The sequence below is a fragment of the Salvelinus namaycush genome, chromosome 39 (genome assembly GCF_016432855.1).
Source record: "Salvelinus namaycush isolate Seneca chromosome 39, SaNama_1.0, whole genome shotgun sequence".
Taxonomy (NCBI): domain Eukaryota; kingdom Metazoa; phylum Chordata; class Actinopteri; order Salmoniformes; family Salmonidae; genus Salvelinus; species Salvelinus namaycush.
In genome coordinates this window covers 14,000,533-14,070,862 of record NC_052345.1, presented here as the reverse complement: position 1 = coordinate 14,070,862, position 70,330 = coordinate 14,000,533, and the positions used below count along the sequence as shown (strand labels likewise).

The window sequence follows — 70,330 nt, the reverse complement described above, 5'->3', positions numbered from 1 at the left end:
TATTGTATCAATAATCAGATTATAGATCATGGAGATCCTGGAGCAGGAGTGTACCTTGGCCAGAAATGTCAAAGACAGAAGAGTCTTTCCCTCTGTCATCACTGAGTTTAGCTTTGTAATGGCCCTGGTCTTTTCTGGAGAACTGAAGAAAAAAGGTACTATTTACTGAGATTATATAGTATCGTGATCTTGGGGGAAAAAACGATACTGTGGGAAATTGAAAAACAGGGTCAATATTCATATAAGAAAATGTCTGCAAAAAACAGAGTTCCCTTGAGCAGTTGTATTCCTTGTGCAGTCATTGCTTTCAAGGTTCACAGCAGTAGTTACCAAGGAGATGGGGAGAGCAACAGATCCAGACATCACGTTAGGAGGGGTCTCCAGAACAATCTCTTCCTCATCCTTGAACCAGTGGAACACAGTCTCTTTCTTCACATTGGCAACCTGAGACACGAACACATACAGAATACAATCTGTCCTGACACTTTTAAATCACTGAAGAGCTTAGGAAAAAGCATGAGCTGAAGCACACCCAAACATGTTTGTAGAGGTGCTGACTAACAGAGAGTAAACTATATCACAACGAAGTCCCAAAAAACTATATATGCTCCCAAACAATTTAATGGGTAAACAGCAAAGCCCCAATGATTACAAATGTGTACACAGTTTCAACCTGAAGTAAATTGAAATCTGTAACCATAACAACAGGTCCTAGAAAACGTGTTTGTTACCTTGCAGACGAGCAGAACAGTACAGTCGTCATCCACATGGTAGGAAATGTACTCAGCAAAGTGGGGACCTAAACACGATAAGAAATATTTCATTTTCAAAACTATTATCACAATATACAGTCCATTTTTACATTTACGTAATTTAGCATACATTTTTCATACTGGTCCCGCGTGGGAATCAAACCAACAACCGTGGTGTTGCAAGCACCATTCTCTACCAACTGAACCACAAGGGACCCGTACAAACTTTATCTACAGCGCAGTCTGAAATGTTGAAAATCAAACTAACAGACCAGCTGATTACTAATGTATGATATCAAGACAACAAAGTCTTCACTTTCTTGTTGACAAATTACACATAAACTTTCATACTAATCGATCAAATATGTGCCATCAATCATCTGTGTACTAGGATAGAATACCTTGTTTCCTGATGTGCTCTGACCTCTGGAACTCAGCCTCCTTCAAGACAGCCTTGAACACTGAGAATAGACCACAACAACGTCAGTACTTAACCTAATACCCAGCCTCTTACACTCTAGCACCATAGCCTTATAGTAAAGAAGAAAATGCTTACTATTATCATATGTGTATATCAGACTTTGGTTCAAACACTATTTGAAATCTATCAAATCATTTTAGTGTTTGCTTTAGTTTACCTGGATTGCCAGATGGGCAGAGTTTGTGGTTTTTATTGACTATTCTATTGGTTCTATTGCGCCGGGAAACTGAATCAAGCCCAGATAAAGTATTTGAAATCATTTCAAATAGTATTTGAACCCAGGTCTGACGTACTGTATATTAAATCCCCTCTCACCATCTCTCACCAGGACCAGAGAGCTCTGGTTCTTGGCTCTGCCGTCGTGGATCTGGACGGTGTAGGTGCCCTCGCTGGCCTTGGAGAAGTGATCCACAGTCATCTGGATCACCCCGGTGTTCACGTCATGGCTGATCTTGTGGCTCTGTGGCACATACAAAACACATACCATCATTACATCAGGCATGTTTCCTAATAACTATTACCTTTATGTTTCACTGTTTATATGTTCAATGTGATTATGTCTCATGTTATTTGTTATGTATATTCACACTGCATAATTGCCCCTTGTGGGATGAATACAATATTATTGAATTAAATTCATCAGTGAAATTCAGAGTACAGAAAAAGGCATTGTCACGTTCTGACCTTTATTTCCTTTGTTTTGTCTTTATTTAGTATTGTCACGTTCCTGACCTGTTTTCTGTTGTTTGGTATGTGTTTATTGGTCAGGGCGTGAGTTTTGGGTGGGCAGTCTATGTTTTCTGTTTCTATGTTGGTTTTGGGTTGCCTGGTATGGCTCTCAATTAGAGGCAGGTGTTTGACGTTTCCTCTGATTGAGAGTCATATTAAGGTAGGTTGTTCTCACTGTTTGTTTGTGGGTGATTGTCGTCCGTGTCTGTGTCTGCGCACCACACGGGACTGTAGCGTTCGTTTGTAATAGTCTGTTCCTGTTCGTGCGTTCTTCATGTTTTATGTAAGTTCTCTCGTTCAGGTCTGTCTACTTCGTTTTGTAAAATTATCAAGTGTTCTTCGTGTGTTTAGTTTCGTCTTGTTAATAAAGTATCATTATGTATTCACAACCCGCTGCATGTTGGTCCAATCCTTGCTACTCCTCTTCGGATGAAGAGAAGGAGGAGGCCCGTTACAGAATCACCCACCAAACCCGGATCAAGCAGCGGGTTAACGGACAGCGCACGAAACAGGATTTCTGGTCTTGGGAGGAGATCATAGAAGGAAAAGGACCATGGGCGAAGGTTGGAGTTAATCGTCGCTCTGGGGAGGAGAAGGAGGCAGCCACAGCCCAGGAGTGGCGTTATGAGGGGACGCGTCTAGCACGGAAGCCCGAAAAGCCCGCAAGTACAACCCAAAAATTTCTTGGGGGGGGGGCTAAGAGGTAGTGGGTCTAGGGCAGGTAGGAGACCTGCGCCCACTTCCCAGGCTAACCGTGGAGAGCGGGAGTACGGGCAGACACCGTGTTACGCAGTAGAGCGCACGGTGTCTCCTGTACGTGTGCATAGCCCGGTGCGGGTTATTCCACCTCCCCGCACTGGTAGGGCTAGAGTGAGCATTGAGCCAAGTGCCATGAAGCCGGCTCAACATATCTGGCCTCCAGTACGTCTCCTCGGGCCGGTGTACATGGCACCAGCCTTACGCATGGTGTCCCCGGTTCGCCAACACAGCCCAGTGCGGGTTATTCCACCTCCCCGCACTGGACGGGCTACGGGGAGCATGCAACCAGGTAAGGTTGGGCAGGCTCAGTGCTCAAGGGAGCCAGTACGCTTGCACGGTCCGGTATATCCGGCGCCACCTTCCCGCCCCAGCTCAGTACCACCAGTGCCTGCACCACGCAGCAAGCCTCCTGTGCGTCTCCAGAGCCCTGTACGCACTGTTCCTTCTCCCCGCACTCGCCCTGAGGTGCGTGCCCTCAGCCCGGTACCTCCAGTTCCGGCACCACGCACCAGGCCTACTGTGCGCCTCAGCGGGTCAGAGTCGGCCGTCTGCCCAACGCCTTCTGCACTGCCTGTCTGCCCAGCTCCATCTGAGCCATCCGTCTGCCCAGTGCCATCTGAGCCATCCGTCTGCCCAGCGCCTTCTGAGCCATCCGTCTGCCCAGCGCCTTCTGAGCCATCCGTCTGCCCAGCGCCTTCTGAGCCATCCGTCTGCCCAGCGCCTTCTGAGCCATCCGTCTGCCCAGCGCCTTCTGAGCCATCCGTCTGCCACGAGCCATTAGAGCCGCCCGTCTGTCCCGAGCCATTAGAGCCGTCCGTCAGTCAGGAGCCGCTAGAGCCGTCCGTCAGTCAGGAGCTGCCAGAGCCGCCCGTCAGTCAGGAGCTGCCAGAGCCGCCCGTCAGTCAGGAGCTGCCAGAGCCGCCAGCCAGTCAGGAGCTGCCAGAGCCGCCAGCCAGTCAGGAGCTGCCAGAGCCGCCAGCCAGTCAGGAGCTGCCAGAGCCGCCAGCCAGTCAGGAGCTGCCAGAGCCGCCAGCCAGTCAGGAGCTGCCCTACAGTCAGGAGCTGCCCTACAGTCATGAGCTGCCCTACAGTCATGAGCTGCCCTTCAGTCATGAGCTGCCCTACAGTCATGAGCTGCCCTACAGTCATGAGCTGCCCTACAGTCATGAGCTGCCCTCCAGTCATGAGCTGCCCTCCAGTCATGAGCTGCCCTCCAGTCATGAGCTGCCCTCCAGTCATGAGCTGCCCTCCAGTCATGAGCTGCCCTCCAGTCCGGAGCTGCCACTCAGTCCGGAGCTGCCACTCAGTCCGGAGCTGCCACCCAGTCCGGAGCTGCCACCCAGTCCGGAGCTGCCATTAGTACAGAGTTGTCCCTCTGTCCTAAGCTACCTCTCTGTCCGGAGCTACCTCTCTGTCCGGAGCTACCTCTCTGTCCGGAGCTACCTCTCTGTCCTGAGCTACCTCTCTGTCCTGAGCTACCTCTCTGTCCTGAGCTACCTCTCTGTCCTGAGCTACCTCTCTGTCCTGAGCTACCTCTCTGTCCTGAGCTGTCTCCTCTATGTAGGAGGGGCCTTAGTGAAGGTTCCTGGACCATGGTCGGGGGCGAGGGTCGCCACTCAAAGGACGCTAAGGAGGGGGACAAAGACAGTGGTGGAGTGGTGTCCTCGTCCGCCGCCGGAGCCGCCACCGCGGACAGATGCCCACCCAGACCCTCCCCTTGAGTTGTAGGGGTGCGCCCGGAGTTCGCACCTTGAGGGGGGGGTTCTGTCACGTTCCTGACCTGTTTTCTGTTGTTTGGTATGTGTTTATTGGTCAGGGCGTGAGTTTTGGGTGGGCAGTCTATGTTTTCTGTTTCTATGTTGGTTTTGGGTTGCCTGGTATGGCTCTCAATTAGAGGCAGATGTTTGACGTTTCCTCTGATTGAGAGTCATATTAAGGTAGGTTGTTCTCACTGTTTGTTTGTGGGTGATTGTCGTCCGTGTCTGTGTCTGCGCACCACACGGGACTGTAGCGTTCGTTTGTAATAGTCTGTTCCTGTTCGTGCGTTCTTCATGTTTTATGTAAGTTCTCTCGTTCAGGTCTGTCTACTTCGTTTTGTTGTTTTGTAAAATTATCAAGTGTTCTTCGTGTGTTTAGTTTCGTCTTGTTAATAAAGTATCATTATGTATTCACAACCCGCTGCACGTTGGTCCAATCCTTGCTACTCCTCTTCGGATGAAGAGAAGGAGGAGGCCCGTTACAAGTATGGTCAGGGCGTGAGTTGGGGTGGGCAGTCTATGTTTGTATTTCTATGTTTTGCTATTTCTGTGTTTGGCCTGATATGGTTCTCAATCAGAAGCAGCTGTCAATCGTTGTCCCTGATTGGGAACCATATTTAGGTAGCCTGTTTTGTGTTGGGTTTTGTGGGTGGTTGTCTTCAGTCTTTGGGTGTCTGCACCAGATAGAACTGTTTCGGTTTTCACGTTTGTTGTTTTGTATTTGGAAGTGTTCAGTTTATTGTCTTTAATTAAACATTATGGACACTTACCACGCTGCGCTTTGGTCCTCCGATCCTTCTAACTTATCCTCCTCAGACGAGGAAGACGACAGCCGTTACAGGCATCATGTTTACATGCATTTTTAAATATTTTTTCTGTTGCTTTGTTAACTGTGCCATATAGCACACCTTCCTTTTCCTTGATTAAAAAGCAATGTTTGATGTTGTCGGTTTGGCACGTACATCACTGCTGGTGACCTCCTTGTCGTTGACAATGAACCTATAGGTGACGGCGGGTGACATCTTGAGGCACTGCAGCCAGAAACGCACGTGGCCCTTCTCTAGAACCTCATAGTTCAGTTGGTGCTTCAGTGGGACAACTGGACGAAGAAACAAACAAAGAAATGATCAATTCTCAAGGGATATTTGTTGTGGTACTGTGAAAAGATTCCTATGTGACACTTCACCCCTGACAAAGATGCATATTGAAGCATAATACTCACTTGGATGTCTGATGTTGTAGCTGAGTTCGAGCATGGTGTTCAGGGCTGCAAGATAAATTCAAGAATGAAGAATATCGGTATAAACTTTGACAAGAAACATATCTATATTTTTAAACCTGAGTCTAGGGGCGTATCCAAACCTACCATCCTCTGTCACGGTGTGGCTGGCAGAAACTCCATCAGTGTCAGTCACAACCACAGAGAAGGCACCCAAATCACTCACGTCTGGGTTGACGAAAGTCAGCTTAGAGCTGGAAAAGAAATAAATGTTGAGACAAATTATGTTGACAAAAATATTTATTATGGTTGTGACAAAAAAAAAACTTACTGTTTGCCCTTAGTTTCTATGGCGACTCTTGTACAGTCACTGATTTCTTTGTAGTTCTTAGACCAAGCAAAGTTGGAGGTCTCAGAAATCTCACAGGCCTCGAATGACAGGAAAATATCACCAGTGTCCTCATCCACTCCACACTGGATCTCCTGGGTGCCTTAACACATGAAAACAAACAAAATAATAACCTTTATTGCTGAGTGGTAGAGAGGAAATGTACATATTATGCTTCAGCAAAACTGTTCAAACCAAAAGCTAATGAAAACCCTGCTCAAAACCAATGGAGGTGTGTGTGATATATGTTCCTTTACCAAAACTGTTCAAACACAAATCCAACAGGCTATATCAGACTGATGTTGTCATACAGTAAATGTCATACAGTTGTCATATAGCTGTCATATAAGTGTTATTACCTGGCAGAGCCTTGGCAACCACTGGCTCAGATGTCTGGGAGGCCTTTCCTATTCCCTCAGCGTTGACAGCCTTCACTTTGAACGTATACTCTGCACCTGCCTCCAGACCAGTCACCTATACAGCGCCAACAAATCATTACATCCATTAAACATTACATTGTGAATTTGTAGACTGAATCCTAACTTGAGTTACATGAGCACAACATGAAATGTAATGAACCTTTCTATATCAACACATGATTCAAGCTACATTCTTGAGTTTTACGCACACATATTACAAGTTAAGATTCAATATACAAACTCTGCAGAGATGATGTGAATCATCATGTCTGCAGGTCTACATACAGTAGCTGCTTGTTTACCTGCAGGTAACAGTGGCCAATAGCCTCTTCATTCAGGGGGTGGTAGTGATGTCCCTTCTTGGCCATCTCCACCATGTATCCAGTGACGGCACTGGTGCCGGTGTAGACAGGGGCCTTCCACAGGATGACCAGGGAGTCACCTCTGACCTCTCTGAAGGCCAAGTCATAGGCTGGACCTAAAGGTCAAAGGTCAAACAGTAACCTTGCACAATCTCACTGCCCATAGCTGGAACATTATTCAAATTAAAATAACTTCATTTCAAATTAAATAAGTAACAGGGACATTATGCAGTACCACAATACTAATGATAAAAAATACTCATAATAAGATGGTTACTTTACCAGGTACTGTGATAGTCCAGGCCTCACACTTCAGAGGTGTGCTGGGAGCAGAGGGCATGCCCACACCTGCCAGGTTCCCAGCCTTGACCTTAAACTCGTAGAAGGTTCCCTCCGTCAGACCGTCGACCTGAAGAGAAGGGGACAATATTGAGACAGGGACCCAAATGTATCCAATATTTTTTTCAACAGTGTTGCTACAAGTAGCTACATATTTGCTATTGATTTTGAATGGCAAAGTTTAATTATAGATCTAATCTATTATTTAGATGCAGAGGGAAGAGTACATACCATTCACACTATCAGCACTGCAGTTATTAAACCATTATGTATGAAGAAGCAAACCTATTTATCCTAATCAGATGCCACTTCTGACACCACGTGACGTACCGTGTAGGTCCTGGTCTTGGTAGCGGCAGAGTTGACCTCCTTCCAGGCCAGGGTGTCTGCATCACGCTTATCGACGTAGTAGGCGTTGATCTTGGAGCCACCGCAGTGCTTGGGGCTCTTCCAGGCAATGATCATGGAGGCTCCGTCACAGCTCAGCATGGTGATGCCATGAGGTGCACTGGGAGTCGCTGTGGCACAGAGTCACACAGGTAAATTCAGAATACCTTTCCAACATGTAAAATTGACCAGTTTTTCATTTCAAACTGATGTGAAAATTCATAGACATTTTTTTTTAATATGGGGTTTGTCATACAGTTGCATGAGGGTTTTTTGTTATACAGTGATATATGTAGTGGTTAAACTGTATGTACAGTATGGCGGGTGATTTGAAAGGAAACACACGATAATACTGTGATACTCTGACAAGCGTTCAGAGCACAGACACAGCAAAAGTTGGGGGAAGGGACAGTGAATAAGTCTGGTGGTGAACCTGTTCAGGAGCAAAACTGTGCATTAAAACACCCCTAGATAACAGAACAACTCAATACATACCATACTCCACTCCCCTCTCTAGATGAAACCATAAAATCTTTCATATTGGACAAAGGAAAATAGTCAAAGTTAAGTATTGATAGTAAGGCAATAGTGCTTGCTCTTTGGGGGTCTAGTTAAGGTTACCGTAAAGCACTGTATGTGACAACTGTTGGTGTAAAAAGGGTTTTATAAATACAATTGTATTAATTGATGGCAATACTGCATTTCTCATATGGCAACATTCTATTGATACTCACTGAGGGCGGGATCCACAGCAATAGGAGTCGACTCCTGGGACTCATCACTGAGGCCATAGATGTTGACAGCCTGGACACGGAACACATAGGTCTCCCCCGGGGTCAGTCCATGGACCACAAACCTAAAACAGGGAAATGAAACATGATCATCTATACGTCTTGAATTTAAGGTATAATTGCTGACTCTAAGACCTGGACAATATACACGACCGATCAAAAGTTTGGGGTCACTTAGAAATGTCCTTGTTTTTGAAAGAAAATTTAAAAAAATTGGCCTTCTTTAGACTACTTGAGTATCTGGAGCATCAGCATTTGTGGGTTCGATTACAGGCTCGAAATGGCCAGAAACAAAGGACTTTTTCTGAAACTTGTCAGTCTATCCTTGTTCTGAGAAATGAAGGCTATTCCATCAGAGAAATTGCCAAGAAACTGAAGATCTTGTACAACGCTGTGTACTACTCCCTTCACAGAACAGCACAAACTGGCTCTAATCAGAATAGAAAGAGGAGTGGGAGGCCCCGGTGCACAACTGAGCAAAAGGACAACTACATTAGTGTCTAGTTTGAGAAACCGACGCCTCACAAGTCCTCAACTGGCAGCTTCATTAAATAGTACCCGCAAAACACCAGCCTCAAAGTCAACAGTGAAGATGCGACTCCGGGATGCTGGCCTCCTAGCCATCTGGTTCTTGGTCACCTCCCTGACCAAGGCCCTTCTCCCCCGATTGCTCAGTTTGGCCAGGCGACCAGCTTTAGGAAGAGTCTTGGTGGTTCCAAACTTCTTCCACTTAAGAATGATGGAGGGCACTGTATTCTGGGGACCTTCAATGCTGCAGAAATGTTTCGGTACCCTTCCCCCGATCTGTGCCTCGGCACAATCCTGTCTTGTAGCTCTACGGACAATTCCTTTAACCTCATAGCTTGGTTTTTGCGGTGACATGCACTGTCAACTGTGGGACCTTTTATAGACAGTTGTGTGCCTTTCCAAATCATGTCTAATCAATTGAATTTACCACAGGTGGACTCCAATCAAGTTGTAGAAACATCTCAAGGATGATCAATGGACACAGGATGGACCTGAGCTCAATTGTCGGGGGGCTAGGGTCAGTCTGTTATATCTTATCCGGTGTCCTGTGTGAATTTAAGTATCCTCTCTCTAATTATTTCTTTCTTTCTCTCTCTCGGAGGACCTGAGCCCTAGGACCATGCCTCAGGACTACCTGGCATGATGACTCCTTGCTGTCCCCAGTCCACCTGTCCGTGCTGCTGCTCCAGTTTCAACTGTTCTGCCTGCGGCTATGGAACCCTGACCTGTTCACCGGACGTGCTACCTGTCCCAGACCTGCTGTTTTCAACTCTCTAGAGACAGCAGGAGCGGTAGAGATACTCTCAATGATCAGCTATGAAAAGCCAACTGACATTTACTCCTGAGGTGCTGACCTGTTGCACCCTCGACAACTACTGTGATTATTATTATTTGACCATGCTGGTCATTTATGAACATTTGAACATCTTGGCCATGTTCTGTTATAATCTCCACCCGGCACAGCCAGAAGAGGACTGGCCACCCCTCATAGCCTGGTTCCTCTCTAGGTTTCTTCCTAGGATTTGGCCTTTCTAGGGAGTTTTTCCTAGCCATCGTGCTTCTACACCTGCATTGCTTGCTGTTTGGGGTTTTAGGCTGGGTTTCTATACAGCACTTTGAGATATCAGCTGATGTAAGAAGGGCTATATAAATACATTTGATTTGATTTGAATTTCCAGTCTGATAGCAAAGGGTCTGAATACTTATGAAAATACATTTTTAATACATTTGCTAAAATTTCTAAAAACCAGTTTTTGCTTTGTCATTATGGGGTATTGTGTGTAGATTGCTGAGGATTTGTTTTTATTTAACAGATTTTAGAATAAGGCTGTAATGTAACAAAATGTGGGAAAAGTCGAGGGGTCTGAATACTTTCTGAAGGCACTGTAGGTGTCAGGATTTTGCCAAATCAGTGTCTCGTTTTGCAAAGATTTTATTTCTGGATTATTCTCAAGCCAGAGGCCTGTCACACTACATTCACTGTCCCATCTCCTTTAATAACATATCTAATATTAAATCACTGCCGTAACTTGAATAGATAACTAGTAGACAAACGTATATGTTTAAATGGCTACCTGGTGTGCTTGTAGGGCTTATGGTTGCATGGGGCCCAGGTCTTTGATCCCACCAAAGAGGCGTCTATGTAGTACCCCATGAGGTGGTTGGGGTGTTTGGGGGGGTCCCACTGCACAAACACGGAGGACTTGGTGTTCCTGGTGGCAACCACCTGACCAGGAGCAGAGGGAACACCTACACAGGCAAAACACATGCATGTTGGGGACTGGAGATATTGAGTTGATGTATCATTACTACACAGTAACAGAGTAAAGGGGTTAGGAATTAGAAAAACACATATCTTCATTATAAATCTTCAAATAAATGATCGTCATCATTTATAAACACCTTAATTTAAGACGTGAAAAATAAAGCATTTCTCATTATGCATAACATACCTGATGTGATATCTTGGTGCAATGTTATGAGGAGATACAGAAATATAAAAAACAATGGACACAATAACCATTCTGTAAACCTGTGGACTATATTCCACAAAACATACCTTCAGCAAGGGATGACAGAGGCATTATTTTCAGTTGTGATACATGATGTCATGCGTCTTTCATGACGGGAGTTCGTGTCAGACAAGAGTGTACCATTATCAATCATGGATATTGTGGGGACGAAACGTATTTTGTGGTTGTGACATTAGGGTGAGGATACTGTAGGATTTGATGTGACTTAATCATGCCCATCATCATTGGTAGTTAGTTTCTCCAAAATACGAACAGGGGTGAAAGACCGATTTGTGATTGTGACATTACAGGAGTGTGATAGTCACATTACATAAATCTCAGTATGTTTAAAATAAGGGATAAACGTTGTGCTTTATATTGTACATACCAACAGGCCGCTCACTACCTGAAACATATGTTAAACAGAGTCTCATTTATCAAAGTAGAATTGGAAGGATTCCTTGACTGTCACTGTTTGTAAATGCATGTATCATACATTTTGTGTGTGTATGTGTGTGTGTGTGCCTGCCTGTGTTTGTGTGTGTGTGTGTGTGCTAAACCCCACTCTTACCATGCTCATCCACCGTTTCGATGGGATCTGTAGGCTTAGAGGCCTCGCTGGCCCCGTACAAGTTCTCAGAATACACACGGAACTGGTACTTTTTCCCGGCTTCCAAATCGAAAACGGGGTAGCGAGGGGACTGCAGTTTCACTGCTGTGTTGATCCTCTGCCAAGCCCCAGTGCCTGACACGGACTAGTGGATATTTGGGACGGGAGGGCAAATGAAAGGTAAAGCCTTCTACAACATGATTGAATCACTAATCTCATTTGAAAAATGCCTTTAGCAACATACCTGCCAGCTGTTATTTCTGCCATTTTGCAAAAATATTACTGCACTTTAGACAGATTGAAAGTTGTGAAATGATAAATGGACTGTCTAATCTACTACCGTTCCTGTACTGAGAGATCTACATACTGTAGATGGGAAGGGGAAAGGAGCAGCCACACACCTTCTCGATGATGTACCACAGTGGTGCCCGTCCACGAGGGCTGGGGGGTTTCCAGCTCAGCACGATATATGATTTGAATATCTCCGAGGCATGTATATCTGTAGGCTCCCCCGGCAATGTAACGTAACCTATATTGGGATTGAATGGCATTGAACAATACTTCATAACACGTATTATTTGATCAATACTAATTACATCAACTTTAAAGAACATTTAGGGTTCATTTAGTATTTATTATTATGGAATTACATTTGGGGTTAGTTTAGATCGTTTTAGTTACAATGTTTGCGTCAAGAGTTAGATGGTGGGTTAAAAGTTATACAACGATGACGTTTGGATTTGAAAAATGAAGGATATAAGTTAAGGAAAATAAATGTAATCTACCCATGTTAAATCTAAGTTTAAAGAGCTGGCTGGTTAGTTGCCTATTTATTATGGTGTTCGTCTTACCGTTCGTTCCAGTGTGGTCAATGAAGTTTCTTAGAAAAGTTTTTATTCATTCTTATTATGAAGTTTTGATATTAATATGACTAGTATCATTAGAGTTGTTACTATGGCAATACCAAAGTCCAATCTAAAAGCAGAAGGTGAGCAGGAAGCGCGAGGGTTTATTGATTAATAACGATGAGACAATTAGGAGAGAAATCCTTCAACTTCTCCTTTAAGGTACTGAGAACACAAGTATTTATGTGTACATACATTCATGTGTATATTATTGTATATTGTAAGGGCTTTCGCCGATACAATATATTCAACAGGTATTTGCTTTGATGGATATTGGTCAGTTCTGGAAATGTTGTGGATATGTTGATTTTAATGCTGTGTGGAAGGTTCATTTGTTATCCAGTGTTTTTGTTTAATAGACGAGAGGAATAGAATAGACTCAACACAATATTTTGGTCTGTTACCATTGTTGGCATACTCTACCTTCCAGGTCATCATCTTTAATCACTACTTCATGTTTCCCATCCAGTTTAATCACTGTTTCAACAGAGGAAAAAACAGAAAAGTCATGTATGACACAAAGGTGCATCTGCTAGCTGATATTTCACCCAAAAATCTAAATATAAAAGATGTCCTTTGAGTATGCACTCAAGTAGACATCATGAGTGGGTGTGTGGTTATGTACCTTGCAGTCTCTCTCGCTCAGCTGGGTCCAGGGCAGTCACCGAGTCAGACTCCCGGGACGGTCTGCTGATCCCGGCACTGTTGACAGCCCTGACCCGGAAGTGGTAGGCGTGACCCACGCTCAGGCCGTGCACGGGGTACTTACAGATCCGCACTGGGGCGTCGTTACACTGGGACCAGGTAGCACTACCAGACTCACGTCTGTACAGGAGGAGAAGGAATTACATCACAAACCATAGAATGTATTGACGTGTGGAAGTGCTGGTCTGAATGGACGTCAACAATGATAGTGCAGATGTTTGTAGTTCCATCAGTCATTTATCTAGAAATCTAATTCGCATGCCTTCGTCACAAGTCTTTGTTTGGCTCTGTGAGATCCGGTAGCTTCACAAAATCAATTGCTCTACCAGATTAGATCTGAAACATCATGTGAGCGTGAAGTTTCTCACAATCACTCCACTGTCTTACACTCTCAATGGCCATCCTTTAGGTCTTCTGCATCTTCTAACAACTACAATCAAATCTGCTTTTATTGACTATTGTTGGAGATTCTGGATGGGAGAGTCTAACGTAAGGTCCTAAATGACTAAAACTGACTTGTCCACAAAGTATCCGGTGATGGCAGCCTCGTTGGTGGTGTTGGGGGGTTTCCAGGCAACCAGGACGTAGTCCGAGTTGATGTCAAACGCCTTGACGCTGATTGGTGCACCAGGTGCTCCGGCCACAGAGGGAGCAGCATCTGGGGAATAAGGAAGAGAACAAGGAAGCAAGGTGGGACTGTAGAGAATAAGGAGACAAAGTGGCAGCACTGTATACGTCACTTGGGTTAACACATGCAAATATGTATGGGATTACAAACTGAATACAGTATGTAAAATGCCTAGAGCATATCTTTGTGTTGAGTCAGGCCGGAAGTTTAAAGGGCCCGTTGGAACTGTGTCATTTATCACTAAATGTTTCTTAACAACAAACCTCAAACCTCGTATTGTTTCTAATGTATAGAATTATAGTAAACATTCTTTCCTTTCTAATGTATAACATGAAATAATATTTCTCAAATATAAATATGTTGTTTCTACACTCTTAGAAAAAAGGGTTCCAAAAGGGTTCTTCCACATTAGAGAACCGTTTTTGGTTCCAAGTAGAACCCTTTTGGGTTTCATGTAGAACCCTCTGTACAAAGGGCTCTACATGGAACCCATCTACATGGAACCCAAAAGGGTTCTACCTGGAACCAAAATGGTTCTACCTGCAACCAAAAAAGACTCTTCAAAGGTTCTCCTATGGGGACAGCCAAAGCACCCTTTAAGGTTCTAGATAGATTTCTAAGAGTGTTTGCTGCTTTATTGTCAAAGTATAATATTATCATTTAATTATAAGACCATATGATTTTACCTTTCACAAAGAGGTAGGCGCTGTGCTCGGTGGTGCCGTCCTTCGTCCACATGCGGAGGGTGTACAGACCCTCATCATCCTTGGCCAGGTGGAGCAAAGTCAAAGTGGCAGCGCCCCCACCAACCTTAATCTCAGCCAACTTCCCAGCCTTCAGCAGTTTATCTGATCAACAACAGAGACGGAATAACAACACTTTATCGAGTAGTTGGTTGTTGTTGAGAGTTGACCATAAGAACATGACCGTAGAATGTTTTCAAAAACAGTTCCTTCATTCTATGTCATACTGTAATATGCTGGGCTGCGCTGTACGGACATGTGCTGTGAATTAAGATGCACTGTGTTTTCTGCACGATGTACTGTATGGCTCTCCTGTGTGGTGCTGTATTGTGATGATGTGCCATTGAGTAATGTTCACTCGCTCACCGTCTCTGTACCACTGGGCCAGTGGTGGTACGTTGGGCAGATCAGGGACCACCACCATGGTACACACCAGACTAATGGAACCTCCCTCTGTTCCGAACGACACTCCAAACCTATCCAGCATGGTGATCTCCAGCTTACTGTGGTGGATCACAGTCAGGTGGGGCACTGAGGAGAAGACAAGGACAACACATGCTAATATAGTAGTACATCTCAAGTATACCAATATGCCCTATAGTACTTGCTATGATCTGTGTTAACCAAACACTTAAACAACATATACCGATATCAGTATATAATACATACAGATATTATGCAGCTGTGGATGAAGAAATGTCAGTATGACATGTAAACAAGCCAGTTTAGCACAATCCAATATTATCATGGTTGATGTGTTAGTAAAAGTTTGTTGTATTGTGACATTGTAAGGTCCTTCCAGTGTGTGTTGAATATAAGTCACCACTTGTTTTCATTCGTTGACTGTCTCAGGGCCAGAACAACACAAAGTCACGCTCACAATAGTTTCCAGTGCTTATCAGGCCACTTAGATAGAGACTGTTATTTGTGGACTCTGATCTCAAGCAAAGCCTGCCATGTCTGGGCCCCACTCCAGCAGCACTGGGCTGGTTCTCCACCCACCCTCCTCCTCAATCCACTCTTTCCTCTCACCTTGACCAAAAAGCTGGCAGGACCCATAGGCTCCTCCTGCTGGTCCTACGAGGAATACAAATCATTTTTAGAAAGGGAAGAAGGAACATTCTTTTCAAAAATGAAAACCTTCATTCAGATTCATATGCTATGGGTGTTTGTTGCGTTGGAGAGTGACATTTGAGGGAACTTTTAATAGCAGTTCAAATCCTTCAGTGCAAATACTTCAAAGACAGAGAGAGAGAGAGAGAGAGAGCGAGAGAGAGAGAGAGAGAGAGCGAGAGAGAGAGAGAGAGAGAGAGAGAGAGAGAGAGAGAGAGAGAGAGAGCGAGAGAGAGAGCGAGAGAGAGAGAGAGAGAGAGAGAGAGAGAGAGAGAGAGAGAGAGAGAGAGAGAGAGAGAGAGAGAGAGAGAGAAAAAAAACCTCACTCTTGACAGTGACAGAGGCCTTGCTGGTAGTTGATCCATGGGAGTTCGTTGCCACGGCGCTGTACTCTGCAGTATCACTCACCACGCACCTAAAGTGAAGGAAATTAGATATTAGTATATTACGATTTCATTGGCTCAAATAAATGGTACATGTGTATTGTGCTGTTCATTATCACTGTTTATACAACAGGTGTGTCTAATCCTGAATTCTGATTGGTTAAAAACTGTTAATGTCATAGGGGGTTATTGGCATTGTGTTAAATGACTTCAGGACTGTGTAACATCCAAGAAATGTATTTAGTTCATAACATCCTCCCCTTCACCTTCATGCCTTTTAAAGGACGACTTTTAATACCAGTCAAATGTTTGACGACATGAGTGAGAAGAAGGAGACATTGCATTTTGGAAAGTGATCTCATGGCTTGAGAGCGCCGTCGAACAGAAGGCGACGTTCTGAAGCAGCAGAAGGCGTTAAGAAGGCGGCACATCGTGAGGACAGACATTCCCAAGGAGAATCCGAGGGTGAGAATAGAAGAGGAGAAATGTGACCGTCCCCCCTGGAAGTACTATTTTAATAGACGATTTGTTTTCCATATTCCCAGCTGGGGTGATATGGATCTCAGGCCATTTTATTCCCACTGTTACTCTCTTTCTCTTCAAATATTATCAAAGACAACTAATTGATTAAGTGAGGAAAAGAAAAGGGTATGAAAGAGAGCGTGTTGGGGCGGAGGAGGGGAGGGGGGGGGGCTACCTTAAACTGCGGTCTCCTTTTTGACCTAGTAACGTAATGACGACGTAGGAGAGATTCAGTGCAGAGAGCGAGAGAGAAAGAGGGGGGAGGAGGAATGAAAGGATCGAATGACACGGAGGTCAGCACTTCGGTATGAACAGCTGAGGAGTCTTGAAGACGAGGGCCGGGCGGGCCAGCGACATGCAGGCTGTGTTTAGAGGCGGAGCTGGCTTTAGACTAAATAGGAAATGCAACAACCCCCTCCCCCCTTCAGTTTCACTGGGGTGCCATTCACTTCCACTGGCAACAGGGAACAACCAAAGGGGGACAATGGGTACCGCCTGACAACAAGTGGAAAAACAACACCTGTTCATAGAGTAGAACAAGGCAAGTGACAATTTCATTTGACGTCAGTAAGTTCAAGAAATGAAACACAATTTAATGTATGTAATAATGATTTCAAATACTACAGTATGTGAATTGAATTTCGGTTCATGTCCTTAATCAAGTTGAAATTAACCCGAACTTGACCTTGGTCAAATTGAACCAATTAACATGAAAAGAGACAGTGAATTAGAGTGAGGCACAGTACCTGCTAATAATCAGACTGTGTACTCCATACTTGTTCTCAATCTTGTACTTTCCTGCGGCACTCAGTGGGTCAACAGGTTTTCCTCCCTTATACCTGAAAAAACAAGGCATCAAATTAGTAAGTGGGTTCTTTTACACCTCAATATTGATGGAATTTTTAGTACTGAAGTGTTTTTAATACATCTGTTATGTGACATATAACTAATATTGCATAGTTTTGACATAATTAATATGTTAGCATATTTGCTAGGTCACTATTTTGGTCACTATTTTGAACATTTCTAATGAGGCCGTGTTGACAGGAAACCTTTTTTTCCCTCCCCAATTTCGTGGTATCCAATTGGTAGTTACAGCCCTGTCTCATCGCTGCAACTCCCGTACGGACTCGGGAGAGGCGAAGGTCGAGTGCCGTGCGTCCTCCGCAACACAACCCAACCGCACTTCTTCTTGACACAATGCCCATTTAACCCGGAAGCCAGCCACACCGATGTGTCGGAGAAAACACAGTACACCTGGCGACTGTGTCACCGTGCACTGCGCCCGGCCTGCCACAGGAGTCGCTAGTGAGCGATGGGACGAGAACATCACCGCCGGCCAAACCCTCCCCCAACCTGGACGACGCTAGGACAATTGTGCGCCGCCCCATGGGTCTCCTGGTCGTGGCCAGCTGCGACAGAATCTCTAGTGGCACAGCTAGCACTGCGATGCAGTGCCTTAGACCACTGTGCCACTCGGGAGGCCGTTAACAGGAAACAAACAAAATATAGTCTAAATATCTGTGAAGTCCCTCCAATAAACAGTGAAATGTGCAGAGACATTTATAGCATTAGCCAAGACCAAGGTGCTGGCTGTTAAAGTAGAGATGGTGTAATTGGTGCTAATGTGATCATTAACATGGCGCTAATGAGACCCATAAAGTGAGGAAACCTCACTAAAAAGCTCCAATAGACACCATAATGAAGGCCAGCCAAGTACTGTCCCAGAGGACAAATCTGGTTGAAATGATGTCATTATAACCAGTTTACAACCACAAGTGCAGGTAAATGCTAATTAAAAGTGCATTTTAAACCATCGTAGGCAAATGTCTCTGAACTATATAAATTATATAAAGCAGATGCTAAGTTGTTGGTGAAACATGTCACATCTCAAGGACTACATGGCTAATCATAGTGGTTACCAGATGCATACACAATATGGAAACTGATACATAATGAAGCACAACAGTAGTTCAATAAGAGGCGAGCGCTCCTAACCATTTGACAATAGGCCTGGGGTGACCGTCTACAGTACAAAACAGCTTGACAGGAGTCTTCTCCCACATGGTGTGGGGCCTCAGAGCCACCAGGAAGTCAGGGGCCTTGTCCGTCTCCGTACTTGACGTCACCTTCTTGTGCATCATCTCCTGCACCTGAGGAGAGGCAGTATAGGTTGCATAAGCAAATGAGGGGGAACCTTTCCTCCAGCAGTGATAAGGTTAGTACAGGTAGAAATAGGATAATAGAAACTATAGGCAAAAAGCTATCAAATATGACATATCTGTTTAACTGTGGTATTTGCAAATCACAGGGTTTCATCAATGATATATGATCCTGTGTCAGCAGCACTGTATATAACATGACCCTTCCACAATCCCGTGTATTACCTCTCTCTTAATCGCAATATTCTCCACTTGGGTCTTTGTGGCCACTCTCATCCTGTGGAGCTCCTTCTGAATGGAAGCAAGTCCTTTCCCAACATGACTAGACACTCGCTGGTACTCCTCTATCTCACCGACGTCTCTACACATATTCCACAGCAGGAAAGATAGGAATTTATATACCGGTACAATATACAGTGTTTAATAAAAAACGACGAACACTTCAACGTATTGTCCAGTATTAGGTCAGATAGGTTCGTTATTAACATCTAACCAACTCATCCTGTATAACAGGGTTCCACAACTGGGGGCTTGCTTTTTGTCATCGTTTTTTTATTAATTGTTGGATTTAAAAATCGTCCCGCAGCTGAATCTGGTTGATGATCCCTGCTGTATAATGAAATACAACACATGTACCAGGACACAATTTGGCATATTTGCTGTGTTTTTCAGTCACCATAGTAGCTCCTGCTAGTTTTTGCCTGCAGTCAGCTCTGACTGTGCTTCATATTCCCTTACACCTAAAACAGCATGACATATCGGCCCTGTCCAGAAACAACCCCTAGCCCCTTCCCCTAGGCACTTCATGTAAACCTGAAAGAATTGAATAGGTATGGTAGTAGTTCCATCTTAGTTGGGTGGAGATTTTGCCAAATTGCTTACGCCTATTGAATCCTTTCAGATCTACACAAGTGTCTAGGGGTAAGAGCTAGGGGTTGTTTCTGTACTGGGCCAATGTAGCTAGGAGACACTGTCCTATTGGACCTACCTCTGCCTGAACGCCGGCACTGTATAGGCTGGTTCAGCCATAGCCTCTGTGGCGTGGGTGTGCTGCACCTGGTTCACTGACTTGGAGCTTGATTTCCTGTGGAGAGAGAGCAGTCATTAGAGTCATTAGAGTCATTCGAGTCATTAGAACAGGAAGATTAACAAACACTTAGTGCCAGCACTGTTGTGGTGGTACTGCGGTTTTAAAATGTAAAAACAATTGCAGAATATACTTCATATCAAAAAACAAAAAGGGACATAAAAGCTAATAAAGCAATTAATTTAGTGGTTTTCACCTAGATAGTGAGGTCATTGGTATTGGACAAAAGTTCACTTTTCTACCTAATTTTCAATCTCCAGCACAATACCAGTGTCAACATATGTGAAAATTGAGCATTTCTACGTCTTGTAGAAAAAAAATAGAGAGTTTAAAACGTCTACCCGATGACATCATCAAAAGTGAAAAATTTTAAAAACATGGATTTTCAAACCCTATGAGATTCGCGGTGACGCGAGGAGCAAGAAAATACCATCCCCTGGGCTAGAAACTCGTTGCAGGTTTAGAAAATCACCGTGGCCTACCCTGTGATGTCACCCATTGTTTTTTGTACCTTTCTTCTTGTCTTTTTAACCACAGATCATAGAAACGTGCTGTTTTCACATATATGGACACTGGTTTGGTGCTGGATATGATGAATAGGAGGTTGAAAAGTTACAGAATTGCCCTTTAATTTCTTAGCAAATATAACTAGTAAAGAGTCCAGTAACTGGATAGTTTTTTCTTGATGGGTTGGGTTCTAGAACAGAGTTCAGCATATGTTTCAGGCACAGTGAAGCAGTGGCATGCACACTAGACATGGGTTGCATAACAACATCAACGTCACGACCTGCTATGACCCGGTCAATAGGTCCCAACACTTTGGCTTCTGCTTGCAGCGTGACAAATTCTGAGGTTGAGGCTTCATTGGGTACGGTTCCATTTGAACGCCACCACTTCAGCTCACCACAGACCACAGGAGCGCTAAAGCAACATCTAGTGGCCTGCTATGACCCTACGACCCTAAAACAAGGCAAAATTCATTGTCGCAAGCCGCGTAGCATCAGCATGGGGTGGTGGACATTTGATGCTGGAGACCATCTCTTGTCCACTCCACTTCCCTCTACACCAGCACTATGTACATCCACACTACTGTGCTCCAGCTGCTGTATTGCCAAAGAACTGCTTTCTAGAGTGCTGCAGGTGAGCAATAACACTAATCGCCTACCTTGAAGAGTGCTCCTTGACAACATGCTTAGTAGTGTGAGAGCTGTGATGGCTGAGGTGGCTCACATGCTTCTTCTGATTAAAATGCATGACCTTGGTAGCCATGGCTGGAACACTTCAAAAGAAACCTGGTCACAATACCAGGTAGGAGAGGGAGGAGGGAAATGGAATTGTTTACCTTTACTTCACATGCAACTGAACATTGGAGATGGTTTGCTGTGTTAACGATGTTTTCAACATTAACATCAATGTTTTTAGCATGACCAGACACAATAATGACTTCCCATTGAGCGCTTTCACGCTGCTATTGTCAACTATAGTTGTCAACTGTCTACGGTTGATGAGAATCTGCAAAGCCTTAGTACATGAATATTCCCTATTATTATCAACTTTTCACATAATTAATGACAACATAGCCTAACTGAAGCGCCCGTACTTATAGGCACACAGGCTATCTCTGTCTTTGAAGGCCTCACAAAATGGCTGTCGAAGGACTGATACGCAATGGTTATTATTTCTCCATTAAACCCCAAATACTTTGCCAGAGAATATATCTTTCACAATATCTCCCTTGCATACTAATTATATGATATTTATCCCACAAATATACATGTTCAGGCATAAGTATATGGTTTAAGAGGGGCCATGAATGTTGCCTCCACATACCACCATATCAACAGGGGTCAGCCCCTCAAATGTTTCCCCTTACAGCGAGCACAGCTCATCTATGAATAGCTGAAAGAAGTTTGAAGGCTAATGCACTGGAGAAATATGGTCAAAAGCTACAGAAGAAAATTAGTAGCCTGAAAGTTTGGCTGAATGTAGGCCAATTCGCATTAGAAAATAAATTGGCCTAACATAAGACAGGTCATCTACATCCTGATCAATCAATACATTCATTATTCAACTGCCTCTAAATAAATTCAATACTAAACTGTTTATGTACCCTCCCTATACAGTACATTATCCAGCTTTCCAGGACGTGTCTTAGGTATACAATCATTAGTTAGGTTGCCAAAATGATGCACCCAAGAAAATAGGTTCAGCGACCTCTTCATTCAAAGGCATGCCATTAGCGCACAGTGAAAGTATAACTGCCTTCAGATAAATTCCAACACAACCCTTTATCCCTCACTGGAGACAAATTATCTATCCCCAAAACAACTCGACATGTAAATCTGTCACTCTTTCACTTAGCCTACATGTATGACAACATATATGACCATTATCAACGTTAATGTACTGGAAATATAAGGTTCCCCTAAAATAAAAATGTTGGATTTATAACGACCCGCTCAATGTAATTATGATAAAATAACAGATAGAAACGCGACTCACCCCTTGAGATTAAAACAGCGCAAAGCGGTAGCAGACGAGCCTGATGCCGCTTGGGAGGCACTTGCTGATGGTAACAAAAATATTACCCTCTCACTCAAGGAATGGCTTTCCCCGACCACCCCATGTATGGATGCACTTATGACTATATATAGCATTTACCAGCATTTTCTGACCCATTCAACACGTTCAGTCAAAGTTGACGAGGGCAGGTGGCTGTTGAAGTTGTCAAATAATTAACACAAATATTTGCGTCAATTTCGTCGATATTATTGTAGGATTTTTCAACAGGTTCATTTTTGGATAAACTGTTTTTCCTTGCAAAAGATTCGTGATTTTTACATTTTTTTTGTCAATAATGTAATAGGCATATAAAAATGTGTTTTAGCCTATTTTTTGTTTTCGAGAAGATGACAACCGAATGTATAGGTCGAATGGAGAGCTCTCTTGAAGGTGATTTGCTCACTCCCACTTCAACTAGTTTGACCAATTTCCTAATAATGATTTTCTCTCTACAAACTGACACCCTTAACTGTCATTATCTGCAACAGTAGTTGAATTTGACGTGATTTAATCCCTGTGTGATATTAACACTGTTAAGTTTATGAGACCTTTTTAGGGTTCTCAAGATTGCCTCCCACCCAGGTCCAAACACTTGCCAGCAGCTATTTTTAACCAGAGATTAAGTTCAGAAACAGTGATACCCTCACCGTTTACAGTAAATGGACTACTGTAGCCCTACAACTATGTTGATCGACATCTTTCTATTTTGAAAATGCTAAAATTAAATAGCTGGAATTAAACCTGATATGATTTAGCAGATAAACTTTCAAGCGCCCATGTGCAAAATCTACAGTAATTTTCAATATGGTGCGATTTTCATAAGTGCTTCATAAACCCAGTTGTTGCCAACTTTTTGATGGATGTTAGAGTGCAGGTGCAGTGAATTATGGGACAAGCCTACTCCTGGACTAAAAAGCATTGTCGAGGCAAATCTCCATTGAAAGTGCTTTATTAGTAAATTATGAAATATCCTTATCTGGGTCTGCAGCACATTGAACAATTACCCAGATCATGATGTAAATCAACCTCCATACAATAAACTGTAGATCAGAATGTTCCTTAAAAAGCTACGTATTATAATATACAATGTCACGATTTGACACCTGAGCTGAGACCTGCATATGAGACTTTGAATGTATCTGGAAAATGTCGGCTGTCATGAACTGGAGCTAAAATCCTTAATCGTAACAATAACAAAGCGGTTGCCCAGCCTCTGTTTTGGCAAAAGCTGAGGGTTGGGCTTGGAGAAATGCAACCACTCAAATTCATAGAGCTAGGAATGCAAGGCCGGACCATCCATGATATCAAAATAATAGTTACAGCCATGTCTTGAGGCTGTACAGTGATTGTCTACATTCATGTTTTTTTTTACAAACATTGGCATACACCAAGATAATATTTGGGATTCTGATGGGGTATAACAGTTAATCAAAGCTCATCAGGCATATACACTGAGTATACCAAACATTAGAAACACCTTTCTAGTACTGAGTTGACTCCAATGCTTCCCACAGTTGTGTCAAGTTGGCTGGATGTCCTTTGGGTGGTGGACCATTCTGGATACACGTGGGAAGCTGTTGAGCGTGAAAAAACAATCAGCGTTGCAGTTCTTGACACAAACCGGTGCGCCTGGCAACTATTAACATACCCAGTTCAAATGCACTTACATTTTTTTGTCTTGCCCATTCACTCTCTGAATGGCACACATACACAATCTATGTCTCAATTAAGGCTTAAAAATCATCCTTCTTTAGTCTGTCACCTCCCCTTCATCTACACTGATTGAAGTGGATTTAACAAGTGACATCAATAAGGGATCATAGCTTTCACCTGGATTCACCTGGTCAGTCTGTCATGGAAAGAGCAGGTGTTCTTAATGTTTAGTATAATCAGTGTATAAGTTGTATTCTTGAAGAATCAATGGGTATATATCATTCATTTATAAGTCCAAAAATGTATTCTAGCTTTACCTTACACTGCTAGAAATATTTGTATTTACATAATAACAATGATAACACAATTACTATTGCGTGTGGAAGCTATGGGCATCTGAGTACCTCACCCCCTGCTCTCAACAGCAGCCCTATCAGCTGACATTTGACCCGAGCCACCGTGCCTTAGCCCTTAGCAGGGAGCAAAATACAAATGGCTGAAGATCACAAAGTCTTGGTAGTAAGAAACATTGGCTTGAGGGATATAAAAAGGAATGAAGGTGGAACACATCTCAGACTCATTTACCTTTAAACTTTTAGCAAAAGTTATTTTGTTAAATTTTAAATGGGTAGCCTAAGTTGACTGAACTCCATCTGCAAGATTCAGTGCATTAAGGTATATATTTGTTTTATACATCTTTCTGGGTATTGATCATTGATCTTCTGGGAACAGATCTGTGTAATAGGTGATTAGTAAAGTACTTATCTTCAATAGAAGATATTTTACTGTACTTATCTTCAATAGAGAACCTGTAAAGTACTTTGAGACAGAAAGCCTTTAGCCTTCCTAAACTGCATGAAAGAGTTATTGGGTCAATACATCTCAGACACCCTCAGCTATGTCCACACAGTGAAGGAATTCTGTGACAGGCATCCAAGGTGGATCCTGCAGAGAAAGGAGGAACAATCCAAGATGAAGAACATCAAGGAAATGGCAGACATAATCGATCTTAAATTCGGCCGAGTCTTGAATGCAGAAGACAAGACCAAGGCATTAGGAGAGTTCACGAAAGGCTATCTGACCCAGGTGACTGCAAACCGTAGGCTTAAGAAGCTGGAGAAGGAGCTGGAAGCTGTACTGAAGGACACTCTCAAAGGGCTGGAGGAGCTGGACTACTTCATGGATGCTGTGGAGAGGCTGGTGGTCACTTCTGTGTTTGTATTTGCTGATGAAAACCGGTTGTGTCCTCTGCCTCAGGGGAGGGAACCAACAAGTGTCCGAGCTGTCATCACCTCTGCTAGAATGGCCTGTCCTCTCCTCATCCACTTTAAGAGGGACGCTTCAGCCTTCTTTTCCCCATGCCTCCTCAATGTGGAGGTGCTGTACGTGTACTTGGAAAATTACATACACATCTCTGAGCAGCTGTGTGAGAGAATGAGATTCGGAAATGTGTAAGAGGAAATCAGTTTAAATTATTTAACACAATATTGGTTTCAGACATACCAGTAAAATACTTTATATTATTATGTAACATTATAGCAACTTCTGCTGTAGCTGAAAAGTGCTTTATAAATAGTTTTTTATTATCAATATTAGAAAAACATTTTGCCGAGAGAAGAATGACAACTTGATGATTGACACCAGCACTGAAGTGAATGAAAAGTCCATGCAGACCATGTTTAATCATTTGTGCCATTTGAGTGATATCAGGTAAACCTTTACAGTTTTGTTTTGTTACATTTGCAAATACTAGCTTACTAACATTGAGGGCACACATTTCTGATCATTCATTCATCGATTCCAGCAACATGTCTCAATGGCTCTGATGAAAAAGTGGAATATGTTTCTCCTGCTAGGATGAACCAGCACCTCAGACTGACGTTCCTGTTCCAGGACTCTGCCCTGCACTTCATTGATCTGTTCAGTCAGCGCCACTCCAGAATGCTGGACTGTCTCAAAGAGCTGGAAAGGAGAGCTGGCAAACTAAATAAGATGAAGAAAGGGGGTTATATCTCCAGTGTGGTAGGCAGTGCAGTGGGGGCGACAGGTGGGGCTCTGACCATAGCAGGCCTTTGTCTTGCCCCTGTTACTGCTGGGCTGTCACTGGGGCTCACCATCGCAGGGATTGGAAAGGGTGTGACCAGTGGGGTCAACAGTCTAACCACCGGTGTAACAAAGGTGGCATTTAAAAGCTACCAAAACAAGAAAGCCAATACAATCTTTCAATGTTTTATGGAGGACATAAAAAGACTCCATGGGTAGTCTGGAGAAGGTGGCCAGCAACATTTGCCCTTTGGAGCCGAAGGTGGTGGTATTAGTGGTTGGGAAGAATATAGGCAAAGGTGGTGCAAGTTTAGGAAAGAAGATCAATGGCATAGTAAAAAAAACTCTGCAATAGAGGCCTTAAAGGGGAAAGGCGTGGTCATGGGTGCAGGCAAGGTGGGACTCGGAGAGGGCAAAAAACTTGCTGCAGATTTACCTGACATTGGGATGTTGGCACAAGGCACTCCACTCGCCCTCTCTAGGACATTAAGGAAATGTGCCGTGGCCTCAAATGCCCTATTCATTGGCCTGTACATCATCAATATCTGTAAAGACAGTGTCAGTCTCGCCAAAGGCAGCAAGAGATCCCAGCTCATCCGAGCCAGAGCAGCACTGTGGCGCACAGAGATCAACTCATGTCAGAGGATCCATGACTCACTGTGCCGAGGCATCCGGAGGTTCAGAAAGAGTCAGCGAATCCTGGAGAAACCATTTTACCTTGTGAAGGAGTTAGAAAGTCTAGAGCCGCTTGTAGAGATGGGACTCATGGACAGCCTGAGGATGATATAGAAACTCTGGGGCAGCCTATGGAGGAGATGAGACTACTGGGGCAGCCTATGGAGATGAGACTCCTGGGGCAGCCTATGGAGGAGATGAGACTCCAGGGTCAGCCTACGGAGATGAGTCTCCTGGAGCAGCCTATGGAGGAGATGACACTCCAGGGCCAGCCTACGGAGATGAGACTCCTGGAGCAGCCTATCGAGGAGATGAGACTCCTGGGGCAGCCTATGGAGGAGATGAGACTCCAGGGGCAGCCTACGGAGATGAGACTCCTGGGGCAGCCTATGGAGGAGATGAGACTCCTGGAGCAGCCTATCGAGGAGATGAGACTCCTGGGGCAGCCTATGGAGGAGATGAGACTCCAGGGGCAGCCTACGGAGATGAGACTCCCGGAGCAGCCTATGGAGGAGATGAGACTCCTGGGGCAGCCTATGGAGGAGATGAGACTCCTGGGGCAGCCTATGGAGGAGATGAGACTCCTGAGGCAGTCTATGGAGGAGATGAGACTCCTGGAGCAGCCTATCGAGGAGATGAGACTCCTGGGGCAGCCTATGGAGGAGATGAGACTCCTGGAGCAGCCTATGGAGGAGATGAGACTCCTGGGTCAGCCTATGGAGGAGATGAGACTCCAGGGGCAGCCTACGGAGATGAGACTCCTGGAGCAGCCTATCGAGGAGATGAGACTCCTGGGGCAGCCTATGGAGGAGATGAGACTTCTGGGGCAGCCTATGGAGGAGATGAGACTCCAGGGGCAGCCTATGGAGGAGATGAGACTTCTGGGGCAGCCTATGGAGGAGATGAGACTCCAGGGGCAGCCTATGGAGGAGATGAGACTCCTGGAGCAGCCTATCGAGGAGATGAGACTCCAGGGGCAGCCTATGGAGGAGATGAGACTCCTGGGTCAGCCTATGGAGGAGATGAGACTCCAGGGGCAGCCTACGGAGATGAGACTCCTGGAGCAGCCTATGGAGGAGATGAGACTCCTGGAGCAGCCTATGGAGGAGATGAGACTACTGGGGCAGCCTATGGAGGAGATAGAAAAAGGTACAAAACTAGTTAAATTGATTTGCCCTGAAACATGTCACATACATGATGAATAATATTATGTGCATGTATTAGCAAAAATACTCAAGCTCTACTAAGTCTTTGAATTTCACCAATCTGGCATTGCCATTGGTTAATTTGCTGCGTAATTGGTTAATTAATTGCTTTTTCATTAAAAATCCTTTTCTCTAGGTTATTGCGACTGGATGTGGCATTTGGGCATGGTGGTGTTGCTGTTAGCATATGTATGGGCTGAGAACATTTATAAGTAGAAATTGAGAAAATGAAGAAGCCAAGACAATTGCCGTTTGGACTGCATTGTTTCCTGTGCATCACTTCCTGTACGACTTAATTGATTAACATGTCGATTTGAAATGATTACTGTGCATGCTTTTAAAGCTACTTGGATTTGAGAATAGAAGAGAACAGAATTTTTTATTAAATGTATACAAGATTATTAAATATTTTAGTCAAACCACCCCTTTATCTGGGCGGTGTTCTTGTTGTGGAATAGTCCAATCTAAACATTCTAAATGTATTATATAGAACAAACATGCCTCTCTGACATGTAGAATATGGAATCCCTATCTTTCTGCAACATTACAAGTTGTACCAACTGAACATAGCTGTTCTACGTCAGATTCTAGAACCTGTCACTGTATATTGATGTAATGTAAAAATTTAAAAAAGTTTCAAAAGAGTTTAATCCACGTTATATTGTTGAGAAAATCTAATTGGCCTAAGTAGTTATTTCAGCGTGGTTATTCTACTTCTGAATTGTATAGGTATGTACTGCCCTCTAGTTTATTAGGTACACCAATCTAGTACGGGTAAAGGGGCATTCTACACGGTGTTGGAAACGTTCCACAAGGTTGTTGGTCGATATTGACGTAATGGCATTACGCAGTTGCTGCAGATTGGACGGCAGTACATTCATGCAGCGAACAGCCCGTTCCATCTCATCCCAAATATGCTCTATTGGGTTGAGGTCTGAGGACTGCGCAGGCCACTCAAGTAAACTGAACTCGCTGTCATGTTCCAGGCAATGTTTTTCCACTCAGTTGTCCAGTGTTGGTGTAACATGTAAATTCATATTGAAAATAATATAATCCAATCCTAAAATATATTATCCACCGTTTTTCCAACACATAACTTCTACATAACTATAAAGGAGTTAATAAGAAGACCAATATCTCAATACACAATAAACATATTTATCATACAAACTCCAAGTGACGTTTCAAATGTTTACTCAGGGAAGATGTCCAGCTTAATACATACATTCAATAGAGTGCACTTATACACTGAGCTCTCGTCCTCTCCCTTCAAGAAAGATGTACTTCAGTACTTTTCCATCACCCATGATTTCTCCATGCTCCCTTGTGCATATCACAGGACTTCTCATCAGTCAGGAGGGTCCTTGAGTTATTTTGAGTACACATTCCTACAGTCCACTGCAGTCCACTAAATAATGACACTCTTCAAATACACAAAGAGCTTGAACCTAACACTACTTTCAATCTCTAAGGATATAAAAACAATCTATTCATACTAAGAGGATATCATGATATTAAACAGTAATATAAAACAGTCATTTACAATCTATCAGAGTAAAGAAAAAGTTAAAGAAAGTATCACCCTTATTGTGTGAATTACTCAGATGATTGTACTAAAAAGCAGTCTTTTAACCCTTTCACACGTACCATCACACAGGTGTGATAATTCTACAGTGGTCCCTGTAGCATACGATCACACCAGTGTGATTAGAACGCGTATTTCAAACGGCTAGTTTCGAATGACGCAACAATCAGCATTTCAAATCAAATGAAATTGTATTAGTCACATGCGCCGAATACAACAGGTAAGCATTTCACCTTACAGAGAAATGCTTACTTACGAGCCCCTAACCGACAGTGCAGTTAAAAAAATATGGATAAGAATAAGAGATAAAAGTAACAAGTAATTAAAGAGCAGCAGCAAAAAATAACAATATATACAGGGGGGTGCCGGTACAGAGTCAATGTGCGGGCGCACCGGTTAGTTGAGGTAGTATGTACATGTAGGTAGAGTTAATTAAAGTGACTATGCATAGATGACAACAGAGAGTGGCAGTGGTATGGAGAGGGGAGGGGCAATGCGAACAGTCTGGGTAGCCATTTGACTAGATGTTCAGGAGTCTTATGGCTTGGGGGTAGAAGCTGTTTAGAAGCCTCTTGGACCTAGACTTGGCGCTCCGGTACCGCTTGCCGTGTGGTAGCAGACAAAATAGTCTATGACTAGGGTGGCTGGAGTCTATGACAATTTTTAGGGCCTTCCTCTGACACCGCCTGCTATAGAGGTCCTGGATGGCAGGAAGCTTGGCCCCAATGATGTACTGGGCCGTTCGCACTACCCTTTGTAGTGCCTTGCGGTCGGAGGCCGAGCAGTTGCCATACCAGGCAGTGATGCAACCCGTCAGGATGCTCTCGATGGTGCAGCTGTAGAACCTTTTGAGGATCTGAGGACCCATGCCAAATCTTTTCAGTCTCCTGAGGGGGAATAGGTTTTGTCGTACCCGCTTCACGACTGTCATGGTGTGCTTGGACCATGTTAGTTTGTTGGTGATGTGGACACCAAGGAACTTGATGCTCTCAACCTGCTCCACTGCAGCCCCGTCGATGAGAATGGAGGCATGCTCTGTCCTTTTTCCTGTAGTCCACAATTATCTCCTTTGTCTTGATCACGTAGAGGGAGAGGTTGTTGTCCTGGCACCACTCGGCCAGGTCTTTGACCTCCTCCCTATAGGCTGTCTCGTTTTTGTCGGTGATCAAGCCTACCACTGTTGTGTTATCTGTAAATTGAATGATGGTGTTGGAGTCGTGCCTGGCCATGCAGTCATGAGTGAACAGGGAGTACAGGAGGGGGCTGAGCACGCACCCCTGTGTTGAGGATTAGCGTCGAGGATCTGTTGTTACCTACCCTTACCACCTGGGGGTGGCCCGTCAGGAGGTCCAGGATTCAGTTGCAGAGGGAGGAGTTTAGTCCCAGGGACCTTAGCTTAGTGATGAGCTTTGAGGGCACTATGGTGTTGAACGCTGAGCTGTAGTCAATGAATAGCATTCTCACATAGGTGTTCCTTTTGTCCAGGTGGGAAAGGGCAGTGTGGAGTGCAATAGAGACTGCATCTGTTGGGGCGGTATGCAAATTGGAATGGGTCTAGGGTTGCTGGGATAATGGTGTTGATGTGAGCCATGACCAGCCTTTCAAAGCACTTCATGGCTACAGATGTGAGTGCTACGGGTCGGTGGTCATTTAGGCAGGTTACCTTAGTGTTCTTGGGCACAGGCACTATGGTGGTCTGCTTAAAACATGTTGGTATTACAGACTCGGACAGGGAGAGGTTGAAAATGTCAGTGAAGACACTTGCTAGTTCTTCAATGCATGCTCGCAGTACACGTCCTGGTAATCCGTCTGGCCCTGCGGCCTTGTGAATGTTGTCCTGTCTAAAGGTCTTACTCACGTCGGCTGCGGAGAGCCTGATCACATAGTCTTCGGTACAGCTGGTGCTCTCATGCATGTTTCAGTGTTATTTGCCTCGAAGCGAGCATAGAAAAGGTTTAGCTCGTCCGGTAGGCTTGTGTCATTGGGCAGCTCTCGGCTCTGCTTCCCTTAATGGTCTGTAATGGTTTGCAGGCCCTGCCACATCTGTCGAGCGCAAGAGCCGGTGTAGTACGACTTGATCTTAGTCCTGTTTTGATGCTTTGCCTGTTTAATGGTTCGTCAGAGGGCATAGCGGGATTTCTTATAAGCCTCCGGGTTAGAGTCCTGCTTTGCTCTAGCCTTTAGCTCAGTGCGGATGCTGCCTGTAATCTATGGCTTCTGGTTGGGGTATGTACGTACGATCACTGTGAGGACGACGTCATCGATGCACTTATTGATGAAGCCAATGACAGATGTGGTGTACTCCTCAATGACATTGGAGGAATCCCAGAACACATCCAGTCTGTGCTAGCAAAACAGTCCTGTAGCTTAGCATCTGCTTCATCTGACCACTTTTTTATTGATCTAGTCACTGGTGCTTCCTGCTTTAATTTTTGCTTGTAAGCAGGAATCAGGAGGATGGAATTATGGTCAGATTTGCCAAATGGAGGGCGAGGGAGAGCTTTGTATGCATCTCTGTGTATGGAGTATAGGTGGTCCAGAGTTATTTTCCCTCTGGTTGCACATTTAACATGCTGATCGAAATTTGGTAAAACTAATTTAAGTTTCCCTGCATTAAAGTCCCCGGCTACTAGGAGCCCCGCCTCTGGGTGAGCGTTTTTTTGTTTGCTTATGGCGGAATACAGCTCATTCAATGCTATCTTAGTGCCAGCCTCTGACTGTGGTGGTATGTAAACAGCTACAAAGAATATAGATGAAAACTCTCTCCGTATCATTTGAGCTGGCCACACTGTTTTTTCATAAACATTTTGCACAAACACAGTCCTTACAAAGTTATGTCCAGAATGTGAGCAGTTTATTTTTGGATGCAATGTTCAGACATTCACAGAAGTATCTACAGCATGACACAATCATCCAAACCGGGAAAATGTAGGCTACATTTGTCCTAGCGCTAACTGGGGAAAGATTGACGAAACACAAGCGGTCAAATTTGTATAACTCTCGCTGACAAACTACAATATGAATTAGCTAATAGGAATTACTATTTATAATTAATCACATCACGGGTGAGGTCACCATTGATCGAAATAATTGAGTAAAACACTCTAGAAATCGAAAGTAATCCGACGATGGGTAGTTTCTGCGCGCTGCCATGATTTTTTCTCTCACAGAAACCAGTTCGCAAAAAATGAGTGAACCCTTACTTAACTCATTTTGTTATAACATCTTTTGTCCGACAGACGATTACGTGAAACCCAGAATGCATTGTATGTCAACAAACATGGCTCCACACACAGTTGTAATTAGCTTAGCTCATCATAATCAGTACAACCTTCAAAAAAGTATTTTACACACATAATATGTGCCCATTACAATCTATGCAAGAATCGGAATGCATGATTTGTGAATAAAACAGTAAATATATAAATAATTACAACACAAAACATTTTCTGATAGTGATTTATTGATACAAGTAGTGCGTGCCGGCAGTCAATCACGTAACGTTAACTTCTCACTCCCACTCTGAGCCATTCAGTGTTGTTGTTTATGTATGTAGCTAGTGAGCTAAGCTGTAACATTAGCAATGTCTTTCAAAAGGAGACAACTCACAAATGCAGAAATTAAAAATTCTGACAATGAGTCTGAGTATGAAGGTCAGGAATCAGATTCTGACAGTGACAGTGAGTAGCTGTCCCCCAACCTTGTAGCCATTGAGAACCCTGAATCTGAGGGCCCCTTATCCACTGACAAAGTCCCATGTCCCTTTGAAGATGCTGGTGGTGATGGAGGCAGACAGACAGTGGATGAAGTACAGGAGTTCTGTGGTAGCTGGAAGGCCGCCAGCCATTTTACCCCTCCTGGTCCTGCTGTTTGCTTTGATGAGTCCCAGTCTGGAGTGCAACGCCCCTTGCCATTTCCATCTGCGGCAGAGTTCTTCAAGTTGTTTCTGACAAAGGTGCTGGTGGGAGACATAGTAGAGGAGACCAATCGCTATGCCTTGGAGCTACAGGAGAAGAGAGAGCCAGGAGTGGGGGGGAAACTCACTAAATGGGTGACAACCACAGTTAGTGAAATGTATACCTTCTTGGTGACAGTCCTTCTCACGGGGATAGTAAAGAAGAACTCCCTAAGAGAATACTGGAGCACAGATCCTATGTTTGCAACTCCCTTCTTTGCCATCCTCTTTTCCCAAGGCCGCTTCCTAGTTCTGCTGCGATGCCTGCATTTCGTCAACAATGCTACTGCCATCCTAAATGACCCGTTGTACAAAATAAGAAATGTTCTTACCAGCCTGACATCAGTGTAACTGATGTGAAATGGCTAGCTAGTTAGCGGGGTGCGCGCTAAAAGCATTTCAATCGGTGACGTCACTCGGTCTGAGGCCTTGAAGTAGTTGTTCCCCTTGCTCTGCAAGGGCCGCGGCTTTTGTGGAGCGATGGGTAACGATGCTTCGAGGGTGGCTGTTGTCGATGTGTGCAGAGGGTCCCTGGTTCGAGCCCAGGTAGGGGCGAGGAGAGGGACGGGAAGCTATACTGTTACATCAGCATTTGGTTGGGTCTTTGTGCCATACATTGACCTATGTATTGATGAGTCCCTGATGTAATGGAAAGTTAGGCTGGCGTTCCGTCAATATATTCCCTCTAAAAGGCACAGGTTTGGGGTCAAGTTCTTTGTCATGTGCGATGTGAAGACAGGATTTGTCCAGGACATTATAGTTTACACAGAGTCCAACACTGACATCCAACATTATGAGGGGCTTGTAGTGTCCGGGTCCGTGGTGATGACCATGCTGGCTCCTCATCTCAGCAAGGGACACACTTTGCATGTGGAAAATTGGTACAGCAGTCCCACACTCTTCCAGCATCTGCTCTCCAACAGCACAGGGGCCCACTGCCTCATCATCCTCTCCCTTCCCTCATCCTCCCCACACCCTCATAGGTAAAGTAATTACCTACCAAAAGTACAGAGAGAACTCATGAGAGAGCTGCTGGAGGAGCACCACACCCCTCGGCGCCCATCCACTGGTGGTTGCCCTGCTGTGGACAATCCCCTATGACTCACTGCACGGCATTTTCCCTGCAAAGTCCCTTTAAACTGCTGCTCAAGGTAGTCGCACATGGAGGCACTGCAAAGTCTGCCTGTCTGGCACCAGAAGGAAGCAGAGGAAGTTGACAAAATACATGTGTTTAGCTTGTGATACACCTCTATGTGTTTCATCATGCTTTGGGGAGTATCATATGCTCAAGCAATATTGAGCACATCTGCAGCAATTAGTGACTGACTGATCTGACAGGTGACTTGACAGGTGACCTGCCATGATACTATGCCTTTAGAGGTGGGGGTGGAAATGTAGTTGTTGTTCAGTCACTGCATGAATATTAAATATGGGTTATGCATATTCAGTTTTTTCCCCTCTAGTAAAACAAGTTGTTGTTGTTCAACCAACCATCACCAATACTGCAATAAAATAGACGACTATTACATATTGGCCTATGTGTTTTCTTGCTGTGTTTTCATCCAGTAAAACTGTTAAGGAGTGTACGCTAGCATACAAAAGATGGCCTCAATTTTCAGCTCGAAAGATGTCCAGCTCCAGTTCTAGTTATGATATTGGCAAATACTGTTTGTGGTTTCTGAAAGTACAGAATAAAGAGGAATTATTAATTAGAATACAATACAAGGACATAGCAATAAAACAATATTACAAAGAAGTAACATAATAAACACTGCTATAAAAATAGTATATTGCATTAACAAAATCACAAATTTGAGTTATAACAGTAAGAAACTAACTTTTGAGCTCCACAGGGGGGCAAGGTAGGAGAGAACAGAGCTATGCTAAATAGGCCAAATGAAAACAAACCATGGTCATATTTCTTATTAATTTAAAATACCAAATTCCTACACTAGAGGTGCCAAACTTTGTAAAGTCCTGAAGTGCTCTCGAAGTATGACAGAAACACCTGGGTATTTGCACTCTAATGATGTTTTTTAGTTTATAAAAACAACTAACTACTTTAGTTTGTAAAATGTTTTATTTTCAATGAAAGACCTTTGGACAGCAATGGATTATGTGGGGTGGTAATTAACATAAGTACCAGAGCCAACTACAAGTACTTATAGGGTTAATGATTGACAGCATAGAATGGAGGGAAATCACATGGTTTACTGTAAAGGAAGCGCGATAAAAAATATAATTTGTCAAACCTTTGGCAGATGAGACACAAGTCATCACCCGAAGCCCTGCATTTGTATTGTAATATTTCCTTTGGACTTTACTTAAAGTTTGTAATTCTCATTTATTTTTTGATCGGTAGCCTAAGTCTGGCTGACATCCCTCTACAAGCGTCAGAGCATTTTACGGTATGTTTGTTTGGTCCCGATTTATTTGAAGTGCATCTTATGAAGGATTCATCAAACCTTAATATACATTAGGAAAGTATTCAGACCCCTAGACTTTTTCCACATTTTGTTACCTTACAGCCTTATTCTAAAATTGATTAAATATATTTTTTCCCTCATCAATCTACACACAATACCCCATAATGACATAGCAAAACCAGGTTTTTAGACAAACTGAAATATCACATTTAAATAATAAGTATTCAGATCCTTTACTCAGTACTTTGTTGAAGCACCTTTGGCAGCGATTACAGCCTCAAGTCTTCCTGGGTATGACGCTACAAGCTTGGCACACCTGTATTTAATCCATTTCAGAATAAGGATGTAACAGTAACAAAATGTGGAAAAAGTCAAGGGGTCTGAATACTTTCGGAATGCACTGTAGGCTTCATAAGCACTACATAGATGCTTCACAAATCATCTATAGGCTTATATCATGCGCTATAAAGCTTCATACAGTGGCATAACTGTGTGACATAACCATACATATATTTGTTCACATTTATTAATCCTTTATAGAGTATGAAAAACGGTTATATATGATTTGTGACACATTTTGTAGTGCTTATGAAGCCTATATGAATGCTTTATGAAGGCTTCATAAGATGCACTTCAAATAAAGCGGGACCGTTTGTTTTCTAATTCCTTTTTCTTGTCTTGGGATGATATAGGGTTGTTTGGATAGTTTTTGGGGGTTTTGAGCATTGCTCTTCAAAACTTCAGGAATAAAATTGACTAGTATATCCACAGATAGAGGACAAGACCGGCGAGAGACCAAAGATGCGGTAAGGAGCTGTTTATATTTCAGAACTGCATCTATTTTCGATACTGTTTCCAGGTCTTTTCAGGTTAAATATTATAAGGGGTAGATCAATTAAGTAAGATCCTGTGTTCTTACAGAGAGAAAATAAGAGAGTTATTTGACCAATACATCTCAGACACCCTCAGCTACATCCACACAGTAGAGGGATTCTGTGAAAGGCATCCAAGGTGGATCCTGCAGAGAAAGGAGGAACAATCCCAGATGAAGAACATCAAGGACATGGCAGAAGGAATCGACCCCAACTTTGATAAAGTCATTAACTCTGAGGATAAGGCAAAGGCATTTCAAGAGTTCACAAAGAAGTATCTGACCCAGGTAACTGCAGACAATAGACATAAGGAGCTGGAGAAGGAGCTAGAAGATGTACTGAAGGACACTCTCAAAGGGCTGGAGGAGCTGGACTACTTCATGGATGCTGTGGAGAGGCTGGTGGTCACCTCTGTGTTTGTATTTGCTGATGAAAACCGGTTATGTCCTCTGCCTCAGGGGAGGGAACCATCAAGTGTCCGAGCTGTCATCACCTCTGCTAGAATGGCCTGTCCTCTCCTCATCCACTTTAAGAGGGACGCTTCAGCCTTCTTTTCCCCATGCCTCCTCAATGTGGAGGTGCTGTACGTGTACTTGGAAAATTACATACACATCTCTGAGCAGCTGTGTGAGAGAATGAGATTGGGAAATGTGTAAGCGGAAATTATTTACCACAATATTCTAATCAAATGAAAATACTTCAGTAGTATGACACCATATACATTTTTCTAAAATATTTGTTCTCAGTATAGTTTCACACAAAATATATATTAATATAGTATTATCAAATGTATTACCTCATATAAATAATGTAATAGTCTGAAAGAGATTGAACCATGTTACATGTATGATTTATAAATAATCATTTTAAATCTAATTATCATTAGAAAATCATTATTTGGAGAGAAGTCTGACAAAATCATCATTATTAGAAATCCATTTTGCAGAGAGAATGACAACTTGATGATTGACACCAGCACTGAAGTGAATGAAAAGTCCATGCAGACCATGTTTAACCATTTGTGCCATTTGAGTGATATCAGGTAAACCTTTACAGTTTTGTTACATTTGCAAATACTAGCTTACTAACACTGAGGGCAAGCATTTCTGATCATTCATTCATCGATTCCAGCAACATGTCTCAATGGCTCTGATGAAAAAGTGGAATATGTTTCTCCTGCTAGGATGAACCAGCACCTCAGACTGACGTTCCTGTTCCAGGAGTCTGCCCTGCACTTCATTGATCTGTTCAGTCAGCGCCACTCCAGAATGCTGGACTTTCTAAAAGAGCTGGAAAGGAGAGCTGGCAAACTAGAAGAGATGAAATTCGGGTCTGACATCTCCAGTGTGGCAGGCAGTGCAGTGGGGGCGACAGCAGGGGCTCTGACCATAGCAGGCCTGTGTCTTGCTCCTGTGACTGTTGGGCTGTCACTATGGCTCACCATCACAGGGCTTGGACTGGGTGTGACCAGTGGGGTCAACGGTGTAACCACCGGTGTCACAGAGATAATCTTTAACAGATACCACAGCAAGGAAGTCAATACAGTCTTTCAACATTTCATAGAGGACATGCAAATACTCCGGGGGAGTCTGGAGAAGGTGGCCAGCAGAATTCTTCCTGTTGTGGGATTTAACATGGTAGCACTAGGGGTTGGGGTGATTATGGGCAAAGGTGCTGTGAGTTTAGGAATGAAGATCAATGGCATAGTAAAAAATAACTCTGCAATAGAGGCCTTAAAGGGGAACGGCATGGTCATGGGTGCAGGCAAGGTGGGACTCGGGGGGGGCAACAAACTTGCTGCAGATTTACCTGACATTGGGATGTTGGCCCAAGGCACTCCACTCGCCCTATCTAAGACATTAAGGCGATGTAATGTGGCCTTAAATGCCCTATTCATTGGCCTGGACATCATCACTATCTATAAAGACAGTGGCAGCCTCGCCAAAGGCAGCAAGAGTGAGGACTCCCAGCTCATCCGAGCCAGAGTGGCACTGTGGCGCACGGAGATCAACTCATGTCAGAGGATCCATGACTCACTGTGCCAAGGCATCCGTAGGTTCAGACAGAGTCAGCGAATCCTGGAGAAACCATTTTACCTTGTGAAGGAGTTAGAAAGTCTAGAGCCGCTTGTAGAGATGGGACTCATGGACAGCCTGAGGATGATATAGAAACTCTGGGGCAGCCTATGGAGGAGATGAGACTACTGGGGCAGCCTATGGAGGAGATGAGACTCTTGGGGCAGCCTATGGAGGAGATAGAAAATTATTTGACCGAAAACATGTCACATACTGTACCCAACAGATGTTGAATTATATTATTTGTGTGCATGTATTAGCAAAAATGCTCAAGCTCTATTAAGTCTTTGAATTTCACCAAGCTGGCATTGCCATTGGTTAATTCACTGCGTAATATGTTAATTGCTTTTTCATGAAAAATCCCTGTCTCTAGGTTTTTGCGACTGGACCTGGCATTCAAGCATGGTGCTGTTGCTGTTAGCATATGTATGGGCTGAGAAGAACATTTGTAAGTAGAAATTTTGAAAATTTAGAAGTCAGGACACCTGCCGTTTGGACTCACTTCCTGTACGACTTAATTGCTTAACATGGACATTTTAAATGATTACTGTGAATGGTTTTAATAATGGATGTGTTATGATAAGTTACTTAGATTTGAGAATAGAAGAGAACAGAATTTTTTATTAAATGTATACAAGATTATTAAATATTTTATTAAACCTCCCCTTTATCTGGGCGGTGTTCTTGTTGTGGAATAGTCCAATCTAAACATTCTAAATGTATTATATAGAACAAACATGCCTCTCTGACATGTAGAATATGGAATCCCTATCTTTCTGCAACATTACAAGTTGTACCAACTGAACATAGCTGTTCTACGTCAGATTCTAGAACCTGTCACTGTATATTGATGTAATGTAAAAATTTAAAAAAGTTTCAAAAGAGTTTAATCCACGTTATATTGTTGAGAAAATCTAATTGGCCTAAGTAGTTATTTCAGCGTGGTTATTCTACTTCTGAATTGTATAGGCATGTACTGCCCTCTAGTGTATTTTACTCATGTGACATGTCTTGCTGTTATAGATTGCTACTCACTTCAATTAAGATATGTGCTGATAAAAGTGCATTATTTTCTACATTAGCAATGTTTAAATATCCATACAGAGTTGAATTACAGAACTCCAGAGATGTTCAGAAACAGTGATACCCTCACCGCTTACAGTAGATTAATGTAGCCCTACAACTATTTTGATTTACAACTTTCTAATTTGAAAATGCTAAAATAGCTGGAATACACCTGCTATGATTTAGCAGATTCACTTGTGCAGAAATCTATTAACCAGATCGATCTTTCATATGGTGTCATTTTCAGACCAGGTGTGGCCAACATTTTGATATAAACTGGCCGTTGAGTGTACAGGTACACCCATCGAGTACGGGGAATTCTACACGGTGTTGGAAACGTTCCACAGGGTTGTTGGTCGATATTGACGTAATGGCATTACGCAGTTGCTGCAGATTGGACGGCAGTACATTCATGCAGCGAACAGCCCGTTCCATCTCATCCCAAATATGCTCTATTGGGTAGAGGTCTGAGGACTGCGCAGGCCACTCAAGTAAACTGAACTCGCTGTCATGTTCCAGGCTATGTTTTTCCACTCAGTTGTCCAGTGTTGGTGATCGTGTGCTCATTGGAGCCGCTCCTTCTTGTTTTTAGCTGATAGGAGTGGAACCCGTTGAGGTCGTCTGCGATATGTCCAATAGCATATCCGTGACAAGGATCGACGAGTTGTGCGTTCCAAGATGGCGTTCTGCACACCACTGCGCCGTTATTTGCCTGCTTGTGGCCTGCCTGTTAGCTTGCACGATTCTTGTCATTCTCCTTCGACCTCTCTCATCAACAAGCTGTTTTCACCCACAGGCCTGCCGCGGACTGGATGTTTGTTATTTGTCACACACTGAGAAGTAAACCCTAGACAGTGTCATGTGTGAAACGCCCAGGAGGGCAGACAATTCTAAAGATACTGGATCCGGCGAGCCTGGTACCGACGATCATACCACGCTCAAAGTCTCTTAGGTCACTTGTTTTGTCCATTCTAACGTTCAATCAAACGGTAACTGAAACCCTCGATGCCTGTCTGTCTGTCTGCTTTATATAGCAAGCCGCGGCCACGTGCTTCACTGTGTGTAGGAGCGATCCATTTTCATGAACGGGTGGTGTACCTAATAAACTGTCCAGTATTTATGTTACCGGTGTAATTACAGAGTTGGGACTAAAAACACTGCGACTACATTACAGTACAGTATTAAAACTTCCTCCCATTTAGAATTGTATGATAAGACAACAAATAATTATTTTATCTGAGAATGTAATTTATGTCTATTGATGTACAACAAAGATGTACTTCAGTACTTTTCCATCACCCATGATTTCTCCATGCTCCCATGTGCATATCACATTCTCATCAGTCAGGAGGGTCCTTGAGTTATTTTGAGTACACATTCCTGCAGTCCACTAAATAATGACACTCTTCAAATACACAAAGAGCTTGAACCTAACACTACTTTCAATCTCTAAGGATATAAAAACAATCTATTCATACTAAGAGGATATCATGATATTAAACAGTAATATAAAACAGTAATTTACAATCTATCAGAGTAAAGAAAAAGTTAAAGAAAGTATCACCCTTATTGTGTGAATTACTCAGATGATGGTACTAAAAAGCAGTCTTTTAAAATACCCAATTCCAACACTAGTGGTGTCAAACTTTGCATGACAGAAACGCCTGGGTATTTGCACTCTGATGATGTTTTTTAGTTTGTAAAAACAACTAACTACTTTCTTACTTTGTAAAATGTTTTATTTTCAATGAAAGACCCTTGGCCAGCAATGGACTATGTGGCATGGTAATTAACATGATTGACAGCATAGAAGGGAGGGAAATCACATGTACTGTAAAGTCAGTGCAAGTCAGTGCAATAAAAAATATAATTTGTCAAACCTTTTTCAGATGGGACACAAGTCATCACCCGAAGCCCTGCATTTATATTGTAATATTTCCTTTGGACTTTACTTAAAGTTTGTCATTCTCATCTAATTTTCGATCGGTAGCCTAAGTCTGGCTGACATCCCTCTACAAGCGTCAGTGCATTAAGGTATGTTTGTTTGGTCCCGCTTTATTCGAAGTGCATCTTATGAAGGCTTCATCAAACCTTCATAGACATTAGGAAAGTATTCAGACCCCTAGACTTTTTCCACATTTTGTTACCTTACAGCCTTATTCTAAAATTGATTAAATATATATTTTTCCTCATCAATCTACACACAATACCCCATAATGACATAGCAAAACCAGGTTTTTAGACAAACTGAAATATCACATTTAAATAATAAGTATTCAGATCCTTTACTCAGTACTTTGTTGAAGCACATTTGGCAGCGATTACAGCCTCGAGTCTTCCTGGGTATGACGCTACAAGCTTGGCACACCTGTATTTAATCCATTTCAGAGTAAGGATGTAACGTAACAGAATGTGGAAAAAGTCAAGGGGTCTGAATACTTTTGGAATGCACTGTAGGCTTCATAAGCACTACATAGATGCTTCACAAATCATCTATAGGCTTATATCATGCGCTATAAAGCTTCATACAGTGGCATAACTGTGACATAACCAAACATATAGTTGTTCACATTTATTAATCCTTTATAGAGCATGAAATATGGTTATATATGATTTGTCACACATTTGTGCTTATGAAGCCTATATGAATGCTTTATGAAGGCTTCATAAGATGCACTTCAAATAAAGCGGAACTGTTTGTTTTCTACTTCCTTTTTTCTTGTCTTGGGATGATATAGGGTTGTTTGGATAGTTGTTTGGGGTTTTGAGCATTGCTCTTCAAAACTTCCAGAATAAAATTGAGTAGTATATCCACAGATAGAGGACAAGACCGGCGAGAGACCAAAGATGCGGTAAGGAGCTGTTAAATATTAAAAGGGGTAGATCAATTGAGTAAGATCCTGTGTTCTTACAGAGAGAAAATAAGAGAGTTATTTGACCAATACATCTCAGACACCCTCAGCTACATCCACACAGTAGAGGGATTCTGTGAAAGGCATCCAAGGTGGATCCTGCAGAGAAAGGAGGAACAATCCCAGATGAAGAACATCAAGGACATGGCAGAAGGAATCGACCCCAACTTTGATAAAGTCATTAACTCTGAGGATAAGGCAAAGGCATTTCAAGAGTTCACAAAGAAGTATCTGACCCAGGTAACTGCAGACAATAGACATAAAGAGCTGGAAGCTGTACTGAAGGACATTCTCAAGAGACTGGAGGAGCTGAACTGCTTCATGGATGCTGTGGAGAGGCTGGTGGTCACTTCTGTGTTTGTATTTGCTGATGAAAACCGGTTGTGTCCTCTACCTCAGGGGAGGGAACCATCAAGTGTCCGAGCTGTCATCACCTCTGCTAGAATGGCCTGTCCTCTCCTCATCCACTTTAAGAGGGACGCTTCAGCCTTTTTTTCCCCATGCCTCCTCAATGTGGAGGTGCTGTACGTGTACTTGGAAAATTACATACACATCTCTGAGCAGCTGTGTGAGAGAATGGGATTGGGAAAACCTAAGTGGATATCAGTTTAAATTATTTAACACAATAATCAAATCAAAATACTTCAGTATGACACCATATACAGTGCATTCGGAAAGTATTCAGACCCCTTGACTTTTCCCACATTTTATTGTTAGACTTATTCTAAAATTGATTAAATAGTTTTTCTACCTCAATCTACACACAATACCCCATAATGACAAAGCATAAACAGGTTTTTAGACACTTGCAAATTTATTACAGATAAAAAAACAGAAATATCACATTTAAGTAAGTATTCAGACCCTTAGTACTTTGTTGAAGAACCTTTGGCAGCGATTACAACCTCAAGTCTTCTTGGGTATGATGCTACAAGCTTGGCACACCTGTTTTTGGGGAGTTTCTCCAATTCTTCTCTGCAGATCCTCTCAAGCTCTGTCAGGTTGGATGGGGAGCGTCACTGCACAGCTATTATCAGGTCTCTCCAGAGATGTTCGATCGGGTTCAAGTCCGGGCTCTGGCAAGGCCATTCAAGGACATTCAGAGACTTGTCCTAAAGCCACTCCTGCGTTGTCTTGGCTGTGTGATTATCATGTCCAATCAATTGAATTTACCACAGGTGGACTCCAATCAAGTTCTAGAAACATCTCAAGGATGGTCAATGGAAACAGGATGCACCTGAGCTCAATTTCGAGTCTCATAGCAAAGGGTCTGAAAACTTATGTGAATAAGGTATTTCAGTTTTTTTTTTTCCATAAATTTGCAAACATCTCAAAAACTGTGGGGTATTGTGTGTAGACAAGGATAAAAAAAATCTATTTTAGAATAAGGCTGTAACGTAACAAAATGTGGAAAAAGGGAAGGGGTCTGAACACTTTCCGAATGCACCGTTGTAACGGCAGCCTTCCTTCTCTTCGTCTGAAGAGGAGGTGTAGCAGGGATCGGACCAAGACGCAGCGTAGTTCGTGCTCAACATATTTAATTAAGACGATAAACGTGAACACTTACAAAATACAAAAATAACAAACGTGGCAAACCGAAACAGTCCTCTCTGGTGAAACGAACACAAAGACAGGAAACAACCACCCACAAACCCCAACACAAAACAAGCTACCTAAATATGGTTCCCAATCAGAGACAATGACAAACACCTGCCTCTGATTGAGAACCATATCAGGCATACATAGAAATAGACAAACTAGACACACAACATAGAATGCCCACCCAGCTCACGTCCTGACCAACACTAAAACAAGTAAAACACACAAGAACTATGGTCAGAACGTGACAGTACCCCCCTCCTGAGGTGCGGACTCCGAACGCACAACCTAAACTTATAGGGGAGGGTCTGGTTGGGCATCTGTCCGCGGTGGCGGCGCTGGACGAGGACCCCACTCCACCATTGTCTTTGTCCCCCTCCTTAGCGTCCTTTGAGTGGCGACCCTCGCCGCCGACCTTGGCCTAGGAACCCTAACAACGGGCCCCACTAGACTGAGGAGACAGCTCCGTACCGAGAGGCAGCGCATGACTGCGAAGTAGCTCATGACCGAGGGGTAGCTCAGGACAGAGAGATAGCTCAGGACAGAGAGGTAGCTCAGGACAGAGAGGTAGCTCTGGACTAAATGGCAGCTCCGGACTGGAGGGCAGCTCATGACTGGAGGGCAGCTCATGACTGGAGGGCAGCTCATGACTGGAGGGCAGCTCATGACTGTAGGGCAGCTCATGACTGGAGGACGGCTCATGACTGGAAGGCGGCTCATGACTGGCGGGCGGCTCATGACTGGCGGGCGGCTCCTTACTGGCGGGCGGCTCCTTACTGGCGGGCGGCTCCTGACTGGCGGGCGGCTCTGGCGGCTCCTGACTGGCGGGCGGCTCTGGCGGCTCCTGACTGGCGGACGGCTCTGGCGGCCCATGACTGGCGGACGGCTCTGGCGGCTCCTGACTGGCGGACGGCTCTGGCGGCTCCTGACTGGCGGACGGCTCTGGCGGCTCCTGACTGGCGGACGGCTCTGGCGGCTCCTGAATGGCGGACGGCTCTGGCGGCTCCTGACTGGCGGACGGCTCTGGCGGCTCCTGACTGACGGACGGCTCTAGCGGCTCCTGACTGACGGACGGCTCTAGCGGCTCTGGACAGACGGGCGGCTCAGACGGCGCTGGGCAGACGGACGGCTCAGACGGCGCTGGGCAGACGGACGGCTCAGACGGCGCTGGGCAGACGGACGGCTCAGACGGCGCTGGGCAGACGGGCAGCTCAGACGGCGCTGGGCAGACGGGCAGCGCAGAAGGCGCTGGGCAGACGGGCAGCTCAGACGGCGCTGGGCAGACGGGCAGCTCAGACGGTGCTGGGCAAACGGGCAGCGCAGACGGCGCTGGGCAGACGGGCAGCGCAGACGGCGCTGGGCAGACGGGCAGCTCAGGCGGCGCTGGGCAGACGGGCAGCGCAGGCGGCGCTGGGCAGACGGCAGACTCTGACCTGCTGAGGCGCACATTAGGCCTGGTGCGTGGTGCCGGAACTGGTGGTACCGGTTTGTAGACACGCACCTCAAGGCTAGTGTGGGGAGCAGGAACAGGGCACACTGGACTCTCGAGGCGCACTATAAGCCTGGTGCGTGGTACCGGAACTGGTGGTACCAGGCTGGAGACACGCACCACAGGGAGAGTGCGTGGAGGAGGAACAGGGTTCTGGAGACACACAGGAAGCCTGGTGCGTGGTGTTGGCACTGGTGGTACTGGACTGGAGCGAGGAGGTGGCACCGGATATACCGGACCGTGAAGGCGTACCGGAGCTCTTGAGCACCGAGCCTGCCCAACCTTACCTGGTTGAATGCTCCCCGTAGCCAGACCAATGCGGGGAGGTGGAATAACCCGCACTGGGCTGTGCTGGCGAACCGGGGACACCATGCGTAAGGCTGGTGCCATGTACACCGGCCCGAGGAGACGCACTGGAGACCAGATGCGTTGAGCCGGCTTCATGGCACCTGGCTCGATGCCCACTCTAGCCCGGCCGATACGTGGAGCTGGGATGTACCGCACCGGGCTATGCACACGTACAGGAGACACCGTGCGCTCCTCCGCATAACACCGTGTCTGCCCGTACTCTCGCTCTCCACGGTAAGCCCGGGAAGTTGGCGCAGGTCTCCTACCTGACTTCGCCACACTCCCCTTTATCCCCCCCCCCCAAGACATTTTTGGGGCTGACTCTCAGGCTTCCAGCCTCGCTTCCGTGCTGCCTCCTCATACCACCGCGTCTCGGCTTTAGCTGCCTCCAGCTCTTCACGAGAGCGGCGATATTCTCCAGTTTTAGCCCAGGGTCCCTTACCGTTAGAATTTCCTCCCATGTCCAGGAGTCCTGTGTAATGGGCCGCTGCTGCTGCTGTCGCTGCTGCCCGTTACTACGCTGCTTGGTCCAAGTTTGGTGGGTGGTTCTGTAACGGCAGCCTTCCTCCTCTTCGTCTGAAGAGGAGGTGTAGCAGGGATCGGACCAAGACGCAGCGTAGTTCGTGCTCAACATATTTAATTAAGACGATAAAGGTGAACACTTACAAAATACAAAAATAACAAACGTGGCAAACCGAAACAGTCCTCTCTCGTGAAACGAACACAAAGACAGGAAACAACCACCCACAAACCCCAACACAAAACAAGCCACCTAAATATGGTTCCCAATCAGAGACAATGACAAACACCTGCCTCTGATTGAGAACCATATCAGGCATACATAGAAATAGACAAACTAGACACACAACATAGAATGCCCACCCAGCTCACGTCCTGACCAACACTAAAACAAGTAAAACACACAAGAACTATGGTCAGAACGTGACAACCGTACATAAATCTTATCTATTGGTTCTCAGTATAGTTTCACACAAAATATATATTAGTATAGTATTACCAAATCTATTACCTCATATAAATAATGTAAGTGCTCTGAAAGAGATTGAACCATGTTACATGTATAATTTATAAATAATACTTTTTATATCCAATTATCAGTAAAAAATCATTTTGTGGAGAGAATTCTGACAAAACCATTGACATCAGAACTGACGTGAATGCAAAATCCATGCAGAACATGTTTGACCATTTGAGCCATTTAATTGATACCAGGTAAATCTCTTTCCTGTTTATGTTCTATATGTAATTGTTCAGATTCTGGTCAATAATGCTGAGGGTGCACATTGCTAATCATTCATTCAAATATTCCAGATACATGATTCAAAGTCTCTAATAAAAAAGTGGAATGTGTTTCTCCTGCTAGGATGAACCAGCACCTCAGACTGACGTTCCTGTTCCAGGACTCTGCCCTGCGCTTCATTGGTCTGTTCAGCCAGCGCCACTCCAGAATGCTGGACTTTAATAGAGCCGGAAAAGAGAGCTGTCAAACTAGAATAGATGAAATTCGGATCTGATATCTCCAGTGTGGAAGGTGGTGCAGTGGGGGCGACAGGTGGGGCTCTGACCATAGCAGGCCTTTGTCTTGCCCCTGTGACTGCTGGGCTGCCACTGGGGCTAACCATCGCAGGGATTGGAATGGGTGTAACCAGTGGGGTCAACAGTCTAACCACCGGTGTCACAGAGATAATGTTTAACACATACCACAGCAAGAAAGCCAATGTTTCATGGAGGACATGCAAAGACTCCATGGTAGTCTGGAGAAGGTGGCCAGCAACATTTGCCCTTTGGAGCCGAAGGTGGTGGCATTAGTGGTTGGGAAGAATATAGGCAAAGGTGGTGCGAGTTTAGGAAAGAAGATCAATGGCATAGTAAAAAAAACTCTGCAATAGAGGCCTTAAAGGGGAAAGGCGTGGTCATGGGTGCAGGCAAGGTGGGACTCGGAGAGGGCAAAAAACTTGCTGCAGATTTACCGGACATTGGGATGTGGGCACAAGGCACTCCACTCGCAAACGGTGTTCCATACCTAAGACATTAAGGCGATGTAACGTGGGCTTTAATGCCCTATTCATTGGCCTGTACATCATCAATATCTGTAAAGACAGTGTCAGCCTCGCCAAAGGCAGCAAGAGCAAGACATCCCAGCTCATCTGAGCCAGAGCGGTATTGTGGCGCACAGAGATCGACTCATGTCAGAGGATCTATGGCTCACTGTGCCGAGGCATCTGGAAGTTCAGAAAGAGTCAGAGAATCATGGAGAAACCATTTTACCTTGTGGGGGAGATAGAGACTCTGGAGTCACCTTTGGAGAAGATGGAACTCCTGGAGCAGCCTGTAAATGAGACAGAAAAAGGTATAAAATTAAAGTTAAATGCTTTTGCCCTCATTATATAGGGTATCAAAAACTGCCTGCGAGTGGATTTAATGCAGCCCATGTAAAAAAAAATGTAAAAATGTAAATGTGTGTGGGGGGGATGAGCGCAATGATGATAATGACAATGGACTTACAGTTGAAGTCGGAAGTTTATAGTGAGGACCAGAAGGGATCTTAAAAGGGGTTTTGCTGGTCTCACTGGCTCAGTTGGCTTTTATGTCTAGTGGGGTCTATATACTGCATATCTAAAATCACCTTCAAGGTGGGAAGTTGGAAACAAAGAATTCTATGTTCTCCTGACCATAGAGAGCCCTCGGGGTTCTCTATAGTGTGTTAGGTCAGGGCATGACTAGGGGGTGTTCTAGTCGATTTCTATGTTTGGGTTTGAGTATGGTTCCCAATTAGAGGCAGCTGATTATCGTTGTCGCTAATTGGGGATCATACTTAAGGTGTCCCTGTTCCCACCTGCATTGTTTTGTGTTTGTGCATGTTGCACCACTGATGTCACATTTCGTTGTTGGTTTATTATTTTTTTGGAAGTTTCACTGCAAATAAGGATGTGGAACTCAACACACGCTGCGCCTTGGTCCGTCCATTATCACGACCGTGACAGAATATCCCACCAATGCAGGACCAAGCAGCGTGTTATGGAGGTAAAGGAGTTTTGGACATGGGAGGAAATAATGGGTGGATGTGAGACCCTTCCTTGGAACGAGACACCAAGGAATTTGGAAGGACAGGACAGCGACGACGCTGGGGTCCGCGGCCACAGAAACACCAAGATTTGTTTTTGGACCAAGCAGCGTGAAAGGAGGGAACAGCGCTTTGTGGAGGAATGGACCCGGGAAAAGGATGTGTGGAGAACAACCTGGGAAGAGATAGACAGGTGGGCGATCGATCCAGAGAAAGTGCCGGAGCCCGCCTGGGATTCGCTGGAGCAGTGCGAGGAGGGTTACAGGATAATGGAGTTGGAGAAAGGAGCACGACGGCGCGGTAGGAAGCCCTCGAGGAAACACCAAAAGTTTCTTGGGGAGGGGCACATGGGGAGTGTGGCGAGTTCAGATAGGAGACCTGCGCCAACTTCCTGTGCTTACCGTGAGGAGCTGAAGAAGGAACCAGAGCCAGTCGGGCTGATATTGGAGGTGAGCAATGGGAATGATACAGAGACTGTGAAGGATTTAATGGGGAGTTTGGAGGAGAGTGAAATGAGGGAGCTGCTGTGTTGGTGCTTGAGGCACAACATCCACCCGATAGAGCGTGTGCGGGATGTGATGTTACCTGAGTCAGCTCTCCATACTCGTCCTGAGGTACGTGCTAACCGTCGGGGAATGACAGTGCCAGTCCCACGAACCAGGCCTCCTGTGCGCCTCCCTAGTCCTGCACCTCCTGTAGCAGCCCCACGTACTAGCTCTCCTGTGGCAGCCCCTCGTACCAGTCCTCCGGTTCTGGTACCACGCACCAGGCCTATAGTGCACCTCGACAGTCCAATACGCCATGTTCCTCTTCCTCGCACTAGCCTTGAGGTGCGTGTCCCCAGCCCGGTACCACCAGTTCCGGCACCACGTACCAGGCCTCCTGTGCGTCTCCAGAGCCCTGTGCGCCCTGTTCCTGCTCCCCGCACTAGCCTTGAGGTGCGTGTCCCCAGCCCGGTACCACCAGTTCCGGCACCACGTACCAGGCCTATAGTGCGCCTCGGCAGCCCAGTACGCCCTGTTCCTCTTCCCCGCACTCGCCCTGAGGTGCGTGTCCTCGGCCCAGTACCACCAGTGCCAACACCACGCACCAAGCTTCCTGTGCGTCTCCAGAGTCCAGTACGCCCTGTTCCTCCTCCCCGCACTAGCCCTGAGATGCATGTCCCCAGCCCGGTACCACCAGTTCCGGCACCACGCACTAGGCCTAATGTGCGTCTCCAGGGTCCAGTATGCCCTGTTCCTCCTCCCCGCACTAGCCTTGATGTGCGTTTCCTTAGTCCGGTACCACCAGTTCCGGCACCACGCACCAGGCCTACTGTGCGCATCAGCCGGCCAGAGTCTGCCGTCTGCCCAGCGCCGTCTGCGCTGTCCGCCTGCCCAGCGCCGTCTGAGCTACCCGTCTGCCCAGCGCCGCCTGCGCTGCCCGTCTGCCAAGCGCCACCTGAGCTGTCCGTCTGCCCAGCGCCACCTGCGCTGCCCGTCTGCCCAGCGCCGTCTGAGCCGCCCGTCTGTCCTGAGCCGTCAAAGCCGCCTGTCTGTCCTGAGCCACTAGAGCCGTACGTCAGTCAGGAGCCGCCAGAGCCGTCCGTCAAGTCAGGAGCCGCCAGAGCCGCCCGCCAGTCAGGAGCCGCCAGAGCCGCCCGCCAGTCAGGAGCCGCCAGTGCCGCCCGCCAGTCAGGACCTGCCAGAGCCGCCAGTCAGCCAGGAGCCGCCAGAGCCGCCAGTCAGCCAGGAGCCGCCAGAGCCGCCAGTCAGCCAGGACCTGCCAGAGCCGCCAGTCAGCCAGGACCTGCCAGAGTCGCCAGTCAGCCAGGACCTGCCAGAGTCGCCAGTCAGCCAGGACCTGCCAGAGTCGCCAGTCAGCCAGGACCTGCCAGAGTCGCCAGTCAGCCAGGACCTGCCAGAGTCGCCAGTCAGCCAGGACCTGCCAGAGTCGCCAGTCAGCCAGGACCTGCCAGAGTCGCCAGTCAGCCAGGACCTGCCAGAGCCGCCAGTCAGCCAGGAGCTGCCAGAGCCGCCCGCCAGTCATGAGCTGCCCGCCAGTCATGAGCTGCCTTCCAGTCATGAGCTGCCTTCCAGTCATGAGCTGCCTTCCAGTCATGAGCTGCCCTCCAGTCATGAGCTGCCTTCCAGTCATGAGCTGCCCTCCAGTCATGAGCTGCCCTCCAGTCATGAGCTGTCCTCCAGTCATGAGCTGCCCTCCAGTCCGGAGCTGCCATTCAGTCCGGAGCTGCCCCTCAGTCCCCTCAGTCCGGAGCTGCCCCTCAGTCCGGAGCTGCCCCTCAGTCCGGAGCTGCCCCTCCGTCCAGTGGCGCCCTCTAGGATGGTCTTCAGTCCGGGACTCGCTGTAAGGGTCCTCGCTCCAGAGGCGCCACCAAAGCGGGTATTGACTATGGTGGAGTGGGGGCCACGTCCCGCACCCGAGCCGCCGCCGTAAGAAGGCCCACCCGGACCCTCCCCTTCTATGTCAGGTTTTGCGGCCGGAGTCCACACCTTTGGGGGGGGGGGTACTGTCACGCCCTGGCCTTAGTTATCTTTGTTTTCTTTATTATTTTAGTTAGGTCAGGGTGTGACATGGGGGATGTATGTGTTTTGTATTGTCTAGGGGGTTTTGTATGTTGATGGGGCAGTGTTTAGTCTAGGTGTATGTATGTCTATGGTTGCCTAGATTGGTTCTCAATTAGAGACAGCTGTCTATCGTTGTCTCTGATTGGGAGCCATATTTAGGCAACCATAGTCATTAGGTAGTTTGTGGGTGATTGTCTATGTCTATGTTGCATGTTAGCACTTAGTTTGTATAGCTTCACGTTCGTCGGTTTGTTGTTTTGTTTAGTTTGTAAGTGTTCTTCGTTTTCGTTGATTAAATATGTGTTCATTTCACGCTGCGCCTTGGTCCTCCTCTCTTTCACGTAACGACGATCGTGACAGATGGACATCAACTTGGCAAAAGTGATCTGCTCGAATGCGCCCATTGAGACAAGCATGATGCAAGACTCACGCTCACACAATCACACAGAGTATTTGCGCATGTGCACGGGTGCAATTCACGCTACTACAATGAGGGTAGCTACAGTACCACAACAGCAGAGAAGTTTAGCCTCATGCTTCAATGACTCTAATTGTTGCAGAAATTGACCCACTACTACTGTTTACTTTGTGCATCTACGTCGTCTCGCTTCATCTCATGGAGTCTACCTTTAAACGTAACCTAACCTATATCCTGACCCATCATCTTATGCATTACTGCCCCCAGTGGCAAGAAGTGACATCCCAAAAACCCACACATCAATGGCTCCTAGCCTCCCACATATAGGCTACTTTCTGTCCCTAACACTAAAACTAAATAAAAACGAGTAAAGTGAATCTGAAAACTAACTGAAAATAAACAGAATTTCAAATAATATTAAAATGAATAGAAATGAAAACAAATATAAAAACACAAAACTATAATAACCTTGTTTTATACAGTCTTTTTTGCTAATCTTTATCAAGGTTGTAAATAATTTGAGGTGACTGTATAGTGTAGTTCTGTGTCAATAGTATCCCTTTATTATTCTCTCTCTGTGGCCTCTCACAGTGACGCCAGAGACAAGGTCACCTTGGAGCGGCCATGATGGCACCAGGCAGTCCTTTTGGAGGAGAGAGCGACAGGTCAACCAAACACAAAGCGCACTCTCTCTCAAGCTGCTCCTTTGGAGGACAGAACAGAGAGAGTGAAAACCCTTCTTTCCCCTGAGGCCAGTGGAGAGGGGGATAGAGGGAAAGGAGTATGGAGAGAGGAGGAGGGGAGAAAAGAGGGGGAGGTCCTAATTCACTATAGAGTTGATGGAAAAAGACGTCAGAAGCGTCACGCGTCATTGAGTCAGCCGAGATGGTTCAGTTTACGTAGAGCGTGAGGTTGACGTACTGGGGACTGCAGAGGAGAAGGAGAGAAAGGGGATATTTAACACCTTCAAGACCAGGTATAGTAATGTTGAGTTTTGTTGCAACAGATCATCAGAAATTGATATGGTGTTTCAGTCCTTGTGTTTTATACCATTGACAGGACTTTTTTGTGTGGTTCAAACTTGAAGGTCAAAAGACAAAAGAAAGGTGACTGTCATAAGCAGCTGTAATATTTTGAGAAATTTACATTTTAGTGACATTTCAAAACAGAAAGAAATATCATTCTGGAAGAAATGGCACACATAATAGATCAGCTATTTTGGTAAATCAGTATCGAGTAGTTGTTTGAAATAAAAAAAATTCTCAATGGAAACCAAATAAAAAACAATAGGATGGCATTCATAATATTAAAAAACAGTGACACACAGAACTTTTCCTCAGATATCTGCCCGCTTCTTCTCAAGACTACAGTTGTTGAGAGTGGCGAGATGATTTCAAACTTCTTCTCTACCTCAGGCTCAAGACCATGTACATCAAGCACTCAAGTCGTTAGATACATTTTTCCATCCGGACTCTTCACTGAATCATCTCTGACTTGTTTTATCAAGGCCCCACCAAATATCCAAACCTGTCCTAAATGTCAAGAGGTTTGACCTCATCAATATAATTATGAAAAAGGACTTGCGATGTCCACTGGTTCCACTTTAGAAAGAGGTCACAGGATCACAGACCACATGAAACTTTGATGGGGCAATGGAAGTAGAATAGGTGTCACAAACACAAACACTTAACTCAGAGACCTTACCTAAAGTATATTTCTATATATTTCCCTAGAGCTTTAGCTGCTGGTTTGTGATGCTGTCTGTCAGGATGCCCTTCAGTCACCTCCACTCATCCAGCTGATGCCCCAGCATGAGGATGGTGATGCAGAGAGGAATGACATCATCATGTGACTGCCCTCCCACTTGCACGTCCTCCCCTGGATGCTGTGGCAACATGAGACATGCCGGCCCCTGGATGCTGTGGCAACATGAGACATGCCGGCCGGGCGTCTCTCCCGGCCGGCATGTCTGTCACGTCTGTCACGTGCCCCTTTTTCTCTATCCCTCTCTTTCGATCTCTCTCTCTGCTGCTGTGAGGAGAGGGGTGGGATACTGTATCAACTAAGCCTCCACTTCCTCCCTCATCCATTTCTCTTGCAATCCCCATCTCCCTCCCACCTCTCTCTCTCTCTTCCTATCCCCCGCTCCTCTCCTCCTTTGCTGAGCTGAAGGTGAAGTCCTCAGCCCACCCTCCCCTTGCCATACCCCTCCCCCAGCAGCCCCGGCTCAGCCAATCAGAGTGTACGGTGGGGGCAGGGCATAGCTGACCACCATTCCAGTGCAGCACTGCATTCACCGACAGCCAGGCAGCTAGCAGAGAGAAGCTAGGAAAGCTAGCACCACAGCACTGAGACACAGACAAGACACTGTGTGTGTGCCTGTGTGTGTGCAACCCAGGCATAGCTTCTTCCTCTTCACTGTTTTACTAGCACTTTTACCTCACAACTCTCTTCAACTGGGACTAGGGTAGCTCAGGCCTGCTTTTCCTCCACATTAGGATAAAGAAGGGATCAGTGAAGGACAAACGAGAGCTTGGATATCGGTTGTTCTTTCCTCCCTTTTCTCTCACCTTCGTCCGTCAGTCGCTGACAGCCCTCGCATACGTGCAGGCAGGATGATAGCGGCACAGCTTCTGGCATATTACTTCACTGAGCTGAAGGATGACCAGGTTAAGAAGGTGAGTGATTACAACACTTTTACTGTACTCTTCCCTCTAGAATGGGCCAGTTTTGTAAGAGTAGACGCTGCTGACAGCCATGGAAACCGGTTGATGGTTGATGCTCCATGCATATCAATATGCCTCTGGGGCGTTTGATGAGGCTGGGCGAGGACGGAGCTTTGGGAGGGATGCCATGATGGACATCTGATTTAATTTTGATGAGTGGTTAGTCTTGTCTAGAGTAAGTACTGGAACAGGAGTGTGCAGTTTTTAATAAACGCACTGTGTGTCCTTGAGATTAGAATGTGCCAGCTGGGTGGGCTAGCTGGTTGTGGTCGTGATGCAGTGCATGCTAGCCCCCCTCTCATCGCTAAGGAGCGTTTCCGGGGCATCTGTTGCCGGGGCGTCTGAAGCAGACAGGTGTCTGTGAGCTAGGGGCTGCTGGGAAGGAAGCCGTGAGCACTTCCTCTCTCCTTCCCCCTCTTCTCTCTCTCTCTCTCTCTCCCTCTCCATCGTCATGGAAATGACCAAACCACACCTTGCCTCACCATCCTGCTCCCCTGACACTAGGCCTGTAACCAAATCAATTCCCTCGCTCATTCCCGTGGATAGGAGGGAACACGCCCATTAGTGATAGACAGATGTTGACCTCAGATCAGAACAGAAACAAGGCACGACATGTAGATGTCGGAGAAGCATCAGAGCATCTAGTTGTCTCAGGACACACATTATACATTAATAAATCCATTGGTTTTGACTTGACCTGTGTGACATCCCCTAGAGACTGAGTAAAGACAGAGTGGCTCGTTCTCTGACGGAGTGGGGGATAGGATTTGTGATGTCATACGTGACGTGTAGTGCAGCATGTGCACGTGCCCCTAGTACTGTAGCTAGCTAATGTGTGATTCACCACAGCAGTGAAAATGTTCAGGCCCCTGGGAATAAACCCAGTTAACCATCACATTCCTGATTAAGACCAGTACGAGGGCTGGTTCAGCAAAATATTATATGACGTCAATTATTATGACAGTATATTATACTACTACTATACTTCATTTAATATTCTCATAATGAATTCTAATATATCTTAATGATAAAAACATGTTGACGCTCCAAAATTGTACTAATATTTATCATTGTGCGTTTATCATCATTTATCATAGCGTGCATTACATAATGTTTGTAGCCTACTACTACTAAATTAGTAGCGCCGCACACATACTTGTCTATATGTGAAGGCTGCACAATGCTATTTATATCAGGACAATCATTCTCCAGCTATCGGCTCTACAGCAGTAATATTGTTCATCTGTGGATCCTATAGCCAACTGTTCCCTCTGGATTGTGTTCCATTGCACTCTGGAATAATATGACAACTTGTAATGTCTGTCTGTCTTCATATTGCTAAGTACCTGCACTCCATCATTGGTTGAGTAATATACAGTATCATAACGATACATAATAGTTAGGGTCAGTAAAACTCAAGACCCTAATCCTTGTATATAGTGTATCATGATGACATATCATCATTACATATTGTATCCATTCTTTCCTGTGGTGATCTATAGATCGACAAGTACCTTTACTCCATGCGTTTCTCTGACGAGACTCTGCATGACATCAAGTGTCGGTTCCGGCGGGAGCTGGAGAACGGGCTGGGCCGCGACACCAACACCACCGCGACCGTCAAGATGCTGCCCACCTTTGTCAGGTCCATCCCTGATGGATCAGGTAAAGTGTCAAGTTAATACAGAGTAAACTTCAATACAATAGTGGTTCTGTGTGGCTCAGTTCCTGCAATTCGGGTGATATGTTACGAATTCAAATTAATTTAATATGTTACAAATTGGAAAGTGCTTATCCCGTTCAATCTCTTTAATAAAGTACAGCAATATATACATTGGAAATAATCCACACTGATGATGTTAGCTGCCTCTCTGCATAACAAAAAAACCTATACATTCATAATCATAAGATAATGGCATGGATCCCATTTGGACCTGCAGCTTGCATATCTACTGGCATGTCCTTTCAGGCTACTTCTATACAGTAAAAGCACCAAATTACCACTATTGGACCTTTAACTCTACATAGAAAATAGTGTTTATACTGTAAGCACTTTAAAGCACACTACACTCCCACCTTTATCTGTCCTGCAAAAATGTGCTGAGTTGTTTTAAATGGCCAGTGCCATTCTGTGACATTAGGCTTTTTGTGTGTACTGTGTGGCCCCTGTATTTGAACTTGGCAGGTCATATGGCCACCTAGCGCCATTGTTGTGAGCCCAGGAGCAAAGCAGTGCTCTCTGTGGCCACTAGAGTGTCTATGGGCTGTCAGTATGATTAGCTGTACTATAGCAGTGCATGATAACATTTAATATCGCTGACGCTGATCATTCAACTGCTAGATACAGAGACACTGAGCTCATGCAAAATGATGCAGGGTTTTACCATTTGGGGTTATGTTTTTTCAGTTTATAGTATATAAAATGTATATGTTGTAGTTTAGTTTAAAGTTACTGGTAAGATTTATAGTTTAAGACATTAAAAAAAGAGGAGATGAGTTCACTGTCTGTTTCCTTGTTTATTTACTGCTGATTGCCTTTCAACATCAGTTAAAATGCCCTCGTAAATTAATAACTAGAGTATTGGGTTACATTAACAAATGTAATGTTGAATGTCAACAGGCATAAAGTTATTACTTTTGAGAAGGGGAGTGGAAATACTATATGTAAAATGTTGCCTGATAATAAAATGTCAGAAAGCTATTTTGAACTTGCTGATAGTAGAGGCCACTGATAGTAGGGCCCACTGCTGATTGTAGAGGCCACTGCTGAGAGTAGAGGACATTGTCAAGAGGTTTACTCCAAACATCCAACCTATGCATAGACCAGGGTGGCCTTTCTTTGTTTGTAAACAGAGCGGCCTATGGACAGTAAATGCCAAGGCCCAACAAGGCTAGCCTTTGCTGAGGGGTCGTATCATAAAGCCAGTCTGCCTTGAGCAGTTCCCTGTCATCTCGCATGTTATAAATAGCCATAGTTTTCAGCCACTGGACATGAGAGGGTCCGGGAAGGGGGATTCAGTCAAAGTTCAAAGTTGAGGCTATGGTGACAGCTGACAACTGATATGTGTCAAGTATGTGAGACGTGTGTAAAAGTATTATCAACAATTTACTTAGTTACACAGGCCAATTACAAGCCATCAATGCCATGATCAACAAGATAGCAACACATGCAATATATTTTCTGTGACGGTTTCTTTACAGAGTAAGGCACAATGAATATCAACAGTGGAGAATGCTTTTAACTGCTGGCCCTTTACTGTAAACTACAATCTAGATGGAACAGCAGCACTCTATAACAGTGTTATAACAGAACATTACCTAGTTAGCCTGAGGATAGAATTCTACTTTGCTTTAATGGCAGCTACAAATGGAGTCATCCTCTAGTCTGTAGGCCATCAGACACACCTCCATCCAATACAGCTCAGTGACATTTCATTCCACACAGGTCAAGGGAACAGATTGTGATAATGCTCTGTGGTCAACACCAGACAGATGTAGTGTAATTAGATCAGCTTGGTGCCTGATCTATACAATCAATATAAACAGGCCTTGCTTTACCTTTTGAGGACAGAGTATGATTTTGTCTCCCTTCCTATAATGACATATAATCCTGATATATAGCACCTGGCAGGCAATCCATTCAGTTCACCTAAAATGTATTTTGTAGAAAGTAACACGCTGCTTGAAATACACTAGAAAATAGGTCATGTTGTATTTTTTTCTGCGTTTTTATTTTATTTTCTCCAATCTGACAGAAAAGGGGGATTTCTTAGCTCTGGATCTGGGTGGCTCCAACTTCCGTATCCTGCGTGTGAAGGTGACACAAGACAAGAAGCAGCCGGTTCAGATGGAAAGCCTGGTCTACGAGACCCCTGAGGACATTATCCATGGGAGTGGGACGCAGGTCAACAACACCACAAAACACCACCAAAAAACAAACCAAAACACCCTCAAAAACACAACAAAACACACTAAAACACAACAAAAAATCCTCAAAACTCCCCAAACACTCTCAGACCATCGCCTATAGTCTCATTCACTCACATCAGAGGTTCTCCGGGTCAAACAATAAGGATCACTCTGTATAAAAGCAGTCACTCAATATTGTTGTTTGTCCTATGAAGTAGATGTGACATCAAGACCCCCATCACTACACTGTTGACCTCTGTTGACTGTTGAAACTCCCCGAGAGAGGGCAGTTGGCAACAGTAACGTGATACCCACAACAATTCTGTAATGAGAGAGATCAATTGTGATTGGTTGAAACAAAAAAACATTCCATGCTGTAACCGATAGGCCTACAGAGTGGTCGTAGTAGAGGACTGACTTGAAGAACTGTTGGCCACCATCGTGATTTTATTTATTTATTTTTTATTTCACCTTTATTTAACCAGGTGTGCCAGTTGAGAACAAGTTCTCATTTACAACTGCGACCATGCCAAGATAAAGCAAAGCAGTGCGACAAAAACAACAACACAGAGTTACACATAAACAAACGTAGTCAATAACACAAAAGAAAGAAAAATAGAAAAATCATTGTACAGTGTGTGCAATAAATAGGCCCTAGAGGCGAAAGTAATTACAATTTAGCATTAATACTGGAGTGATAGATGTGCAGATGATGATGTGCAAGTAGAGATACTGGGGTGCAAAAGAGCAAGAGGGTAAGTAATAATACGGAGATGAGTCACCAATTCAAAACAGTTAAATTGTTAATTAGGTGTTGATAAGCCAATATGGTTGCCTTGCTGCTACTGTTATTATGTGTAATTGTATAACTACGTGCTTCTGTCTCACTCCTCAATGCATGTTATTTTTATGTCTCTAGCTCTTTGACCATGTCGCAGAATGCCTTGGTGACTTCATGGAGAAGCAAAAGATCAAGGATAAAAAACTCCCTGTAGGATTCACATTCTCCTTCCCATGTGCACAAACCAAACTGGACGAGGTAAGAGGTTCCAATAATGTATGCTTTTATAATGTTTAATGCTTTATTTGAGATGTTGAGAAACCATAATAAATGCCATTATAATATATATAATATAATATATAATATAATATATATAATATAATATATTTATATAATATCATTATAATATAAATATATATTTCAGTATAAGACAACTTTAGGGTTTGAGTTTGTACAGTTCTGTTGTAGAGTATATAACTGTGGGGGTGGTACCTGCCTGGGGGGACAAAATCCTAATTTAAAAAAATATTGTCCACAAAGCCAACACTAGCTAACACTAGCCAACACTAGCCATCACTAGCCAACACTAGCTAAGACTAGCTAAGACTACCTAAGACTAGCTAAGACTGGCACTAGGTGGTCATAGGACAGATTTATTAAAGAAAGTGCTGTCTATTACAGGCCGTCTTAGTGACTTGGACAAAGAAGTTCAAAGTGAGTGGTGTAGAAGGCATGGATGTCGTGAAGCTTCTGAACAAGGCCATCAAGAAACGAGGGGTGAGCTTTCTTATTTCTTAACCATAATTGAATTACCACGTGTGCCACTAGAAGAGATTTAGAAAACATATTGTATTTGTCAGGACTATGAAGCTGACATCATGGCAGTGGTCAATGACACAACCGGAACGATGATGACCTGTGGGTTCGACGATCAACGATGTGAAGTTGGCATCATCATAGGTGAGGATACACAAATTCAATTCAATTATTGCACAAAAGGGTTATTGATAAAAGGTGGTAAAGGAACTGTTCAGCTTGCCAATGGCAAAGAATGGCCATGGCTTTGTAGACTCATGTTAATTCTAAATTCTACACAGAGAGGCACAGCTCTAATGAAAATTAAGCAGATGCCCATTTTGCGGAAACAGTATTCTCCTGTGGCTTGCCGAAGTGCTCCAGACAGGTTATTTACTAGGCTGGGTGTACTTTCAGGTACTGGTACTAATGCCTGCTACATGGAGGAGCTGCGGCACATTGACCTGGTGGAGGGAGACGAGGGCAGGATGTGCATCAACACAGAGTGGGGGGCGTTCGGGGACGACGGGTCCCTGGAGGACCTCCGTACAGAGTTTGACCGGGAGATCGACCGAGGCTCCCTCAACCCTGGGAAACAGCTGTAAGTCAAGACTGCAGGGCCTGCATTGTACTCAGGACTGCTATGTGGAATATGTGTTTATGGTTGTTGCTATAACGGAGTTATAACCTAAAGCTAATTCCAGTGCAATTTATCAGTTAAACTTCCATTGAATCAGTCACTTTTTGCACTACAAGTGATAAATATATAGGGCTCCAGGCCAGGGTCTTACCACCCTCACCGCCAAGATAAAACAGAAAACATTGTAGACATTGTTTAACCCAAGCAGGTATTTACAAAATCTCCAGGAAGAGTCATGTTACATAACAATAAATCCTCAGTGAACGTAAAGCTGTGTATTTGTTTACAAGCCCTAAAAATCAACTGACAGTGTCTCTGTTGTGTCTTTGTCTGGGAAGGTTTGAGAAGATGGCCAGCGGGATGTTCATGGGAGAGCTGGTCCGCCTCATCCTGGTCAAGATGGCCAAGGAGGGACTGCTGTTCGAGGGTCGGATAACCCCCGAGCTTCTGACAAAAGGGAAGATCGAAACTAAGCATGTTTCAGCCATTGAGAAGTAAGAGGTCAACCATGGACAGTTTCTTCCAAGGAAAATATACACAACTCCATTGTTTTTGTGGACTATATGACCTCCATTACATACAATGAAAAGTAATTTGAGGCTAAGTGAGTTGTAGAGCTCAAGCACTACATAAATGCTTGCCATTGACCTCTCTCTCCCCATGACAGGAGCAAGGAAGGCCTGACCAAATGCAAAGAGATTCTAACGAGGCTTGGTGTGGAGCCTTCTCAAGAGGACTGTGTTGCCGTGCAACACGTGTGCACCATCGTATCCTTCCGCTCTGCGAACCTCATCGCAGCTACACTGGGAGGTATCCTTGCTCGGCTGAAGGACAACAAGGGAGTCGCCCGCCTGCGCACCACTGTGGGCATTGATGGGTCGATGTACAAGATGCACCCTCAGTGAGTACTCAATCCTACTGGAGGTCGATAGGACCTCCTCTGTGCAAGAACATAATAAGAGAACAGGAAGGAATTTCAAAATAGCCACAGGTGTCAAAGAATATGCTGGTCTCTACCACAAGTGATGATGCAATAACTTATCAAGATTGACATTTCTCTGATAAGTACTAGGCTTCGATACAGAAATCCAAACAGCTTGTAATCTCTTCCATCCATCCGCCCTTCTCCTCTCTCTGCAGATACGCCCGGCGTCTCCACAAGACGGTGCGGCGTTTGGTGCCCGACTCTGATGTCCGTTTCCTGCTGTCCGAGAGCGGAAGTGCCAAGGGTGCTGCCATGGTGACGGCGGTGGCGTACCGTCTGGCCGACCAGACGCGCCAGATCGCCCAGACACTGGCCGAGTTCCGTCTGAGCAAAGCCCAGCTGCTGGAGGTGAAGAAAAGGATGAGGACGGAGATCGAGAACGGCCTGGGGAAAAAGACTCACGACTCGGCCACCGTCAAGATGCTGCCCACCTACGTGCGCAGCACGCCTGACGGAACAGGTGACCAACAGAAGGGGGTTGTGGAAGGATGGATGGATGGATAGCAGGAAGGATTTAAAGAAGGAATTAATATATCTTATCACCACTCTTCAGAGTTGGCGGGAATCAGTTCCATATGAATTGTAGCCGATTCAGGAATTAAATTACACCTCCATAGAGGAATTCCTTGTTCAACTGTTAGGGAATAAAATGGGACTGACCCCCACAAAAGTTTAATAAGTTTTCATAATTGGTCTACTTTTTGTACTATTTGTATAATCTATGAGGATCAACATTTGAAGCATGAGAATATCTTATGTAAATAGTGGTAGTTTGTATGGTATTGTAATATCATTAGCTAATAAGCCAGCCCTCATGTTACAGAAAATGGGGATTTCCTGGCTCTGGATCTGGGAGGGACAAACTTCCGGGTCCTGCTGGTTAAGATCCGTAGTGGGAAAAGGCGTACAGTGGAGATGCACAACAAAATCTACGCCATTCCCATCGAGGTCATGCAGGGCACGGGAGAGGAGGTACAGCAATGGCTGAAATTACTAAATGTCATTAGCCAAAAGCCATTCGATTCGGTCTCAATTCCTGAACTATGATTCATCCGTTTTCAAATGTCCAGATACAGATACAGGTACTTTGGTAATTTTCCATCCATAAATTGAGTCTAATTTATTTCTGTCTGCACTGAAATACAGTCAGCACATCATCAAGCCAATGAATCATTAAATTCATAATTTAATGAATGCAGTCAACGTATGATTAAAGCCGTTTTTTCCACCGTTTCCTCCAGCTCTTTGACCACATTGTGTACTGCATCTCTGACTTCCTGGACTACATGGGCATGAAGAGCGCCCGTCTGCCTCTGGGCTTCACCTTTTCCTTCCCCTGCCACCAGAAGAGCCTGGATGCGGTGAGTAGTTTATCTGCTGGCTAACATCTACCCTGGATGAGAACCCAAAATATATCCTGTCACGCAAGATCCTTCAAAAATGGAATCACTCTCACTGACAATTATGATCAACATTCGCATTTCACAGTATATTTCATTGATCGTTCTCAGAGTGACAGTCATGTCTGCTATAACTATAAAATATGTGGATGCACCGAATGTCAAGTTAATGTATTAAGGTGATCGTAGAGCTGGAACGATAAACCGAAAATGATTGACACCGACCACTTATCGAAGGCATTTTGCTGATATCGTTAAATAGAAAAGTAGCCTATACTAGAGAAATGTGAAGTTTGAAATTAAATAAGTTTGCTAATATGGGTGATTGTTAATGGGACATTTGATGGCTACAACGATAAATCTTCTTTGTTTTTGTTTAAAGTGTAATAAAAAAAACTATGGTGTGCATTGTTATAAAAGTATTGTTCTATTTAGCGTTATTGCATAAATTAACGAAATTTTTCGCAATATGGATTTTTGGCCATATCGGCTAGCTCTAGGTGATCGTAGGGTAATCCAAAAGTGCCTTTTCTGTTTTTCAGGGTATCCTTGTGAACTGGACCAAAGGCTTCAAATGCACAGACTGTGAGGGTGAAGACGTGGTGGAGCTTCTCCGGGAGGGCATCAAGAGGAAAGAGGTGAGGTTGGACACCACGCCTTATGTCACACCACTGTGATAATATGTAACACCTCCCCACAATATAACTCCATAGAGTAGAATCAAATAACTGGTGTGGAACCAGTTGCCAACAATTTTTCAGCGAGAATCACTACTGGCTCATTGATTTGTCGCTAGAAGTCGCTGGATGACGATTTGCTGTTGCCATGACGAGTCACAGCACCAATTTGCCCTGCACAGCTGCAGTCCCTGACATAGCGTTTTCGCTACCTCTCCCACCGCACAAACCCTCCCCTTGTGCTTCTCTGCCTGTGTGTGCACCATTGCAGAGACTTTTGTTGCACAGACAGCTTCTCCCATTGTTTGCGACAGAAAAGTTTGAGTGGGAAAAGTCGCTAAATGCTATCAAAACCATAGAAACCCTTGGTGGCAAAACTCCCCAAAGGCAGCCTGAAAAGTAGCTGAATTTGTTGCTATGCCCTTTTACCAATAAAAGTCACCGGAGGGGTCTGAAAACTCGTTAAATATAGCAACAAAATCGCTAAATTGGCAATACTGTATGGAACTCTCATTACACTCATGCACCATAACTGAACTGCCACTACACTGTCTCAGTCACCATCAACATTAACAGCCCACGTAACGGTTTATCTCATTCATAACACCATTTATCAACAATAAATCACTCTATGCGGTTGGAAATACTGATACCATCCCAGGTAATAATGTATACATTTATTAAACAATGAAAAATGCCAGACCACAATATATTTTTAAAACAATAGCATATCATGCTAAGTTATCATTAGGGGCATATTGTAGTAGCATATGCTATGTCTCCATTGGCAACTTTCAGCAGTGCTGCAATAATTCAGTTATACTCAATGTGCTTCAGTCATTCTGGACTTGGTGTTCTGAGGGGTTCTCAGCCCAAATCACACACCAACATGTTTCTCAGTATCTTTTTTTTATCAATTTCACCCTTTTAGATGGAGGATGGAGTAAGTATTAGTTGAATGTCAATGAGTAAATTCATTCGGGAAAAAAACAAAACAGGTAAAACGGAGCCGCAATGCCAGTCTCGAAAACCTGTCCCTAGGCAACACAGTGACTAGAGCCTGGTTTCAATGATGGACTATTTTGGCATAGAGGAAGTACATCACTACCTACGTCACTACTTTATCGGCTTGAATAAAATACTAAATATTGGCTAGCAAGATGGAAATTATTTTAGTTATTTTTAAGGAGTGCATTTCGCAAGTAGCTATTTGCATCACCTAGCTTAACTAAAACCACTGCAAAGGTTTTTCCTGCAAGCTTTGGTTTTGAATCGCGACGTTCTGGCATGACTGCCTCGTGATTTGTGGGAGAGCCAAGATAATTGCTTTTCTTTTTATCGACGTACTGTAGGTAGTGACGTAGTTCATCTATAACATAAGAGTCCATTACTGAAACCAGTCCAACTCTGTGTTGCCTAGAGTTGGATTTCCGAGACTACCGCAATGCAGAGGTGTGGAAATTGTTTAAATAGCATGTTATTAACATGAGAAAATTGTAATAAACAAGAATGCAAAAATGACTGTAAATCTTTACAGGCAAAGTATAAGGCAAATTAACTTGAGTGTTTGTTGTGACCATTTTTGCGACCCGAATTGCGAGTTTGTATTTCTAGCAGCAACAAAAAAATCAGGATCTTTACAAATGGGAATGGGAATATGATATCTCTTTGTCAATGTGTGTGTGTGTGTGTGTGTGTGTGTGTGTGTGTGTGTGTGTGTGTGTGTGTGTGTGTGTGTGTGTGTGTGTGTGTGTGTGTGTGTGTGCCTGTCTGTCTCCTGTCTGAGCTTCTGCATAATAATGAGTGTGTGGAGGGTCAGTGGGTTGCATTGTTCTTGGAGTGCTATTTGAAAGGTTGCCATGTCTGATATCATCTTTCAGTTGAATCAGCCATTCACTAACATTTCCAGGGGGGAAAAGTGGTTCATTCATTGAGAAACAACCATTTGTACACAACAACACTCACATTGAAAATAATATTTGAAATGTGCTCAAACAATTTACAGTTTGTGTGTTCTTGTTTTTTCTTTATGACATGATGCATGACTCTAAATGGAGGTTTGTTTTCTGGTTGTGACAGTAAATTAAGGTGACGAATGAGGTTACTATTTAAGCACTGGGTGAATCAGAAAATGTATAGTTCAACTCACTCAAATGTACTGTTCAACTCATAATGTTGTTTGTGTGTTGTGTATATGTGTAGGAGTTTGATCTGGATGTGGTAGCTGTGGTGAACGACACTGTTGGAACAATGATGACGTGTGCATATGAAGAGCCCACCTGTGAGATTGGACTTATTGCAGGTATACAGGCCACTACTTAATTTAATAAACACTTACAGTACAAAATTGCAAAATAAGTATCAATTGCAAAATAAGTTGATGAAATTGGATACAAAGCTAATGGCTAAAACTTTTATACCAAATTGTATATAATTTACTGTAATGTACATTGTAATAAGTAGTATATCCGCATTACATATAATACTGTACAGATTTATAGACCTGGGATGTCACGTGCATTCTAACAGGGACGGGCAGTAACGCGTGTTACATGGAGGAGATGAGGAACATAGAGACGGTGGAGGGGAACGAGGGACGCATGTGCGTCAACATGGAGTGGGGTGCCTTCGGGGACAATGGGTGCCTGGACGATATCAGGACGCAGTACGACCGCGCCGTGGACGAGAACTCACTCAACGAGGGCAAACAGAGGTGACAAATGAGCAGTCAAACTAGTAAATGGCTCTCTGAGCACAGGATAGGTTGAAATGTGTTTTTTGGTTGTTGTTTTGTTAATGGCCTGAGTGTGCATCTGTACTTTATTTGAACCAGAATCCTTTATTGACTCTAAAATACTTTAATGTTATCCATAATAAAATGGTCCTTGGTATTGATTGTTGGTATGTTACACTAAGAGTCATTGATGGCCTACTGTACTAAGCTCCCTGAGGAGAGATGGGCCTAAGTAAATAACTAAGATATATGCCTCAAATTTTGTGTATGTTTCACTCCATGTCTCAGGTATGAGAAGATGTGTAGCGGCATGTACCTGGGAGAAATTGTGAGGAACATCCTGATTGACCTGACCAAGCGCGGCTTCCTGTTCCGTGGAAAGATCTCTGAGACGCTGAAGACCAGAGGCATCTTTGAGACCAAGTTCCTGTCCCAGATAGAGAGGTAGGGAACGTGATTAAACTAAAAAATATCTCGCTGTACTTAAATTTGACCCTATTGACTAAGGATATGTGCCTGGGGGTGTGCATAACTATCCTGTTGTAATTTGGGATGTACAGAGAACCAACACTTACGCTGTTGAGAACCAACACTTAATACAATTACAAATAGTTCACAACAGTGGCATCTACATTGTTACAAACACATAAGAATATGATACAGACACCTTTATGAGACTGTAACCAATATTAGGCCTACCTGTATGCACAAGTAACTATTCAGTATTCAGTGACCCAATGGCTCTTGATTGACTTTTAACCCTTTCTTTCCCCAGCGATCGCCTGGCCTTGCTGCAGGTCAGGGCCATCCTACAGCAGCTGGGTCTGGACAGCACATGTGACGACAGTATCATCGTCAAGGAGGTATGCAGCACCGTGTCCCGCCGTGCGGCTCAGATCTGCGGAGCCGGAATGGCCGGCGTGGTGGACAAGATTCGCGAGAACAGAGCGCTGGACCACCTGGACGTCACTGTGGGGGTGGACGGAACACTCTACAAACTGCACCCACAGTGAGTGATGGAGGGATAGAGAGAGAGGGAAGGAGACGTAAAAAAAGGAGAGCCAGTGTTAGCTCCATAGCAAACTAAATCCAAAGCTTCCTTTAAATGTTAAATGGTGGAAATGAAAAGCATGTCCATAATGACGTGTGATATTAGTGTCAGAGGATAAGGACATTTCACATCTGCTACATCTTGTCTACTTAGATATCATAGAAATAGAACTCTGAGTACAACTGTAATGAATCCGCTTCATCAATTCAGTGGTATGTCCTATGAGAGACAATTATCCTTATACTCGTCTGACTATGTGTGCCTGTCTCCCTGTCTCTCCAGCTTTTCCCGGATCTTCCACCAGACAGTGAAGGAGCTCGCTCCCAAGTGTAACGTCAACTTCCTGTTGTCGGAGGATGGGAGCGGCAAGGGTGCAGCCCTCATCACAGCCGTGGGCTGTCGCCAGAGAGCGCAAGAGGCGCTGCAAGCGTAATGAGCCGGCCATCTCGTCACCTTGACAACGCCCTGCTACTCCAACTTTTCTTCCACCCACCACACAGCCCTTCTCTCCATCTCCCCATAGCCCCGACCCGGCAGCCGTGACTCCACCTCTGCCCCACCTGGCCACTCTCACAGCCGGAGACATGTCCACATGCATAGGGAATTAAAAATACTACAATATTTCACCTTTATTTATTTATGTTTGTACATTTTCCTCGATAGCTTGTTGTCTTAAGTATCTGATAAATATAGTGCAAAATGTGTGTATTGCATAACAAAAGGATTTTGCTCCAAACCAAAAAGTTTTCTATACTAACAACTCCTTTATAGTGATTACACTCTTTAGATATCTTTTCCAAAAAGGCCTCTGTGCTTATAGGGTGGAAAGCAAGAGTCACGGCTGTAAAAAGTCATAATTTTACACACCACCTACAGTACATACACTCCCCCCCTCCAGTTAAGTGTTCTACCTTGTTGCTACATAAATGTGAATTACTACTATACTTTAGGTGTTGTGTTTTGTGTTCAATCCCACCTACGCATTGTGTGCACAAATAATAAATGTTCATTGGGCCCCAAGATAAGAGTGGTTACTCCGAGCGCTTCTGTGTGTACTTGTAACTGAATGTCTCTGTGAGTCCTAGTGTAACATGACCTGTAGCTTTACATGTCCAAAGCTCTATGACGACTGCATGCCTTATTCTGAGACAAATGGAGGGTACTGGATCATTTTATTTTATATATCAAAATAGATTTGTGTTTCAAACTGTGACAAGTGAATTCATTAAATTATATTTTGTTGTGCAGTAAATACTGTGGAGATGTCTCTTTCTTAGAATTTCACTGTACAGGTGGAGCTGATTCTACAATAAGCTTCAAGACATGGCAAAAGACAACTCCAATGGTGGATGGGCTATTTTAAACCTAAATAGACAGAATTCTTCAACTCAAGGGTTCTTCCTTGTTGTCTATCACCAAAGAAAAAGCAGAATTCATTAAAGGTAGACATTATATTTAAAATTCCATATTAAACTTAGTTTAGGGTAAAGCAGTGGTTCTCGAATGGTTTTGCCTCGGGACACAAATTGAACAAGGTTGTCTCAGTTGCCATCCAATATTAGCATCGCCAAAATGTAATGCTATATTGATAGTAAATGTACCAATTATCACCTGGGAACAACAGTCCACATTTTCGCATTGTCAATCATTCCATGTTGCCCATATTCTTGATGAAGAATGTTAAGCTCACTGATTTGAGACCTCTAAATCAACTACATAGCGCTGCTAATAACTACATTGAAAATACTGTGATTGAAAAATAGTTGATGTTAAATTATTAAAACATATAGGTTCATTATCATTTCTACACACGTTCTACCTGGTTTTAGTAGTTTAAGTTCAGACTGGAGCATTTTTTATTCACAAATAATCAAATAATAATATTTATTTATAATATTTATTTTTTACTCAGACACTCGCGAACCATTCAAAACCTCCGTCACGACCAACCAGTTGAGAATCGCTGAGCTAATGCCTTTCAATTATGCACTACATGTAGCTAACCATCCATATGCATACAGATCTGTGTTTGATTCTGCACAAAATCTGTGCAGTCACTGGCACTGTGCTTGCAGCAGAAATATTGGAGGAATACGCGCTAATTCTAGCTGTTAGATATTTGTTTACAGAAAGGCATGCATATTAATATACGCTTATTATTATCGCTACACACTGCAGATATGTAAATAAGGTATAATAGTTGTCGATAGACGAATATCAAATAGGTCGAAGACCAATGCAAGAAGACTGCTAGCCAGGAAGCTAGCTAGCTAACGGTAACGTTAGTTTGTAGCTAGCTTGCCATTTTCAACAAGTG

At 44.4% G+C, this 70,330-nt stretch overlaps 3 protein-coding genes and 2 pseudogenes across 6 annotated transcripts in view; 4 read left to right on the top strand and 1 right to left on the bottom strand.

The window, feature by feature from the left end:
* LOC120032707 (myomesin-2-like) overlaps positions 1-21,050 on the bottom strand; it is a 24,220-nt gene extending 3,170 nt beyond the window's left edge. Inside the window, exons 1-31 of the mRNA XM_038978898.1 lie at positions 20,947-21,050; positions 19,683-19,778; positions 18,920-19,055; positions 18,531-18,685; positions 17,279-17,371; positions 15,954-16,042; positions 15,517-15,591; positions 14,881-15,045; positions 14,458-14,619; positions 13,660-13,801; positions 13,064-13,263; positions 12,862-12,915; positions 11,935-12,062; positions 11,495-11,678; positions 11,372-11,383; positions 10,486-10,666; positions 8,327-8,448; positions 8,088-8,105; positions 7,536-7,723; positions 7,149-7,275; positions 6,807-6,982; positions 6,445-6,559; positions 6,029-6,188; positions 5,845-5,951; positions 5,701-5,745; positions 5,441-5,577; positions 1,549-1,693; positions 1,154-1,213; positions 732-799; positions 331-444; positions 55-142 (exon numbers count right to left, since the gene is read on the bottom strand). Coding sequence (XP_038834826.1) covers positions 55-142; positions 331-444; positions 732-799; positions 1,154-1,213; positions 1,549-1,693; positions 5,441-5,577; positions 5,701-5,745; positions 5,845-5,951; positions 6,029-6,188; positions 6,445-6,559; positions 6,807-6,982; positions 7,149-7,275; positions 7,536-7,723; positions 8,088-8,105; positions 8,327-8,448; positions 10,486-10,666; positions 11,372-11,383; positions 11,495-11,678; positions 11,935-12,062; positions 12,862-12,915; positions 13,064-13,263; positions 13,660-13,801; positions 14,458-14,619; positions 14,881-15,045; positions 15,517-15,591; positions 15,954-16,042; positions 17,279-17,371; positions 18,531-18,685; positions 18,920-19,055; positions 19,683-19,778; positions 20,947-21,050 — 3,646 coding nt within the window. The remainder of the gene's footprint in view (positions 1-54; positions 143-330; positions 445-731; positions 800-1,153; positions 1,214-1,548; positions 1,694-5,440; positions 5,578-5,700; positions 5,746-5,844; positions 5,952-6,028; positions 6,189-6,444; positions 6,560-6,806; positions 6,983-7,148; positions 7,276-7,535; positions 7,724-8,087; positions 8,106-8,326; positions 8,449-10,485; positions 10,667-11,371; positions 11,384-11,494; positions 11,679-11,934; positions 12,063-12,861; positions 12,916-13,063; positions 13,264-13,659; positions 13,802-14,457; positions 14,620-14,880; positions 15,046-15,516; positions 15,592-15,953; positions 16,043-17,278; positions 17,372-18,530; positions 18,686-18,919; positions 19,056-19,682; positions 19,779-20,946) is intronic.
* A 3,801-nt stretch (positions 21,051-24,851) lies between these two features.
* LOC120032706 lies at positions 24,852-26,874 on the top strand (annotated as a pseudogene).
* An 8,786-nt stretch (positions 26,875-35,660) lies between these two features.
* Positions 35,661-39,495, top strand: LOC120032774. 3 transcript variants are annotated; one of them, XM_038978955.1, is made up of 5 exons: positions 35,661-35,867; positions 36,657-36,691; positions 36,807-37,409; positions 37,704-37,799; positions 37,941-39,495. In XM_038978955.1, the coding sequence occupies exons 1-5, from the start codon at positions 35,721-35,723 to the stop codon at positions 38,923-38,925; spliced, it is 1,866 nt and encodes a 621-aa protein (XP_038834883.1). In that variant the 5' UTR covers positions 35,661-35,720; the 3' UTR covers positions 38,926-39,495. The 3 variants fall into 3 exon arrangements, with proteins under 3 accessions (XP_038834883.1, XP_038834884.1, XP_038834885.1); XM_038978956.1 differs by having other exon boundaries at positions 36,578-36,691; XM_038978957.1 differs by lacking the exon at positions 35,661-35,867 and having other exon boundaries at positions 36,436-36,691.
* A 3,214-nt stretch (positions 39,496-42,709) lies between these two features.
* On the top strand, positions 42,710-54,167 carry LOC120032705 (annotated as a pseudogene).
* A 483-nt stretch (positions 54,168-54,650) lies between these two features.
* Positions 54,651-69,233, top strand: LOC120032981 (hexokinase-1-like). Of its 2 annotated transcripts, XM_038979258.1 has the most exons (18): positions 54,651-54,993; positions 56,544-56,706; positions 58,797-58,945; positions 59,870-59,989; positions 60,413-60,508; positions 60,592-60,691; positions 60,944-61,127; positions 61,505-61,660; positions 61,834-62,067; positions 62,307-62,611; positions 62,975-63,123; positions 63,393-63,512; positions 64,094-64,189; positions 66,431-66,530; positions 66,758-66,941; positions 67,251-67,406; positions 67,738-67,971; positions 68,296-69,233. In XM_038979258.1, the coding sequence occupies exons 1-18, from the start codon at positions 54,931-54,933 to the stop codon at positions 68,444-68,446; spliced, it is 2,760 nt and encodes a 919-aa protein (XP_038835186.1). In that variant the 5' UTR covers positions 54,651-54,930; the 3' UTR covers positions 68,447-69,233. The 2 variants fall into 2 exon arrangements, with proteins under 2 accessions (XP_038835186.1, XP_038835187.1); XM_038979259.1 differs by lacking the exons at positions 54,651-54,993; positions 56,544-56,706; positions 58,797-58,945; ... (5 more) ...; positions 61,834-62,067; positions 62,975-63,123 and having other exon boundaries at positions 62,506-62,611.
* The last annotated feature ends 1,097 nt before the right edge of the window (positions 69,234-70,330 follow it).

Coding starts and splice junctions, on each gene's coding strand:
- LOC120032774 (XM_038978955.1), top strand. CDS start 35,721: ATGAGACACAAGTCATCACCCGAAGCCCTGCATTTGTATTGTAATATT. Junction 35,868..36,656: donor AAGCGTCAGAGCATTTTACG/GTATGTTTGTTT, acceptor GTATATCCACAG/ATAGAGGACAAGACCGGCGA. Junction 37,410..37,703: donor AGAATGAGATTGGGAAATGT/GTAAGCGGAAAT, acceptor TCCATTTTGCAG/AGAGAATGACAACTTGATGA.
- LOC120032981 (XM_038979258.1), top strand. CDS start 54,931: ATGATAGCGGCACAGCTTCTGGCATATTACTTCACTGAGCTGAAGGAT. Junction 64,190..66,430: donor AGGGCATCAAGAGGAAAGAG/GTGAGGTTGGAC, acceptor GTATATGTGTAG/GAGTTTGATCTGGATGTGGT. Junction 66,531..66,757: donor TGAGATTGGACTTATTGCAG/GTATACAGGCCA, acceptor GCATTCTAACAG/GGACGGGCAGTAACGCGTGT.